This window comes from Cryptomeria japonica, chromosome 6 (assembly GCF_030272615.1).
Source record: "Cryptomeria japonica chromosome 6, Sugi_1.0, whole genome shotgun sequence".
Lineage (NCBI taxonomy): Eukaryota > Viridiplantae > Streptophyta > Pinopsida > Cupressales > Cupressaceae > Cryptomeria > Cryptomeria japonica.
Genome location: NC_081410.1, coordinates 460,403,948 through 460,476,036, shown reverse-complemented (window position 1 = coordinate 460,476,036; position 72,089 = coordinate 460,403,948).

Genomic DNA, 72,089 nt, shown 5'->3' with positions numbered 1-72,089 from the left:
CTTCTAAACACTGTCACACCTTCACATTTTACACATATCACTTTAGAAACTAACTAAGGAGTAACTTGGAATTTTATACTACCAATTGTCACTTTGCCTTTCTTCTAAGAATTGCAAAAAATTGTAGTGAGACTACAATTATACCCCTTCTATCTTTAAATAATGGAGTTAAGCCAAGTTCAGAGAAAAAATCCCACAAATTCTCATTTTGCATTAGATAATCACACTTCTTGGGCTCCGAGCATTTTAGAGGGACCTCCATCTTGCCTTTTCTTTCACAAATAGAATAAGTCCCCAAAAATGACTAATATTGTGTAGAGAAATTTTCTAATTGAAAGCACACCTCAGAATGTGGCTTATGCAATATGTTTGAAAGGGTATTAAATCATTATAAGTTAGTGTTGGCACACAAGTGGATTATATTTTAATTAAATTATCCTTTCCCCTAGGCATACCTCTATAAAATTTGGGATTGATAGCCTTCCCAAACTATAAGCAACATGGCAGAGAGTCTTGTGCCAAAAAGATCTTCATTCAAGGCATATGACCTTAACATAACAATCTTTTTATTATAAACCATAACCATAATAAAAGTGGAATTAAAAGGGCATTGCATCACAACTAATTCTTTTTCTTTCATTAGTCATGAGTTCTTTCACCTTAGCTAAACAATGATTAAATTGAATAATCTACTCATTAAAGTTTAGCACCCTATTAGAGACTTCATCTACAATATTATTTGACTCACTTTGTACATTGTTAGAAAATACGATTTCAATATTTCTAATGAAATAAATTTTTGACCTAAATAAAAAGGACAAATTCATTAGAGTGAAATCAACATTGAAATCATGGTAATAGTGGCTGGCTTGAGGACTGCATCATCCACTGTTACCATACAATGATTGTCAACTTTCTTTCCTTTTTTCTTTCTAGAGGAGCTAGGTTTTTTTAGGGGTATGTACCTTATTTTCTATAAACTCAATTTTTACAGAGCTAGGGGTTGCATTAGGGTTAACAGTTTGAGTAAGGAGCCCAAAGAAAGGGAAAACTAGCATGAAGTTACAAGGTTAAATCAAATTGAAATAAGCATAAACATCAAGTAAATACCAATAAAAACCTTTATTCCTTCAAGAAGTAGTCTCTTGTTCCTTCGATTGAGCCTTCGGTAAAGGCAAGGATGTGCCCCTCGTCAACTTGATTGAATTGGCTCTTGAGATAGATGTGGATTTCTCTCCACTACACAAAAAGGCTGAGTGGATTGGATGATAAATATGGATGAGTCAATATTTTGGTATTATGAGGGTCATATGGAGGATTTTCATCCTCAAATGGACAACAAGACAACATTCAAAAGGTGGATATGGGATGAAATAGACAACACAAGAATATGATGGAAGTGGATGATTTGTGAGGAGAAGAGACTCCAATTTATAGATTGGAGGAGGCCAAAATGAAGGTCCAAGATTGATTTCAAAATGGAGGGCTAGCATGGAAAGAAAGAGTGGGAGAGGATTAAGAGGACAAGGTGTGGGATTTAAGAGATATGCGATAAAGACATTTGTTGTCTCCACGCCTCTCAAGGTACATGGGGAAGAGCTCCCTAAGTAAATTGGGAAAAGGGAAAGGAATATAAAAAAATCTGGGGGAAGGGGGAAGGAATTTAAAATTCCAAAATAAGAGATGTGTTGGAAAACTAAATGAGAAAGGAACTAAAAACTCTTTGGGAAGAGGATGCATGGGGAGATTCAAAGAATTTTAATTTCCTTGAAAGGATCAAAGTGGGTAGCATATAATGTTGGAGGATGAGATGGGAAAGCTACTTATGGAAAAGAGATGATCCATTCCTAATGAAGGTGATTAGGAATGTGCAAGTGATTAAGGGGATTGATTAGGTGGTTTAATGAGGGATTAGAGTGCAAGTGGGAGAGTTAGGAGGATGTGACACGAGGAGAGATAATGAGCGGAGGAATATAAAATTGGAGGATAATGATAAGCATTATTAGGCTAGGGCTAATTAGGATAGATGATAGGATTAGGAAGGGTGATTTGTAGGAATCATGGAATTGGTTAATAAATTGACATTAATTAACAAATCAAGATTTAGAATAAATTTTGGGGATTGAAGTGACTTTAGAAGAATGGGGGAATATGTCTTGAATCCCACAAATGCCTTTATCACATATGTCTTGGATCCCACACAAATCTCTTATAAGGAATCTTATCATTATTTTGTTGAATAAGGATAAAAATAGTAGACAACTCAATTGAAAATATACCAATAATAGAGTTGGTTGTGCATAAATGTAATTTTGATGTTGACAATTGTTTGAGGTATAGATATCATCAATAATATCTATTACTAAAATTAGTATTTATGTGAATATTAAATAAGGCTTGGTTTATCACCTAATACAATTAAATATATAATAATATATTGCAGCCAACTTAAGAAAAGTTAATGGGAGATATGGTTTTGGCAAGTGAAGGAGAGGATGGGGATGATGCAGAGGGTGACAATGAGGTAGATGATGATGGATCACCTCTATTATTGATGAGTATTCATAGGGTATGAATAGGATATATATAAGTTATTAGCATAGTATTATTTTTATTAGTTTCATCCTATGTAAATGTCAAAAATAAAAAGTAAAAAGTAAAAAATAATATGTTAGTTCCTAGTTGTTAGGAGGTTAGCATAAGTTAGTATTTTGTTATTTTATTTGTTAATTGGTTTTTTTTTGTTATTCTTGTGAGATTTGGAAGATATTCCAACTCACCCAAACATGGCATATTACATGCATATATAATTGTATTTGCTCCTCATGTAGGAGATATTGGAGAATGCAAGTTTTACAGTCATTTTGTCGTAGAGATTATTTTCTTTTGTGTTTGTAGAGATCTAAGAATTTTGTCTTCAAATTTAATCTATCATATTGGTTAGCTTGTCTATTTCTATGTCAATTATGATGGATAGGCTCAGCCAGTTTCTACCCTTTTTGGCCTATTGTTATGGGCCTTTTGGTGTCTGGCTTGTTGGAAGTCTACTGCTTGTTGGCTATGGTCTTTCGGACCCTGTGACTTTTAGTTGTTCTTCTTTCTTTGGGCATCTCATCTTCTTTTGAGTTTTTTGTGCCTCTTGGTTCATGTGTAGGGGTTGAAGTTGTTGATGTCTAGTGGTGCAGGGTTGGAGATTTCCTCCTTCTAATTTTGGTGCCCCTATTCTCAACCTTGGTTGCAAGGTTTTGTGATGGTATCAGAGTAGTAGTTTCTATTGTCCTTGTGCATGGCCTTATTTTCTGGATGTGTGGGGTTGGATATTTCCTCCCCTCTCTTTCAATCCCCCTATTGTTTATTACTATGGTAATTTATACAAAGATCTCTCTTTGCATCTCTAAACTGCACATCACTTAGTCCTATATGACTATGAGACCTTTATGGGTTTTTGTCCTTATAATTTGTATTTGGAATCATAATTTGAAATAGATCTGCATTAAGCATTCCCATGGTGGAAATGAATGAGAAGTAGACTACACCATAACACACTTCATTAGTCAGATCAATACATTACACATCCATCGCAAATACAAGATTCATACACTACACAAATTTTGTTACAAAGTCTCTAATTATGGATCGACTAGACCCAAAATAATGCTTTTCAACTTAGTAAAACAATAATGGAACTAAGATAAACATGAATTCAAACAATCAACACCATATCCACAAAATGGAGAAATTTTGATCACAACCAACACTATCAATTACTAGTCAACACTAAATATCATTTGGAGCACAACTTATGGAGCACCAATCAGTTCGGGAAACATATTCCAGATCACATACTTATAAAACGATATGTTGACATCAATGACAACCATGACAATTATATCAGCACCATCAACATTACATTGGCAATAATCTCCCCCTTTGTCATCGATGGCAATATCCATCAACAACAAGAAAAAAAACTCACTTACTGAATCTCTCCAACATAATGTAACTCTCTCTGCATCATTTCCTCTGCATCTCTCCCCCTTTGACATCAAGGACAAAGGAAAATGCATTTCCACTTATGAAACTTACTCTTTTCCCCCTAAGGACAAGATCCCAAGCATTAGTTCATGCAAGAATGATCATGCAATTTATTGGGCAATTGCACATCCAAATGCACATCATTTCAAACTAGGAAGGGGTAATACCCATAACTTTTGCTCGAGGTACTCAAAAGTATCTTTACACAATGCCTTTGTGAAGATATCTACAATATTCTCTTTTGTGGGTACATACTCAAGCCTTACTTCATTATCCAATGCCTTTTCCCTCAATAAGTGATATCAAATAAATATATTCTTTGTTCTAGAATGTTGTACCAGATTCTTAGAAATATTTATTGCACTGGTGTTATCACACATAATTGATATGGCTTCATCAAACAACATACCAAAATCCTTCAAAGTGTATTTCATCCAAAGTACAGGTATGTGCAGCATGAAGATGCTGCAATATATTCAACTTTAGTAGTGGATGGAGACACAAAATCCTACTTCTTACTTGACCAAGCAACTATCTAGGAGCCAAGGAAAAATGCTCCATCACTTCTACTTTTTACATCATCAATACTTCCTACCCAATCTATATTTGTATAAGCTATCAAAATAAAATCTGAATCTCTGGGATACTATAATCCAAACTCTTATGTTCCCTTCAAATATTTGAAAATTATTTTTACTGCAACAACTGGGATTCTTTTGGTTCTTGCTAAAATCTAGTTGCTAAACAAATAAAGTACATGATATCCGATCTGGTTGCAGTCAGATATAATGGTCCTCCAATCATTGATCTGTAATTATATGCATCGATCTTAGGAGATTTATCATCTTTTGTTAACTTGCATCCAGTTGTTGTAGGTGTACACACTAGTTTAGAATTCTCCAACCCAAACTTCTTGAATAATTTTGACATATTTAGAGTAATAAATGAAGATTCCTTTTCTATTCTGATTCACTTGTAATTCAAGAAAGAAAATCAACTCATTGATCATGGACATCTCAAATTTCTTTTGAATCTCACCAGCAAACCTTCTGCATATACCATCATTTCCTCCAAATATTTTATCATCAACATACACTACAACAATTCCTCATGGGGCTAGTGGAAATCAACAAAGAGGCTATGAATAGGAGTGAAGAAGGCCTCAAAAGGGTTAATGAGAAAATTTCTATTCAAAGAGACCAACCATCATCAACCAAGATGAGCAAGAAGAGTTTAGAAATAAACATACAGGATGTTGATATGCAGATCTCTACTGGACCTTCAACTAGGACGAGAAGCAAGAACCAGGAGAGGAGTAGCTCAAGATTTATCATGGAGTAACTTGAAGATATTAATAAGAATATGATCCAGAAAAATATGGAGCTCTTGAAAGCTCTTGACTAGATTTGGTTTTGTTAGTTGCTATTTTTCTCTGTTTTTTATTTTTTTGGTTTAGGAGCTGTGGGGTGTATCCCCTATTTTTGTTGCCGGTTGGCAGTTATTTAGACTCTAGATCACTTTTGGTTTTATCTTTTTGATGTTGGATTTAGGTTTCGGGTCCTTATAAAACCCATTTATCTCAATAAAAAACATACACTGCAACAATTAAGATTTTACTTAAATCAACTTTGAAATAGAGATTATTGTCAACAGATCCCTTTTCAAAATGTTGACCAATCAAATATTTCTCTAGCCTTCCATACCAAGCTCTAGGGGATTTTTTTATTCCATACAAAGCCTTCTTCAACCTACAAACAATATCTGGATCATATCTCAACTTAAATCCTTATGGTTGTTCAATATAAACTTCTTTCAATTCTCTATTCAAAAATGTTGATTTTACATCCATCTGATAAACTTTGAAATCCTTAAAGGCTACAAAAGTTAAGAATAACTTAATAGCTTCCATTTGAGAAACTGGAGTATATGTTTCCTCAAAGTCAATTGATGTCTTCAACTTGAATGTAACCCTTGCAAACCAACCTTTCTTTGTTTCTTATAACCTTTCTATCTTCATCCATCTTGTTTTGGAATACCCAATTTATTCCAATTACATTTTTCTATGTTGTTCTGAGTACAAGTTCCCATATCTAATTGTTCTCAATCTAGTCTAGTTCTTCTCTCATTTCGTTCATCCACTTTTGATCATTGTAAGATTCTTCTACTGACTTTAGTTCACACTCAGAAAATAAACATAACAAAACTTGTTCTTGAGCTGCCTTGCGATAATTCTTTTTTTTTTTTTTCCAATAATTTGATCCTTTGAGTTATTCCCTTGTACATACCTCGAGGTCTTTGATGTAGTTGCCATTGAAGTAGCCTAAGTTTCATTTTTCTTTTCTTCATCTTTATTTTCCTCTTCCCTTCTTCTGTCAAAGGAATCATCTGATTCATATCCTATTAATTTACCAAAGTCTTTAGGAATGTCTTCATCAACCTTCACATTTGCACTTTCAACAGTTTTGTTTAGTCTTTTGTTGTAACACCGGTATGCTTTGCTCCTTGTAGAGTATCCTAAGAATATGCCTTCATCTGATCTGTTGTCAAATTTTCAAGGATTATCCTCATCTCTTCGAATATAACATCTGCTTCCAAATAACTTGAAATACTTCACTTTCAAAATCCTTCCATGTCATAGTTCATATGATGTCTTCCCATATCTTTTTCAAAATAATATTTTGTTAAGGGTGTGTATTTTTGTATGTATAGCTTCTCTCCTGTAAACCTCAAGTAGTCCTGCTCCTTTGATCATCATTCTAGCTACCTCTTGTATAGTTTATTCATTGTTTCCACTACACCATTTGGTTGTAGTGTACCAGGGGTGACTAATTGTCTTCTAATTCCATGTTTCTCACAAAATTTGTTAAACTCATTAGAAATAAACTCTCCTTCTCTATTAGATCTCAAAAACTTTATTCTTCTATCAACTTCATTCTCAACTCTTGCCTTGAATATTTTTACATTTTCTAATGCTTCTAATTTCCCTTTTAAAAATGTATCCCATGTCATTCTAGAATGATCATCAATTAAGAGCATAAAATACCTCTCACCTTATATACTCTTTTTTCTAGTAGGACCACCTTTTGTTGTGTGCACCAAGTCCAATAGTATGGTATAAGATTGTTCCTTTCCTCTAAATGTTCCTTATGTTTGCTTTCCCTCTTGACATTATGTACATTGTTATCCAGTTTGGTCAACCTTGGTAATTCTCTTACTGCACTAGTTGAACTAATCTTTACCAAATTGTCAAATTTGACATGAGACATCCTTTTGTACCAGAGCCAGCTAATATTGAATTGAGATAACAAACAGTGTCTTGTAGCTCCTTCTAGAAAATACATGTTTCCACTAGTCCTTTCCCCTGTACCAATAACAGTTTCAAATCTCTTTTGGATCTCACAACCACCATCCTAAAACACAACATTGTAGCCATTTTTGCACATTTTCCCAACACATAGCATATTATGATGCAAACCCTTCACATAGTAAACAAACATTGTCAGTATTATTCTTTCCATGAAAGGTAATCTAGAGCCAATTCTTATAATTTGTGTTGTTTGATCATCTTTTAACCTAATAGAACCTCCATCATATTTATCAAGGTTGACAAACTTACTCTTAAGTCATATGCTTTGAACATCCACTATCAATCAACCATTCATTTCTATCTCTCCTAGTATGTCAATAAGTAGCAATAGTTTTAACAGTCTCAAAAACATCAGTCTTAGGTACATTCTTTTTTACCAAAAATAAACTGTCATCTTCATAGTTTGATTCATCATCTAAAATACTAGCATCATCTTAAAAATAATAGAATTTCTTATTAAACTTTCTTTTCCCTTCTCTAAACTTTTGTCTTGTTCCTATCTCTGGACATCTAGTAGCTATGTGACTAATCTTTCCACATCTAAAACATTTAAGAGGTACCTTTATATTTGACGGTGTCTTTTTTCAACTTCCTCACAAAGTGGGCTTCCATCTCATTTGAGCTTTCATCATCCAAGTATTCCTTAATAGCTTCAAAGGCTATCTCAAATTTAGATTTGTCTTTTCCAATCTTCCTCCTCTCAAATGTGGTTAGAGTGCCATAGAGTTATTCGGTACTAAACTTCTTTAGATCATAAACTACTTTAATAGCAGAAATATTATCACTGTAGCTTTTCGGTAGAGTCATCAAGATCTTGTCCATTATGTCTTCATCATTTATGGTGTTGCCAAGTTCTCTGATTTCATTTACTCCACCATCAACCCTCTGAAAATAACTTGTTATATTTTCTCCTTCTTTCATTCTCAAGTTCACATATATGCACTTAGCAGTCAGCTTCTTTGATAATTTAACTTTGCCATTTCCTTCATAGATTTCTCTTAGATTTTCCCAAAATTTATAAGCAATATTTAATGAAATAGCCTTTGTTAATTCAGTTTTTGATAAAGCACTAAAGATGGCATACCTTACTTTTTCATTCTCTTCATAAGCCTGAATCTCATATGGAGTGGTAAGACCATTTGCTGGCAATACATACTTAGTCTCTACCACTTTCCAAGTGTTGTAACCAAAGGAAATCAGGTAACCTCTCATCGTCATTTTCTAGAAGCCATAGTCAGATCCCTCAAATATAGAAATAGTTAGTTTATGTGACATCATATCTACCTTAAGTGATTAATCTCTTTTCCAAGGAACCAAAGCTCTGATATCGATTGTTGAATGCTCAGACAACTAAGAGGGGGGAGGAATCAGTTGTTAATTAAACTTTTAATTCTTTCACACCTCTAGAATAACCAACTTATTAATTATTTAACCTAAACAAATGTAAACATGAAAGAACACATATACTCATTGAAATCATACACAAAGAACACTAGATATGGTGTGGAAAACCCAAGTAGGGGAAAACCACAAAGAATGCTGGTTCTCCATATGTAACACTTCTTAGGGTGACACCGGTTGAGGTGATTTTTGCAAACGTGGCTCACTGCCAGAATGCTCACTGTAGGAGGGCTCACTGCCCAGAAAGACTCATTGTTGGAAGAGACAGAAAGAAAAGAAAGATCCACCACTGTGATGCAACTACCACAAACATAAATGTTGAAAAAACCTCTGGTACCCAGTAACATACTAAGCACCTTCGCACAACTTATCACATCAATCATCAGTTAGATTTAGATTTTTATTCTCACATATCTCCCATACATCATTCATACTGATCATCATTAACTTATATTGTTCTCTTGATTACATAACCTTCCAAGTTAGCCAAATGTAATTTGAACTAGGTCTACACTAAGCATTATCGTGGTGGAAAGGAATGCAAAGTGGACCACACCACAACACACTTCATTAGTCAGATCAACATATTACACATCCATCACAAATACAAGATTCATATGCTACACAAATTTTGTTACACAATATCCAATTTTGGATACGATCAGACCCAAAATAATGCTTCTCAACTTAGAAAAACAAGAATGAAACCAAGATAAACATGAATTTAAGAAATCAACACTATATCTAGGAAATAGAGTAATCTGGATCATAACCAACTATCAATTACTAGTCAACACTGAACATCATTTGGAGCACAATTTCTAGGGCACCAATCAATTTGGGAAACATGTTTTGAATCACCAACTCAAAAATCCATATGTTGACATCAATGACAACCATTAATGACAACCATAACAGTCATATCAACACCATTGACATCACATTTGCAACACTTTTTACCTTTTCAATTAGCATTTGGTGGATCCTTTTGCTCCTTTAAGACCTTCTACAGATGCATTGTTGGATGTAGGCCTGATGGGTAGTCTATCTTACTCTATAGTGAAGGATCCTTAATGTTTCATCACTCTTCTTCTACAGTGAGACTATGTGTGTCTTGCCCTAGGGGTTTTGTGTGTTGTAAGTTTTATTTCTTGGATTTTTCTTGTGACCGGGTTTGATTATCTCCAGTGCTGGGACGACTTTTGGGTATGGCTAGTATTTTGGTGTTGCCTCTTTTGGAAGTACTTTGAATTTCCCCCACATTTTGAAGCGTTTCGTGTGCTTGATGTTCCTTTGGCCCCTTTATTGTTATTCAACTGCAAGTGCTAGATGGTCTCTCTATTTTGGTGGTCTTTGGCTGGAGGCAATTAGTGTGTGGGTTCCTCTTCTTGGTGGGACTCCTAGTATTTATATCCCTCTTCTTGGTTTGAGGGGTATGCTTTGGTTTTTTAATTTATGGAGGCCCTCATCCTTTTTGTGGGGATCCATTTTCTTTCACCAGATCTCTCTTTAGTGCCTCATTTTGAGGTGGAGGTGGGTCATTTGGGGATTGGTGAAAGTCATTGGGGTTGTGGGGATGGAGTATTTCTCAGTGGAAGATGGATTTCCTATTGGAGTTGAATCCTCACTGTTTGTTGTGGGTAGGATGTGGTTGCATGCTGAGGGTTGGTTACCTTGCGAGCAATTAACTAGAGATGGTTATGCTCCCTTCTTGCATGCGACTATGGTGGTCTTTGAATTCTCTGGAAAATGTCATTTTCTTCTTGGGCCAATATTTCTACTCCTGGTATTCATCGTCCTCTAGTGTACTCCCTTGTGGAATGGGTCAGTTCTTCTTCTCTCATAATTTTTTTTGAATGCTTATTACCACGGGCGATCTCTAGGTTTATGGATGCTTCTAAATCTTTGTGGTCTTTGTTAGAGAAATTCCTTCAAGGGGATCCTTCAATTAAAAGGTTATGGGAAGCCTTTGAAAATCCACTTGTTGTTCTTTGCTCCCTTGGTTCCTTAGTCTCTAGTGAAAGGGGCTTATTCAGGATTATGGTTCGGGGTTCCTTCCTTAACCCCTTTGTTCTAATTAGGTGATTTTTGTTTTTTGTGATGCCTTTTCCTACTAGTTGGGTTCTTTGATAAAAAAAAATTGTTCAAAAAAGGGGCTTCCTTTTTATTTTCTTTTTTCTTGTTGGTCTCACTACTTGTGAGTTCCTCTTTTGTGTGCGCCTTCATGGTGATTTTGTAAAGGTTTGGGTCTCTCTCAGTTTAATCTATTTAGAACTTAAGAAAAAGATTTTAAGTTTATACTTGTGGGTTGATTCAAGTATAAGGACTGGTTATTTGTGTCTATCAAATTTTCCATATTAGGATTTCACAAATCAAACATAGCAAGGCTAATAATATGTGATGTGGAAGTACTCATTTTACCCATCTATGGAAGAGTAAATCACATGGTCAATCATTTTTTTAATTATTCATATTGTTTATGATTAAGGTTTAAACATTTTTTGAAGGGACCCGAAACCCATTTTACATTAAGTTGCCATAGAGATAAAAACTAGTAAACTAATAGAAAACCATCAACAAAAATGTAGGCCAAAATACATAGAACAACAAAAAAGCAGAAAAGCTTATTTTAAGTTCTTGAGAGCTTCCATTGCCTCGCCTTCCAGTTGAGTCATATTGAGTATGATTTTCTATAGGTCTTGGATGTCTTGAGAGGATGTCTATTATTTATATTGTTATTGTTATTATGATTTGACAAAATAAATATGTTGTAGATTATTTAATCCAATGAAACTATTGTTACTTAAGCACTATTTATAGTAGCATTTATTTTATTTTATATTTTAATAGGTATAATAAAAATTAGTTGGAAATATTAGATGATGTTGTAAAAGTAGGCTTTTTGAAGAATTGAAGAAGATAACGATTTTTTCACTTAGAATGGCAAAATAGGTGTAATACAATTTGCAAATAAGGATTCTATTGGTGATGTTTTTTTTGGCAAAATATTTTTTTATAGATAAAGTTGAATGGCAATTAGTATGTTAATGTTGGTGTATATTACATTGTCTAGCCATTTGATATGTATAGTTAATGCAGTTATTACAACTACTATGGTTATTAGATCTGTTTATCACCACCACATCACATTCTTTGTATAAATTCCCCTTACATCATCGAATGTAGTATCTAACATTCACCTATCTTTCTCTCATTTGGTATCAAAACGCCCCTTCTCTCCTAAGTGCCTCTAAATAATTGGCACTTGTGAGTGGGATGTCATGTAGTGAATGATTGGATATGGTTGGAGCATGGAGGAATGGACCCGCTACATGAAATCTTGACATGATTTGAATCAGAATTCTATTGGTATGGATTGCATGGTATCAAATAAGTAAAACATTATACTTCTATTGGCATTTAAACGGTTCTAGAATGTTAATCTTTGTGATGTCTTTCATGTTGTGTATGTTTTTGGCATTTAAACGGTTCTAGAATGTTAATCTTTGTGATGTATTTCATGTTGTGTATGTTTTCTATGGTTGGAAACGCATTCCATTAATAAGTGTAAAATTTATTGTCTCTACGGCCTTAGCACCTTTTTTAGTAAAGAACAATTTTCTTCTATGAGTTGAGAATGAAACAATAGTGCATATGCTTTGTGGGAGACTTTTATGAAAATAATCACTGTTACAAAGTTGATGCAGGAGCATCTGGTGGTGTAAGGGAAATCTTACATCACCCAAAAATATTTCTTTTTAGTTAGTGTTATTTTAATGTTTTTGCATTTATGGATACACATTTTCACAAATGAGAGATTCCAACTCTTAGAATTGACAAGCTTCTTTTTCTAGCCGACTGCCAAAAATAGCAGGTTTTTATTTGAAGGCGGATGGAGCCCAAAATTTACGGGAAGCTTAAGGAAGGAAAAATAAGAAATTTGGAAAAAGAATCAGATTAAATCATTAATGGTTTGAAAGTTATTCAAGTTTCAGTTTCCAGAAAATCTGGAAAAAAATATTCCCAGTCAGATTTGAGGCATTAAACAGCCTCGAACGACCCCAAAAAATGGCGAGAATCAACATAGTGGATTATTAACATATTCTTCACTCAGAGGGATTTTCAACACTTCAAATGGTTCATCAATCCAATTCTTGGATCAAAAGTTATGGCTATCAGAAGTTGGACAAATTTTCGGAAAGTTTCCAGTTTTTGAATCTGGCTAATTTCTCAAATTTTCAATCTCATGTTTTGACATTTGTTCACCAAATCATAATTTTCTAAATTGTAATTTTTGCTCCAAGATGGAGAAAGGCTATTTAGGTTTCATTCAGGAAACTTGTGAGTTAGTTTTGGAGAGTGAGTTTTTGGGAGCTTAGTTCTAGGTTGGGAAATTGCATTGTAAGGGTTTTCTAGAAAACTCTAGATAAGTTGTTGTATTGCAGCCTGTGAGAATTTGTTCCTCTAAATTATGCTTGCATGTTTTGCAGATAATAATAATAAAATCTTTTGTGTCTTTTATTGCAAATTATTGTGTTTTTCTGTCTCTTGGGTTTTGTCCTCATCAAGTGGTATCAGAGCAGGTTGTTCCCGAGTGTGTGGATAGATCACCGAACATGAGACAGTTTGCACCAGGACTTTTGATTGTGAACTTGTGTTCAAGATGCCTCCAAGAGTGGTGCATGGTGGAAGAAATGCTAGCAAATGAAATGCTTTGGCAAACGAGGGTTTGAGAGCCCTCCAGAGATAAATTGATGCGTTACAAGAAGAGCTGAGAAGAGGGTTTAATCCGAGGAGAGGAGAAAGTGGTGATGAAGGAGAGGCTGGAGATACATCCTCAAGTGAATTGAAAGAGGAAATAGATCAGAATTAGGCTCGATTATTGAGGGTCATTTCCCAGATTGGGAAGAGACCCAAAATTGAAGTCTCTAATTACTTTGGGAATTTGAACCCAGAAGAGCTGATTGACTGGATAAGTGAGATGGAGGAATTTTTTGAATATGAGGAGATAAAGGACCCAAATCAAGTCAATTTTGCAAAGACAAATCTAAAGGGTCATGCAAATATCTGGTGGAAAGAGGTTCAGCTAGACAAAAATTGGAGAGGAAAGGGAAAGATCACTAGATGGGACCGCATGGTTCATAAACTGAAGAAATAGTTCATTCCTATGGACTATGAGTTAGATTTGCTGAAGAAACTGCAAGGGTTGAAACAAGGTAGCAAATATGTGAGGGAGTATACAGAAGAATTTTACAAAATAATCATTAGAACAGGCCATGCAGAGGCCAACAAGGAAAACATCGCCCATTATCTGAATGGGTTAAGGTCAAGTATTCAAGAGGAGCTGAGTCTGGTCAGAATGGCCAGTATTGAGTTCTTGAAGCATATCAATTTACTTTGAAGGTTGAAGAAAAATTGAATAAAAGATTTGAAGGAAAGGAAAAAGGGAAAGCCCAAGGCAACAGAGGTGGCAGAAAATCTTTCAGAAGTCGAAATGAAGATCAAAAGAAAAATTCATGATGCGAGTACCAACCGAAAAAAAAAGGGTGATAATTTTTATCACCCCGTGATCAAAATAATGGAGAACAGTGAGGAAGAGGAAGAGGAAGGCCTGGACAAGGGTTTGGGAGAGGAGGTTTTAGAGGAACCTGTTTCCAATGTGGAGAAGAAGGGCATAGAGCCTTATAATATCTGCAACACCAAGGGAGGACAAATAGAAGAAATTATGGCCATGCACGAGATGCACATGCAGACCAAGAAGCTTAGTCTGAACACTCTAATGATGCTGAAAGGGGAGAAGCCCTAGTTATCAGGAGAACCCGGATGAATGAGGTGAAAGAACTAGATCAGAGGAATAGTTTGTCTTGTACCAGATGTAAATGTGAAAACAAGTGTTGTGATGTGATTATTGATAGTGGAAGCACTGATAATCCGGTGTTTGAAGAGATGGTTAGAAAGTTAAAGCTAAAAAGGGAAAGGCATCCTGATCCTTGTCGGATAGCCTGGTTACAGAATGACCACAAAGTTTTGGTCAATGAGCAGTGCCTGGTAAAATTCAAGATTGGTAGTTACCGTGATGAGGTACTCTGTGATATCATGCCCATGGATGCATATCACATGCTGTTAGGGAGGCCATGATAGTTTGATAGGCATGTTGTGCATGATGGCCATGCTAATACTTATACCCTAATGAAGGATGGAGTTTGTCATAAGCTGAAACCCCTAGACGAGGTGGAAGAAAAGGTATGTAGTAATGCTAGAGTGTGTTTTGCTGGTGGAAAATAATTTTTGGAAGCCCCAAAACATGAATGTATGTGTTATTCTTTGAGTCCTAGACTAGATAGAGAAGATTGTAAAGAGGTGACTGTAGAAGTTTCAGGTGATTTATTGAATTAGTTTCAGGACATTGTCTCTGATAAGGTGCCTAAGGGTTTACCATGTGGAAGGTTTAACAGAGTTGCAGATGCCTTAAGTAGGAGGCAGATTGTGTTAACAAAGATTCAGTCTTAAGAGGTTGGGTTCAATGAACTCAAGACATTGTCTCTGAAGGATCCAAATTTTGTAGAGGCTTGGAAAGATTGCAAGAAGTTTGTTACTCTAGACAGGACAAGGTGGTTGGATTTAATAATCTAGGATGACATGTTGTTTAAGGGAAGCTAGTTGTGCATTCCAAGGAGCTCCATGAGGGAGAATTTGATCAAAGAGAAGCATCGTGGAAGGATGGCAGAACATTTTGGTCAAGATAAGATAATTGCCATCATTAGTGAGAATTACTATTGGCCTTAGTTGTCATAAGATGTAAAGAAATTTGTGCAGAGTTATAGAGTGTTCTAGATGGCTGAAGAAGTAAGTCAGAATACAAGGTTGTATCAGCCATTACGTGTACTAGAGAGGCCATGTGAGGTGAAGAAGCACATCAACAAGATAAATCTACAGTATAAGGTGAAGACAAATCAGAAAAGGAGGTATAAGGAGTTCCAGATTGGAGAAGAAGTGATGGTCCATTTGAGAAAAGAAAGGCTTCCAGTAGGGGCATACAATAAGCTGAAGGTGAAGAAGTTCTGTCCCTGCAAGATTTTGAAGAAGCATAATTCAGGGAGTGCATATGAGGTAGAATTGTTGGATGGAATTAATATTTCCCTTGTGTTCAAAATTACAGATTTAACAAAATATCATGAAGGTGGCACAGAGGAGGAACCAGTAATAGAGAAGTACAAAATCCCTGTACCTAATTCAAAGGAGGAGATAGAAGAAATTCTGGATAGCCATGTGGAAAGTAATACCAGAAATAAGCAATATGAGAAGTATCTGGTGAAAACGAAGGGGAGATGTGTTGAATATTCTTCATGGTTTTCCAAGGCATAGGTTGACCATTTGGGTTTTCCTCAACTAGTTGAGACGTGACGCGGTCACTTCTCAAACTACCCCGGGTGTCTGATGAAGAAGCATTCGGTGGTATAAGGGCAATCCTGCATCACCCAAAAATATTTATTTTTTGTTACTGTTATTTTAATGGTTTTGCATTTCTGGATAGCCATTTGGACAAATAAGAGATTCTAGCTCTTAGAATTGACAAGCTGCTTTTTCTAGCTGACTACCGAAAATAGCAGGTTTTTATTTGAAGGCGGATGGAGCCCAAAATTCATGGGAAGATTAAAGAAGGAAAAATAAGAATTTTGGTGAAAGAATCAAATTAAAATCATTAATATTTTGAAAGTTATTCAAGTTTCAGTTTCCTGAAAAATCAGAAAAATTCTTCTAAGTCAGATTTGAGGCATTAAACAACCCCGAATGGCTCCTAAAATGGCAGGAATAGGTAGAGAAAATTCTCAACATATTTTTCACTCAGAGAGATTTCCAACGCTTCAAACGGTTCATCAATTTGATTTCCGGATCAAACATTATGGCTGCTAGAAGTTGGACAATTTTTCGGAAAATTTCCAGTTTTTGAATCTAGCTAATTTTTCAAATTTCCAATCTCATGTTTTGGAATTTTTTCGCCAAATGGTAATTTTCTAAATCTTAATTTTGGCTCCAAGATGGAGAAACGCTATTTAGGACTCATTGAGGAAACTTATGAGTTAGTTTTGGGGAGTGAGTTTTTGGGAGTTTAGATCTGGGTTGGGAAATTGCATTATAAGGTTTTTCCAGAAAACTCTATAAGCTGTTGTATTGCAGCCTATGAGGATTTATTCCTCTAGATTGTACTTGCATGATTTTATGTTTGTAATTGCATGTTTTGTAAATAATAATAATAAAATATTTTGTGTCTTTTATTGCAAATTGTTGTGTTTTTCTATCTCTCAAGTTTTGCCCTTGTCAAAAGTCCACATAAATTCATTACAAGGTAAATACATTAGATGATTTTCTTGTAGAGTGAGCCATTTTTTGGTATTCTATAAACAAAAGAGTCATTTTCATCTTTGCAAGGGTATTCCATTGATACATCTAAATTCTTTGATGGTCATTTGATCTATTTGACAATAATTTGAGCTACAATTTTTACTTATTCTTGGGCATTCAAAAAGAGATGAAAGTGGCATGAATATTGGAGCATTGAAGTTGTGTTTTGTGCAGACTGAGCAAAGGGTGCGACAATTGATAAGATAGGATATTTCATACTCCTCAAATTTAAAGGCGAAAATAATATATTTGTTTCCTGTGGAGGCACTATTTGGTGCTTGTCCATTTTTTTCTCTAGTTTGGAAACCTAAATTCTCATTGGAAAGATTATGCATATCTAGTATATTTAAGAATGCTATTGGAAATTATTCATCTATTTATTGATCAAAATATTTAATACAAGTCATTAATGATGCAACTAGAAATGATTTTCCAAGTATTGTTTTTGATATATCTCCATTGAGATGTGTCAATTAGATAATCTATCATTTTACAACTAGTGCTCAAAAGAGTGAATTTATGATAAGACTTTTAACTGGGTTTTGAGAAGCTAGACTTAAAGATGGAACCAAAAAGTGCATTTACTATAGCTAAGGCTTATATGATTGGAAGTTTGGTTCCATTAATGCCTTATATGTTCATACCCATTGCTAAGAATGCACTAATGGTTACATTTCTCTTTGGCTAAATCAAGGATCATTATAATAGAAATAAGCCCATTATAGGCCTCATTTAAACCATCACAATTGAAGATTTATGTGTAACACTTGACAATGCCTCCAAAGATTCATCAAAGCTATCATATGGATAAATCTATAACAGGTTCATTTTGGAGGCTGGCAACATCAAAGGATAGTGGAACTTCCAATATCTTGAGTTATCTTATCACTTTGTGATGGTGTTCTGCATGAAAAATAATTTTAGCTTTTTTGGTTTATGCTTTCCTTTTTAGCTTTCTTTGTTGATGCTAACAGATTTGAAGAAAACATGTGTTGTGAAGATTATATTTTGGAGACAAGTTTGAGATTTGGTGTTGAGCTTTTGTATGGTATTTTTTCGAGTGTATCAAGAATTATATCCTTTCATGGTCATTAGACAATGATAGAGATCTGTCATATCTCTTAGGGATCATTGTTGAATAATTCAAGACTATGATTTGAGAGTTCGGGACTAAGAGCTTCAAAATATAGCTCAAAGCTACACCTTTCTGAGGGTCAAGAGACAACTTGATGGAGCCTTGCTTGGTTCAGGATTTTCTTCTTCAAGAGAAGATCTTCTACAAAATTTATATTTATATAATGTAATCAGAAATTTTTGTTGTGTAAGCCTTAAGGGGGGTTCCCAAGGGCAATTTTTAGGATCAAAGTAATAAGGGGGTGAATGTTAGTGTATATTACATTGTCTAATTGTTTGATATGTATAATTAATGTCACTATTACAATTGTTGTGGTTATTAGCTCTGGTTATCACAATTGTATCACATCCTTTGTATAAATTCTCCTTACATCATTGAATATAATATCGAACATTCATTTATCTCGCTCTTAGTAAAAGTAGGCTTTTTGAAGAATTGAAGAAGATAGTGACTTTTTAACTTAGAATGGTGAAATAGGTGTATAAATTGCAAATAAGGATTCTATTGGTGATGTTGTTTGTCGCAAAAGAAGTTTTTTATAAATAAAGTTGAATGACAATTAGTACGTTGGATTTCATAATGGAGTGATGTGATCATAAGTCCTAGTATTCTTATAGAAAATTTTAAATATGGATATTTGAGTGAACTTGAGAAAGATATATTAGTATTATTTCTAGAAGTAGACAATCCATAGTTTCCCTAATGGGTTACAATTGCAATTTTGATTTTTATTCCTTGAAGAAAGATCAAAATTTTATTAAGACGTATTTTTGTTAATATTAATACACTATAATTTTTTTACATATATTATTTGATGTTGCTTATTTAAATTTTCGAAAAGGCTATAGGCCTAATTGTCAATTTTAAAGATACCATAAGAAATTTTGATATTTTATTAATGATCAATATCAATGATCTAAAACTATTGATATGGTATTAGCTAAAGAAAAGCATTAATAAATTAAGCTTTTATAAATGTTTACAATTTTTACCAAGCAAAGACAAAATAGCTTTGAATCTCTTACCAATGATTGGATAACAACTACTTTGATAATAATGTGAAGCTCATGGTTATACAAGTTATATTGGACTCTAATGTGCTTGGGAGAAGACTTTATGAATTCTAGAAACCTTTGTAAACCAAAGTGCACTATCCATTTCTAATTTAAGAAAAATGAGTTATGAGTTCATTTTCTTGAGTCACCTAGAATATATGAACTAAATTTATATGAACTCATCAAGCCAACAAATATCTACTTCACTATAATTAGATAATTTCGAAACATATTCTTTGTACTTGAAACTTATTCAATATTTCACCTTGCAACATAGAAAACAGTATAGTACCATTGAATGACCATAAAATAGTTTAGCTTTTATAGTTCTTTCAAGTTGGTAACTTGTTAATAGCAGTTGTATGACCGTAACTCTTTGGGTGGGTGGGAGTTAATGAACCCCAAAGAAGTAGAAGATGACATATACATTGCATGTAAGCAATATGAGAAAATGGAAAGTCTTCTTGACTAAAATGAGCGATATAAAGACTGCACATTTCAGATATTAGACCAATAAAACCTTCTAACATGACGTCATCATAAATAGGAGGAACAGCCATTTTTTTCTAAGGTGGGTTATTATAGAATTTATAATGGCGATGGTGTGAAATAGCTAGCTGGATGTCCTTAGCACTCCATCCATGTTGTCTTTGATAATCGTCCCATTTCTTGTTATAATATCCTCTAGGTCTGTTACAGAAAACGAACCATTTAGCACTTCATTTCAAACACTTAGTCTGGCATAACAAAGTAACTGTAAAACACTGTAATACTTGATGATCATTGATTTGGCATTCTAATGTCGATTAGATGTATGTTACATATGTTCATAAGAACATCCAAAACACTTAAATGTTACCATCACGTTGAAATATCGGTCAAAATCTGAGGTAATTGATAACATGTATGTACCATATAACATGCATGCTAGAACGAATTATAGATTTCTGTCCTGATGATAGATCACATTGTTTCATCCAAAACGCCCATCACTCACAAGTTTATCAGAAGGAAGATTTCTGTCTGTTGGCAATGTACTGATGAAGCTTGAAAACCACTAAAATATTACAATCACAATCTCGGCAGTTGGATAGGTTTTGTTATTCAAATGATTTGTGCTTCATTTCCTTCCATCAATGAATTCAGAAGCGATCGATCAAAGTGATTTGGGAGTACTGGTGTATATTGGGTGAAATCTTTAACCACGAATAGTTCTGTAGGTAATCTTAAATTTAGTAAATAGCTATGACGTGTATCTTACCTTGTAGTAAGATTGAAAGCACACAGAAAAATTCATGTATGGGAAACCCTAATCACGAATCTCTGTGCAGGATGTACACGAGTTTATCAATTGTTGAGTTTCCTGAAATTTGAAAATTTCAGATATGAGCAAGAAATCTTACAATGCTATTTAGTGGGGTAGCTGTCTATCTGCATTTTATTTATATCCATTCACACTTCCCACTTACTATTTTTTATTGTTTCTGATCATATATTGATCCATCATCAGAATCAAGATACGATGCAGTGTTTCAACTGAAAATGTGCGGTTGAAGGTCCCTTGCTTGTGGTGGAAAATCTTGCTTTTTCTTTGTGAGAAATTGTTGCGGTTAATTGTGATATGACTGAATTGGTGGTTCTTTCTGATGTTGGGTGTTTTAATCGTCTTCATCTACCTCCTCTGCAATGACGGTTCATGTGCAATAGATGTAGACACCCTACTCCGAAGGTGAATAGGGAGGGAAGAGGTCTCCTCCACTTTAGGGTGTTCTAACAATTTACACAGATGGCTCTTCTCGTGGAAACCCTGGTTATGCTAGAATTGGTGTGTGGGTCGGGATAGTTCTGGAGATGTTGAGTTTATCTTTTCTGTTTATATGAGTCCTCATACTAATAATTTAATGGAGGCCCCGGCCATTTTACTAGCTCTGGAGCGTGCAAGTAAATTGGGGTGGTGCATGATCATATGTGAGTCTGATTCTCAGGTTGTGGTCAGCTTGTTGAATAGGCAGCATTTAGATGGGGTTAGTTGGCATTTGGCTTTGATTGTTGATCAGATTCTCAATCTCTGTGCTTCACTGGAGTCTGTTACTTTTACCCATATTCCTAGAGAATGCAATGGTGTTGTTGATTGTTTGGCCAAGTGGGCCTTTGATCATATTCATGATTGGAACGTTGTGGATTGGGGTCAGTTACCATTGGATTTGTCTCAACAATTACTTCACTTAGTTGAGCTTGATAAGGCTATGTAATGCCCTTTCTTTGTACTAGATAAAATTCTAAAAAATAGTGAAGTATGGTTGATAAAACTTAAAACCAGAAAAAAGATGAGACATGATTCTATTAAAAATTAATATTTACCAGGCTCAAAGTCATCCTTCTACTCGAATCTAAATCATTGTATTGCTAAATACAAACTCCGTGCCTCAAATGAGTCCAAACTCCTAAATCAACCAAAATAGTCAATTGCCCTGCTAAAAACTCTCAACCATTCTAAGACATCCAAAATGGGAGTGATAGGTATATTAATTTGGGCTGATTGGAAAATTTGCAGTGGTTAACAACTACTTTTATAACTATGTGAAGCTCATGGTTATACAAGTTATCTTGGACTCTAATGTTCTTGGGATAAAACTTGGAAAGCTTTGAAAACCAAAGTGGAAGTGCATGATCCATTTCCAACTTAATGAATAATGAAAAATGAGTTGAGTTCATTTCCTTGACTAATCTAGACTATATGAAGTGCCAAATTTATATGTGTTGATCATCAAGACAGCCAAACAATATTTAACATATTATAATTAGATAATATATTATTTGTACTTGAAACTTACTAAGCATTTCACCTTGCAACATAGAAAACACTATAGAACCATTGAATGACTGCAAATTAGTTTAATGTTTATATTTCTTTCAAGTTCGTAACTTGATAATAGTTGTTGTAAGACAATAACTCTTTGGTTGCGTGGGTGTTAACGAACACCAAAGAAGTACCAGAAGACTATTACATTGCATGTGAGCAATATGAGAAAATGGGAAGTCTTCTTGACTAAAATGAGCAATACAAAGATTATGAACATTTCAAATATTAGAACAATAAAACCTTGTAACATGACATGATCGTAAATAGGAAGCATAGGAGGAATAGGAGGAACAGCCATTTTTTTCTAAGGTGGGTTACTATAGAATTTATAGTGATTATGATGTGAAATAGCTAGCTGGAAGTCCTTAGCAATCCTTCCATGTTGTCTTTGATAATCGTCCCATTTCTTGCTATAATATCCTCTAGGTCTGTTACAGAAAACAAACCATTTAGCACTTCATTTCAAACACTTAGCCTACAATAACAGACTACCTGTAAAAGACTAATAGTTCATGATCATTGATTTGACATTGTAAAGTAGATTAGAACATATGTTCACAAGAACATCCAAAACACTAAAATATTACCATCACGTTGAAATATCGATCGAAATCTCAGGTACTTGATAACAGGTATGTATTATATAACATGTATACTAGAACGAATTATAGATTTCTGTCCTGATGATAGATCACATGATGTAATCCAAATCGCCAATGGAAGAGTTCCTTTCACTCTCAGGTTTATCAGAGGGAAGATTGTTGGCAATGTACTGTTGAAGCTTGAAAACCACTTAAATTAACAAATCAGTTTTCTCGGCTGTTGGCTAGGTTTTGTGCTTCTATGTCGAAGATGTATAGTTGACTCAAATTATTTGGGCTCCATCAATGAATTCAGAGGCGATCGATCAAAGTGATTTGGGTGCACAATTGAGCATTGGGTGAAATCTGCAACCATTAATAGTTTTATTGGTAATCTTAAATTTAGGTAGGGAAAGCACACAGAAAAATTTGGTCAGTCTTAAATCATACATTAAGTAATATATTAAGTTTAAAGAATGTTAGTCAATTTTGAGTGTTCAACACTTTTAAGCTTAAAAATGTATTCTTAGTGTGACCACACACTTTCTAAGAGTTTAACACTTTTAAAATTAGAAATATAAACTTAATGTGTGATATTTAAGCTGTTCCGAAAAATTCAGATATAGATCACGAGCTTATCAATGATTGAATTTCTCGAAATTTGAAACATACAGAAGATTTCATATATAAGCCAGAAATCTTACAAAGTCATTTAATGGGGTATTTATATCCATATACATTTTCCAGCTGTTTCAGCTGTCCATTTATTACAGCTATCCATTTATTTATTCTTTTGTTAGGACAGTTTTTTCAGTTTAATATTTTTTATTTTTTATTGTTTATCAGGTATTGATTTATCATTACAATGAAGAAATGACGAAGTCTCTCAACGGAAAATAAAAGGATTACAACTTTTATAAGAACATAGAAAGATAAAATTATAAGGAATAGTAAAGTATAGTTGATAAAACTTAAAGCCAGAAGAAAATATAAGAGACATGATTCTATTAAAAATAAAAATTTCAAAGCTCAAAGTCATTCTTCTACTCCAATATAAATCACTGTATTGCTAAATACAAACTCCAAAATCAACCAAAATAGTTCCGAAATGTTGCCTTCAATTGCCTTGCTAAATCTCTGAACCTTTCCAAGATATCCAAACTAGGAGTGACAGGTATTGTATTGACATGGGCTGATTTGGAATTTTGAAGTGGTCAAACAAAATTACCATTTTTAGTAAAAGTTTTAAAATTACTGATCAACATATCGTTGGAGAGAGTAAATGATGCTCTAGATCATTCTTCCTTCAATCTAAAATTTTTAACCTCTCGATTCTAATATGAAAATATGAAAAGGATTTCAGAATTCAAATATTATTATTTTGTATCTCAAAATGCTATTGCATCAAACATCTAGATAAGATTTTTGAACTAGCTTGCAGAATCACTCTTTTGATCCAAGAATGAGATCATATTTTGTAATTCCATTAGATTAAGTACTATCGTAATTTTTCACCTTTTTTTCCCCTTCTTCCATCTACTCAGAGGATCATAAATTTTCCTAATCAATTTATCTTCCTTCTCTTTTCCCTACTTTATGAATGCTTAGTGGTTCCTCTTCAATGAAACAATCATGGCTCTTTGTATCGCTTGAACCACTTTCTATTGTATCTGCATATAATGATTAGAAATGAAAATAATAGTAAAGAAATAAAAAATTTACATTAGGTGCTTCATCGTAAACATTGTCTTATAGGAATGCCTTGGGGTCTTTGTTTGCTAGCTCTACATGATGTCATTCACAAGACAAGTCCCTTCTTGTCCTCCTGTGTTAAAAAAAGGTATTTGTTTCTCTTCCTTCCCTCAACGATTCTTATTTTATTCACTTTCTTATGGTTTTCTTTATCGTAGATTTCTTTTTCATCATTTTCTAATGATTGAATATTTCTCTAATATCCATCATAATTCTTCTAATTCATATTCTAAGTTTTCAAATCTTTTGTTAGTCTTTTATTATTTTGTGTTTTTATATTTTCCTTATTCTTTCTCCTAACTTAGTCATACTCTCTTTCACATTGTGATGCCATTCCATATTTGTATCCATAGTCAAAAATCAAATGCATAGCAACAAATTTAAACTATTAGAACTTTTCTCACAATTTATAAACTATAACTTGAGTTGTTTCATGTGTGACAATGGTCTTCTATGCACTAAGTCTATCTAGAAAAAGGATACTTTCTTTATATAAGATATAAGGTCATAGACTATGTGAACATGGTCATCCACTATTTAACCAACTCTACATGAGAAATATTTTTGATGCAAGAAAGAAATATTATAATGTCATTTAGTAGTAATAGTTGTCTAACTACACATTATTTGTATCTATATATTCTTTCTAGTTTCTTCAATTATCCATATACTCTTTGCTTAGATTTGACTATGTAAGTATTTTTTAATTAAATTCTTATATCATATAGTCGATCATTCATCATTCAACATTAAGATGGAATTATGATGTAGTGTCATTGTTGAAAATGAAAGTCCATTGTAGATGAACATAAAACATATAGATAAAATTATAAGCAATGAATAATGAAATACAATTAATAAAACTTAATTCAAGAAGGAGAATGTATGATACATGATTTCATTATTAAATAATCTATTTAGTATGACACCATCAACATATCCAATACAACTCTAAGATGACACCTTCTCACTCGCCTGCTTTCCCTCCCATTTCAAATGATAGTTTCTCACTAACTTATTCTAATTCTCCTATTTGTGATCCAGTTGGCTATTTGTCATCTTTTGATGGGGATTCACCTATGGATCCTCTACATGGTTGTGACTCTCCTAATGGGATGTTTGCTATTTACTCTCCATGTGTGTATTTTGGTGGGATGTCTACAACCTTTTCTCTAGATCTACTAATACATTGTTCCTGGTGTCCTTGATGGATTCACTCTTTCATTTTGAAGATTCTTATTCTCAACCCATGGTTGATATTTTGATGGTTGAGGACATCCCTCAATAGTCTCTTCAAGCCTTCATTGGATTTAGTCTTTTGTTTGACAAGGTTGGGCATGCTATAGACAATCTTCCTCTCCTCTTGGATATTTGACTAATGAGTGATGAATCATCTTAGCAAATTTTCCTTTTACTATTGTGGTGGGGAAGGGTTATACCATGGGTAAGGGTTTAAAGAGACAACTAGACCTCTTTCTAAGCTAATGCTACTCCTATGGTGTGTATAGAGTAGGAAGTGATTGACATTGATATACTTTAGATTAATAGTTTTATGAACACATTTTACTATTCGTGGCCATCTCCTCCTAATTTGAATCAATGATTTTATGAACATTTGACTCCTCTTTCCAAAGGCAAGATAGATATTTACCCTTCTAGTAGAGGGGTTTTTGCGGTTTTCTTTAAATTTTCTTATGATAGTCAAGTTTTAGTAGATGGTGGAGAATAGATGTAGGATATGCATCCTCTATTTATTTGACCTTACAACCCATTAAATAATTCCATTGATATTGTGCATGTTTGGGTAAGATTACCTTATCTCCCTTTGTCATTTTGGTATACTTCTACCAATGAGGCTATTGGTAATGCTCTTCATTGATTCTTGAGAGTGGTCTTTGATTTTAAGAAATTTACCCAAACTTATTTTACTTGCAACTTGGTGGCAGTTAATATGTTAAAAATATTTACTTGAGTTTTTGTTAGAGGTTAGAGATCGGTCTTGGTCAAAGCTAGCAAAATATGAAGGTGCTCATTTTTATTGTAGGAATTATTTTTTTTCTAGACAAATGGTATTAGATTGCTCCCATGTCTCTCATTAGTTGTTTTCTTCAACTTGGAGGAAAAATTATCTTTGTGACCATCTTACAATGAATCTTTAAGATTAAATGAAACTCCACCTATTTCTTCTTCACAAATTTACGATGCTTCTTTGAGAGCCTCTATTGATTCTATGCAACAACATCACCATGATGTACTTCAATAGGAAAGTTAAGGTTTTTCAAGTTTCTTTCTTATTTAACTTTTATAGTGCTATCCTATTTTTTTTATGACACTTCCTCTATCTTATTGCTTCATCAAAGTTCTAATTTTGTTATCTAATATTTCCCAACACTTCTCTGGGTCAGTGCAAGAAGATGAGTCCACTTTTTGGCCAAGAAGTGGAAGTGTTTTTCCTAATTTTCAGGTTTTGTCTCATTTGAGCTTAAATTTTGAAACACTTGGAGATTGAATCTTGGAAAAAGTCAGGAATATAAAACATATCCCTTTGAGTCTACTTTCTAAATATGTAATTTATTTTAATACCCATATAATAAAAAATAACTTTTTGAATGGATTTCTAAAAACTATGTTTTAAAAATGCCTATTTCAGGACCATACCATGCATGTGTACGACCCACACTTTTTGACACAGTTAAAATTATTTTCTCAAACCGTTTTGGGAAATGGTTTGTAACACACTGAAGATTGATGAGCATATTTTTTTGTATTTTTTTCAAAATATATTTTTTTAAATTAATTTTTTAATGACCGTAATTATCTTTTTAAAAATTTGACGTGTACGTCCCACATAATTTGACGTAAACTTAACATTTTTTTTTATTTTTTTTAAATAGAAAATAATTTTTTGTAGATTGATGACATATAATTTTTTTTCAAAATTCATTTAAAAAAAAAGTTATTAAATTAACAAAATTAGTTAATATTTCAAGTTTATAGACCCGATTTAGTATAAATTAAATGAGAAATAGTTAAAATAATCAATTTTTAATTAAATTTACATATTTAGAATCTAGACAGTATAATCTAAAATGGGTTTTAATTTCGTATAAAAATTCTCTAATTAGAGGCACGTAAACTATTTTAGAAGTTCATATTTGTGCTTTCATTCATGGAGATTTGAATTTGCAGGTCCATGTCTTAGGTGTGGCCATCCCAGGCCTATCCCGGACCTAATTCCGAGGCAAGTGGCAGGTTGTGGAATCAACTTCTGCAAAACGGGGCCCCCACCCGTTTATGAAATGAGGCCCCGTTATTTATAAAACAGGGGCCCGTTCCTAAAATTACCATTACTATCCAAAAATGACAAAATGCGCCCAAAAAAAAAGGGTAAAATCGGCTTTAAAAACGAGGGCCCGTTCTTTAAAAATAGGACCCTGTTTCATTTTCAAACGGGGGCCCATTTAGTTTCGCCTCGGGTCCCCGTTACTTTTTGCCTCGGGGGCTCGAAGCAATATGGGTCCCCATTTTTTGAAAACGGGCCCCCATTTCTAAGAGCGCATTTTTCAACGCGTAGACTTCCGCCAATTTGTGACCCATTACCTTGCACTTACCCCTCTATAGTAGGTTAATATTGATTTGCTAAGTTTGTGTAATTCTTAATCCTAACCACATGAGATTCCAGTGTTACAACTTGATATGATTCTAGAGATTCTTTCTAGCAGGGCAATACCTAAGCATTGGATTAACATTTTGGGGAGTTTTTTTTCCCTATTAGGTTCTATCCCTTTCCCCACTTCACGAGAGTTGTATTTGTACCCACCTAAGCTATTTTTGGGGATTGTTACCATAGAATATAATACACAGATCATTCTCATAGATAAGCTTGCTTATGTGGATGTTATCTTGTAAGGATGAAGTTTCTTAATTGTGCAATCTTGCATGTAGTTGCATTCATATATTTTAGATAATAGTTACTATTATAGATGGTTTATCTTCTACTATATATATGTACTTTCTTCCTAAGATGATTAACATAATCTCAGTATTTTCATTCTAAGTGTCTATTTGCAATCTATTCATTTCTTGCAACTTGGTACTCACATTCACTCATACATTCCTTGCTAGTATGACAATCTTTTCTTTCTCTTATTCCATTTACTTGGTAGACAAAAAAATTTAGTCAATTTTATTTTCTTTGTCTTTTCCATACTTCTTAAAGGCTTAGTGCTCCTTTTTCAATTAAAATCATCATGTCTCTTTGAATCGAACTCAAAGCACCTTCTATAGAACCCACACATAAACTATTAGAAATAAACATCATTTTAAGGGGATAAAAATTCCCATAGGTGCTTCTTAATCTAAATTATGTCTTTTAGGAATGCTTTGCAATTCTACTTTTGTAGGGTCTTTGTTTGTAAGCTATGCATAATGTTGTTCACATGAAAGCTTTCATTTCTCTTTATCCTCCTATTTTAACCATCAAATTTATTTCTTTCTACTTCACTACATATTCACTTCAATTCTTTATTTGAGAAGGTGGTGATCATCTATTCTCTTTAAATAATTTTGTAGACATTCCTATAGCTACTTCTAGCTCGTTGTGTTCCCTAAGACCATAAAATCTTCATCACATATAAAGCTTGCAAAGATATGTGTCTCTATTATAGATAAACTCTACTATGAATCACTTTCACCACTATAACATTTGGGAATCCTCCATTAATAGGATGTGTTCATCTTCATTGTAGTCCTTGAATTTTTCTAATGTTGTGTCAAGTAATATCCAATACTTTCCCCTTCTTTCAGGTAACACAACACAACATATCCATTAATTTTTTAATGTATGACTTTCCATTCTAAAATAAATCTCCCTCTCAAGATGAGTATGTTTCTTCACTATTATCTTTCACCTTCTCACAACTCTTCAACACCTTTTTGTAATTTTTTTTCCTTTCTTTTGATTGCATTTATCTCACATTCATTTAACATCCACCATAGCATGTTTAAGTCACACTATAAATTTATAACTCATTTTGCTAGTCTGTCACTTTCTTTTTTTTTCTATTTTCATAAATATTTTTGACAATATTTTTTTCTTCTCTTTCAACTTATATTGATCCAATTCAACGTTTTTACATGGTAAAAAATTAATGCATAGCTCCAATCCTGAAAAAATAAAATTTTGCTCACAATTTGTCTATTGGAACTTGATTTATTTCATACATTCCAATAATCTTTGATGCACTAATCCTACTAAGGCATAACATTCTCTCTCGATATAAGGTAGAAGTTCATTGTCCATGTCAACATAGTAATTCACTATTGAACCAACCCTATATGCCAAACTATCATTCATTTTTTTGCGAGGTAGATATCCCAATAAAACCATTACTCCTTTAACATAGAAATAGATTAGAACATTTGCATATAACGTTAAAGTAAAAAGATGGAAGAGATTATATCTTCACTCATTATTTGATAGAATATGGAGGTAATCTCTCTCTCTCTCTCTCTCTCTCTCTCTCTCTCTCTCTCTCTCTCTCTCTCTCTCTCTCTCTCTCTCTCTCTCTCTCTCTCTCCCTGCACATGGTTCTAGTCGATGGATAGCATTTCCTTATTAGTATGAATTCTCTATATATTTTATGTCTACATATATAACATCAAGAAAGAGAGAGCACGTGTAGGAGCTAGGGTCTCGGGAGGTAGTGCAAATGAAGGGGAGGATGGGGATCTAGATAGGGATGATTATTTTCCCCTTTCAATATGGCTCATGCTCACCTTTCTTGGGGGCTATTGTGTTGTGGCTAGAGGTAGATTTTGAAGAGGGCTTTTGCTAGGTGAGGATGTGATGCAGCCATAACCGGTAAAACCCTAAAAGAGAATCAACCTTCTTATGTAGCAAGAGTAACACAATGAAAGAAACAAGAAAACATAACAAGATTATAGAAATAGATCATATTATTGCCTTAAAACTTCTAACAACCAACCGGTTATTATCATATAATCATTATAGAACATTTGGTAGTTAAGTGGTCACATGCAAGCTTCAAGCCAAATACAATCCAATCGAGACTCTAAGAATCAACCAGATCATAAAATGCGAATCTCAATCCTCATTCTCAATTCTACTTCCTCTGTGCCTACAAATGATTACATAGTGTCATATTTATACCCACCGGAACATATTCGAGTTAGCCTCATAAGATTACATTTACCAATGCAGGAAAATGAAAGGTGTAACTGGGTCAGAGCTAAGAATTAAAGAAATCCTTTCAAAAAATAATAACCAAGTGTGGTTGAGTAGGAAGGTCAGCCACATGCCAAATAACATTGGTCAAGACCCAAAATAGATCCACATGCCAAGAATTGCTCCAGAAATGAAGGAAGCTTAATTGGTAAGCACAAGAACTATCCTGGAACCCAGAAACAGACAACCAAGAGTGATAAATAACGGGAAAAGAATCCAAATGAACTGAAAAATATGGAATTAAGAACATGAACCAACCTGAAAACTGAAAATAGGATCTACAAAGAAAAGCAAGCAACCGGTAAAAACACAAAAAACTGCACACTGAACTAAACAAGAACTAAACTAAAAGGAAATATTTTTGGTTGATGCAAGATTACTAAGATACTAGGGATGCTCCTACATCAAATACTCTATGTAGGAAAAGATGTTCCATGAGAGGCAACTCATGAACATCTGAAAGGATTGGGGATAAAGACCCCATTCTCATTTATGATCCAAACATCTTCCTTATCTGCCAACCTCTTCTTTAGCTCCTCTGGTGCCTCAACCGACTTCCCTAACCTCTGACTCTCTTTGTCTTTCTTCCTTTTCTTCAGATTTGCACATTGTCTTTGTTTACTGCTTTCTTTCTTTCACAACTCTGATTTGTTTCTTCCACAAGACTTCATCCGGTTTGCCACCATAAGCTCTCTGTCATCCAGCTTTATTTGTCTGCCAGGCTTATTTATCAGATCTTTCTACAAACTCATGTCACCTTTCGGTATTACCTCTGCAACCAGTTTCTCAGTACTGCAACTTTTCTCAGGACTCAGATTCTTCACCTCCTTCTCTTTCTTCTTCAAAGAAGTCAATGTGAATTTATGCCCATCTTTCTCAATAGTGACTAGGTTTCTTCTATAGTCATAAATAGCTCCTCTATCAAACTACTAAGGTCTTCCCAACAAGACATGACAAGCACTCATAGATACAACATCACACAAAACTTCATCCCTAAAAGGCCCAATATTGAAATTCACCAAACACTGTTCCTTTATTTCTATCGTTTGATCATCTTGTAACCAACTTACCTTATAAGGACAAGGATGCTCAATTTTCTTCAATTTAGGCTTTACTACCATCTCTTCAGATACCAAATTGTCAGTACTTCCACTATCTAGAATAACCTTGCAACACTTACCACCTGATTTGCACACAGTCCAAAAAAGACTCTTTCTCTGAGTAGGTCTGGTATCCTCACTGCTCTATTCCATCATGACTCTTCTGATGACTCTTTTGAACATAAGGGATTCTCCTTACTCCATTATACAGTCAGGTCCAGTAACTTCACTTTGCAGTTCCTCATTTGCCACACAACTTCTTGACATTCCCTTCTTACATTCATAAAATATATGTTCAATTTCTCCACGCTTGAAACATTTGCCAAGAAATTCTCTACCGGTACTACTAGCATGCCTTTCCTCTGTATTTTCAATTTTGATTCCCTACCCCACTTAGGTTTTGATTCCTCCCCAACATTATGCTTCTTTGTACTCATATGTCCCTTGAATCTATCATTCCCTCTATTCAGTTGTCTTCTTCTCATCTTCTCCTCAGCCTTCAAAGCATACTGGTAAGATTCTTCAACTGTGGAAACCCTCAACATACTCATCTCATCCTGAATGTTAAATTCAAATCCATTTATGTACATCGCCATATTTTCTCTATCCATCTCTCTATGTCTAGATCTAATCATCACCTTGTAGAATTCCTTAGTGTACTCTTTCACAATCATGTTTCTCTATTTCAGGTTCTGCAACTTATTGAACAATTTCAACTCATAGTCTCCCGGTATGAACTTGGCCTTCAATTTTGCGACCATATGTCTCCACTGGGTGATCTTCATTTCACCATTCTCCACTCTGTCTTTCTACAATTCTTTCCACCATAAGGCAACATGCCCTTTCAAATTAGTCTATGCCAACCAGACTCTCTGCGGGTCCTTGACATCCTCAAAGTAAAAGTAATCCTCCAACTCTCTGATCCAATCAATCAGATCCTCTGAGTTCAGCGTCTCGAAAAAGTTTGAAACCTCCACTTTATGAACTTTACTCACTTGTGCCACTACTCTCAGGAATCTTTCCCCTCTTCCATCTTCCGGTCCTTCAGCCTCTTCTTCAATTTCTTCACCGGCTTCTTCATGTATTCATCCTCAGATTCAGCTTTTCTTTGCAAACCATCCAAAGAATTTCGGATTTTGTTCCTCACTTCATTCTTGAAGTCCTCCATCATCTGCTCAACCCTTTGGGGGTTTGTCCTTCTAGGTGGCATCTCTTCTTCCACTCTGATGAACTACCTCAACTCAGCGATCTGACTACCGATTTCAATTGCCTCTCCTCGACAATCTATGGAACACATGCGCAACCCGCCTCCAATCGGCGATCTGTCCACCCAAAGGAATTCCTCAATGTTTGCAAACAACTCTTCCACTAGCCAGTTCATAACTAGCTCTGATACCACTTGATGCAGCCATAACTTGTAAAACCCTCAAAAAGAATCAACCACCTTATGCAACATAAGTAACACAATGAAAGAAACAAGAAAACATAACAAGATTACATAAATAGATCTTATTATTGTCTTAGAACTTCTAGAAACCAACCGGTTATCATCATACAATCATCATAGAACATCTGGTAGTTAACCGGTTACATGTAGGCTTCAAGCCAGATACAATCCAGCCAGGCCTCTAAGAATCAACCGAATGACAAAATGTGAATCTCAATCCTCATTCTCAATTCTACTTTCTATGCCCCTACAAATGATTAGATAATGCCATATTTATACCCACCGAAACATATCAGTGTCTACCTCATAAGATTACATTTACCAATGCAGGAAAATGAAATATGTAACTTGGTCGGCCCTAAGAATTAAAAAAATCCTTCCAGAAAATAACAACCAAGAAGTGCGGTTCAACATGAAGGTTGGCCACATGCCAAAGAACATCATACAAGACCCAAAATAGATCCACATGCCAAGAATCGCTTTGGAAATGAAGGAAAGTTAACTAGTAAGCACAAGAACTGTCCTTGAATGCAAAAATAGTCAACCGGGAGCGATAACTGACCGGAAAAGAATCCAAATGGACTGAAAATTTGGAATTAAGCACAAGAACCAACCTGGAAACCGAAAATAGGATCTACAAAGAAAAGAAAGCAACTACCAGTACCAACCGGTAAAAATGCAAAAAAATGCACATTGAACTAAACAAGAACTAAACTGAAAGGAAATATTTTTGGTTGATGCAAGATTGCACAAAGACCAGGGATGCTCCTACATTAGGATGGGAGCACTAATGAAGAATATGGTGATGGTGATCTTGGTGATGTACCCTTATTTATTCCTTTTCTGGGTATAATTTTTGGGGGTTCTTCTATCAAGAGCTTCCCTTTTCTCCTGGTTTTGTTGTTTTGGCTAGGCCTTTTATTATGTTTGTGTCTATGTGTGGTGTTCCCTTCTTGCATGGCTATTGGGTGGTAGGGTGTTGCCTTAGGTTCATTTATTTGGAGTGGTTGGTCAATCTTTGGCCTCGTTATGGGCTTTGTGGTTGTGCTAAGGAGGTTGACTCATTCAAAGGTGTTGTTGATGCGGTTTGTTTTTGTCCCCTGCTTTCCGTCTCTATCTAGGGTTTTTTGTGTAGGGCTTTGTGGGTTTTTGGCACTATCGTGGGTTCCATATTTGTTGTTTCCACGGAATGTAGTTGTGGGTCTTGTGGTTTTTTCATCCTTGTAAGGTTTTCTTTGCTCCACTCCTGTGCTCTCCTTGTCTTTTCTTTTGGGTAGTTTGTTTTGGTGCTAGGGCTTTTAGTGGCTCTGTTCTTCTTAGTGCTTAGGTAGTTGGAAATTTTCAAGGGACCAGGATGGCTTTGGTTTTTTTTTGGTTAGGTTTTTGTCTCTTGGGGTTGTGCTCATCCTCGTTGTCGTCTGATGCTTTATGTTTTTTCTTCTCAAGTGGGCTTATGTTGTTGTTGGTTGGGTTCTTCCCTGTGAGGCTCCTATCGAGGTGGAGTCTTCTCTTGTGGCCATGGTGTGGGTTTGGCTCATTTTTCTCCCCTCTTCCTTTTTCACAATTCCTATTGAGGTGGTGATTTTCTTGGTGGGAGAGGTTGGTTGTAGCTCTATGTAGTCTACTTATGTCTCTAGCTTCTTGGTTGTGGAGTTGACTTGATTTTGGCTCTTCCATTTGTTGGTCTATTTCTCTCATGCTCCTATTGAGGTGGGTCCCTTCTCTATTGAGGTGGAGAGGAGTTTTGCTAGAGAGGAGATGACTTTCTAGTGGAGAGTCTTTGTAGATTTCATATTTTCTCCCATTATGTGGTTTGTTGATTTTTTCTTTCCTCATATTCACAATATTTTTTTTCTTTCTCTCCTTACCTTTTCTCCCTATTCATAGCTCCTTATGCTACATGCTACCTCTCTTTCTATTATTACATGATATACTATAAAATATGTTATTTTTTCTTTTTCTCAAATCTTTGTAAGATTCAATAATGGTGGCAAAGCGTTTTACTCCTTTACTATGTTGATTATCTCAAGGCATGGAGATAGTTGCAAAATATATTCTCTCTTTTTTATGAAGTCCTTTTTGTGTGTATGTATTTAGGTTCTTTGACTTTCCTATGCCTAGAGTACATCTATAGAGGATAATTGAGCATTTTACAGGATGACTGAAGACATCCTATTTACTTTAGCTTCTTATTTGATTTACTGCACTTTCATTACTAATGAATGAATGGGAATAGAAATCAATTGGTAGAAATATCTAATAGGATCTTATTGCTCTAATATGAAACTAATATAGTTCCTCAACTAAAAATTAAAAAGATTATAGCTACCCATAATATGATTACATATTCTTTTAAAATTACAATAGAAATAACAATTATAAATAATAAATAATTAAAATACAATTGATAAAATTTAAAACTAGAAGGACAATTAAGTAGACATGATTCCATTAATAGAGAAAGTATTTAACAAATTAAAAGTCTTTTATCTACTCCAATGTAGATCCATGCATTCCTAAATACAACCTCAAAACTTCAAATGAGTCCAAACTCATAATTGACCAAAATACTATTGAACTATTGCCTTCAACTACCTTCCTAAATCTTTGAGCCATTCCAAAATCTATACAACCAAAAGTGACAATTATTTTGTTATGCTATATTGATTTGAATTTGTTTAACAAAGTCATTATTTTTAGAAAAGAAAACTCGTAAAATTACTTCAAGCAATAAGCCAAATTGTCAAATAGAATAAATGAACTTTTGTAAAATATGCTCATCATTCTCCCTTTTTTTTTACTCCATGATCCACCACTAGAATGAGAATAGTCAAAACAAGAGTAATAATGAAAAAATAGTATATACCAATTTTGCATCACAGTCTCTACAACCGATCATTAAGATGAAGATCACCAAAGAGGAAAATTACTTAAGAATTATTATAGAAATGGGACGCCTTCATAATCCACCCAAGTGCTAAGCTTTTCTAAGAGAGCTGAAGGCAAGTTCAATTCCACAATAAATGAGCACAAGTGGTATGAGAGAGCATATTAGTGGGCTTATCCCGCCATAGTAAAATGACCTAAGGAGTTACTGATGTCTATTTAATAGAAATTACAACAAAAAATGGAATGGAAGATTCAGGAGGTAAATCAAAACTATTAGTTGATTGAAAGACTTTACGAAAAGATGAAATCATGTAACTCAAGGCTTGAAAAGAGGACATACTATCCACAAAACAAAGTGTGAGTATTAAGGATTTCATTCAAATCAAAGGCAAAATTAAATGGAACAAGGAATTCCTTTCCACGGAGATAAATTTCCATCTTCCCTTCTATAATAGAACACCATTGCTTAGAAATCTAAAGATTTAAATCTCTAAACTAATGCCAAAACATGTTAAACCTACATATTAAACCCTTTTGAATATAAAACTCATCAAGAAGAGAGGAAAGAGGTGGCAAAATTCTAAATTTACCATTATTAGTAGAAAGACTACCAAAAGCACCAGCACCAGCACCAGGCTTTTGAAGGGCACTGTGAACAATATTTGCAATAGTCGAATTCCCCAACTCTGTAGAACTAGACGAGGACAAGAGGTAGCTTCATAGAAAAGAAGCTCAATATCTACAGGTGTGGACAGAGGAACATCAGATGTTGACAGATCCACGATTAGGTCACTAGCCAATAATATAAGAATTTTTTGCAGTTGTATTTAACAGTCATGTGGAGAAGTGCTTTCAAAAGGATTATAGATGTTAATGAGGACACACAGATGCACAACAGAGGCTAAACCAGTGTAGATATCAAACAACAGAGAGTTTATGCTGCATACCTTACTTTTGCAGTGGAACAGCCAAGCACACAGATCTTAAGTATAGTTCAGCTTCAAACAAACGATAATAATGACAAAGATCATGTTGTACGCACTTATACAATACCAGAATAGGCCTAATTACTATAAAAATAACTCCAAACATGAAGAAGTTGAGGGTTTTTTTCGGGAAACAAAAAGGCTTGTCTTTCTTGTTGAGATGACATTCATCTTTAATTATGATGGAATGGATGTAAACGGTAGTGTAGTTGAACTCTGGCAAAGATTGGTGGACGATGGGACAACTAGAAAGAATTATTAACATTCATTCCACAAAGATATTTGTTAACAGTCTTTTCGTGCTTTTCTGCTACAGCAACGAATTGGATAAGATTGCCTGTTTTGCCCACAAATGTCAATTCAGTTATTTTTTATTCATTTGGTCCACAATTTTCTTCCAAGAATAGATTGCCTATATCTTCTCATGCATTCTTGAAAAATCGTTAGACATAATTATTTTAATGTCAATAAAATATAGACCATCCTTAGTTTTATTAATTGGTGAGAAACAAAGAGAATACAATAAGGGCTAATGCCATTCCACTTGGAGTAGCGAATGGGGGGTGTAGGAATAGAGACACTACATCCACAGTTGACAGTAGAAAAGATAAAGCTTTGAAATCGATTAACAATAAAGCCTTTGTCATATCTTCAAAGATCCTAGCGGCAATCGTGGAATAGTTGAAAGATCGGGCACTGTTCATCAAATGGTGTGGAGAGCTATGTTATGAGAAACGAGAAAGGAGAAATGGAACTACGATAACTAACGTGATGAGAAATGGAATATTGAAAGGTTGTCTATAAAAAAAAGGGTTTTTTATATATATATATATATATATATTTGTACATAAATTATAATTTATGAAATATAATAAAATTGATTTAAAAATAAAAAATTATAAAATTCATATCTTTATGTTGTTAGCAGTTTCTTGATTTGATTGTGTGAGAAATTTTTCACACAATCAAATCCACAAATTGCTAACAACATAAAGATATGGATTGTGGAAATCTGATGGCTTTCATATCTTTATTTTAACTTTCATTATAATATATAATAATAAAAAATATTATGTTAAAAATAAAAAATTAAAAAAAAATTTGAAACATTTAAAAAAACAAAAATTAAATTTCATTATTTAATTTTAAATTAATTTATATAAAGGTCTCACATGCATGAGAAGAAGTATACTAAATCCACTAGGAAAAAAATTAAGTTTGTGCGATAGTTAACTGCCCATAAAAAAAATAAAAAATTAATGTAAACTCTAGTTCGAACTTTATTGCCATTTATGAACTTGAACTGCTTGAAGTTAGGAAAAACCTAAAAAAATCCAATTTTTTGTTCAAATTTTAACAACGACGGTTTGAAACGGAAATTGTAGCTAGGAAACGACCGTCGACGATGGGAAACCCATTTCGGCCATTGAAACATGAAACGGAGGTCTCCCGTCGTATTTCTAGTAAATATGGTGTGGAAAGGGCTGCTCAAACAACAAAATCATGGACTCTTGGCTAAACATCTGTGAGGGTAGGCTAAGTGATGTAGGAGCATCCTTGGTTCTTGGCAGTCTTGCACCAACCAAAAACATTTCTTTTCAGTTTGTTTCCTGTTTTGCAATTCAACATTTATTTTTGCATTTTCATGCATTTGCTCACTGGATCTTGCATGGAGCTAATTTTTCTTGTGGACATTATCTTCCTTACCTTAACTCTGTGGGACATTTGGATCTTTTCCTGGCAAGTTATCGATTTTAGAATCCGAGACAGTTTTTTGACTTAGAACACCGGAACCGCTAGACCTATTCTATTATTGGCGAATCTTGCGGATCCTTTCCATAGCTTGCGAGGCTTCATTTCATTGTTTCCAACATTCCTTGGCATCCTTTGGATTTTTCGGAGAACTCTCTTTGGTGGAGGTCGACCTAGTGGTTTTACAAGTTTCATTTTATTCATCGGTATTTGATTATTCTTTGGGTCGTCGTGGATCTCTCTTTGATCATATAAATAAATGTAATTAAGCTTGTAGAATTCATTTTTTAGAACATAGAAGATCTATCTGGAGATTAAGAGGTCTAGAGTTGACTGACATTGTAATTGAGCTTGTATGTATTCAGGCCAGTGAGCCAAAACTTGTAATTGGTTTTCATGATATAATTCGATCAGTTTTGCATTGCCTCCATCATCTTGTCTCATTTTCGTTGTGTTTTACTCATGTTTCACAGTCGAGATTGATCTCCTTGAGGTCCCTCCTAGACGTGACTGCACCAAGTGGTATCAAAGCCAAGTTTCGTTCTATAGATTGCGTTGTCCTAAAGATTTTGTTGTAGGGCGGCAAATTGAGGATTTGACCTATAGCTGTAGAGGACTGGCATGAAGATGGCGCAAAGAGGATATAGGAATGGTGAAGAGCATGGAAATGCAAACCCTGTGGTGATGGAAATATTGAGAGGAATTGCAACCCAGTTAGAAGCTGTTGAAACAGCTTAGAGAAGAGGTCGACATATTGAATATATGAGAGAAGATGATGAAGAAGAAGCACCAGAAGAACAAGTAGCAAATCCACCAACGAATGATACAAATGAAGAAAGGTTTATAAGAGCATTGTCAAGAGAGAATACCAGACCGTATTTCAGTCCACCAGATTATGATGGCAGGTTGGATTCAGATGAATTGTTAGAGTGGATCACGGAGATGGAAACATATTTTTATTTTGAAGGCACCGCAAAAGTTAAGAAGGTAAGGTATGCTTGTACTAAGTTGAAAGGTCATGCATCGCTTTGGTGGGAACATTAGCAGTTTGATAGATAGAGAAGAGGTAAAGAAACGATCAAATCATGGGAACAAATGGTTACCAAGTTGAAATTGAAGTTTATGCCAGCTGATTATCAAGTGAATCTGTTCTGGAAACTACAAAACTTGAAGAATTAGGAATCCAATGTGAAGGAGTATACCGTTCATGTTCTACAAATTGAATATAAGATCTAGACATATAGATGATGACGTTGAACAAGTTGCAAGATATTTGAATGGGTTGCAGATGTCCATACAAGATGAACTCAATTTGATCAAGTTGCAGAGTGTTGAAGAATCTTACCAATATGCCCTGAAAGCAAAAGAGAATTTGAACAAAAGACATGAGCAGAGACAAAGAGGTAGAGGCAGAAGGTTTTCTAGAGGAAGATTTCAAGGAGGAAGAGGATATTCTGGCGGAAGAGGAACCTGTGTAGATCATAAAAAGGACAAGGAAGTAAGCAAGGATGGTAGTTCGAACTGAAAGGATGACAAAAATTTCTACTGGAGAAGAGAACCTGATGGTTACCAGAATGAGCATAATGAAAAAAATGACAAAAGACAAGATAAGAGAGTGTTTAGAGGAACTTTCTTTAAATGCAGAGGATAAGGACTTCGTGTTTTTGAATGTAAGAGGGCAAAGAACACTGGAAGAACATCATTGGTGGAAGAAGACCATACTGGATCAAATAACAAATTGGAAGATGGAGAACTGTTGATGATGGGGAGATCTTTGTGTCTTACCAGAGAGGATGAAGAACCCTTGTAGAGGAGAAATTTGTTCAAGACTAGATGTAAGGTATCTGGTATGTGTTGTGAAGTCATTATTGATAGTGGTAGTTTAGACAATCTTGTTTCAGAGGAGATGGTGAATAAGTTGAAGTTAGAAAGATTGAAACACCCTAAGCCCTACTAGATAGCATGGATTCAGGATGATCATAAGCTATTAGTAAGTGAGCAATGTTTGGTGAAGTTTGAAATTAGGAATTATCATGATGAATTTTTGTGTGATATTATGCCTATGGATATTTGTCACATCTTGTTGGGAAGACCTTGGCAATTTGATAGATAGGCAATACATGATGGGAGTGGTGCAGGAGCACAGTTGGGTCCATGAGACCTATTCAATATTTTTGTTCTTGGTTTCATGTTTTGTTGTTCATGTTGGATGTAATAAGGTCTCAAGGAACATCTTCAAACTTTTGAAGTCCTTTTGTCTCATTTTGTAAGGCCTTGGTGCCAATTTGTTGAATGTACTCAAATAGGGATATCTTGGTCAAACTAGGTCAATGTCTCCCAAAGTGTGGTATGGGAGCATAGATATTTTATTTGGTTTTTATTTATTCTATTTGAGATGTCTTCAAAGTTCCTAGGGGTCATTGGTGTCAAATATGCAAAATATGCAATTTTTGTACAACATTGCCAAGACACTTAACACACAAAAGGTGGTTGTACGGCTAACCAATTCAAATGGTGGTTATATCCATTGAGTTTGGAGTATATATAAACCCTTTATATTTTTGGTAGGTTTTGGTTGATGGTATTGTATGAAGAACTCAAAGTTCTAAGGCAATTCATAAAAATTTTCTCTACAATTTCCAAAAAACGCTGCACTTTGACTCATAACTCTCTAATTTGGATGAATTAGAACTCAAGGATAGACTTGTTGGAAAGGTCTATAAGTTACCTTTCATTTCACACCAATTTGGATTAATTTCATTAGGTTTTATGCATTCTACAAGTTATTTTATCCAAACTGGTCTAAAACCCTAGGTTTGGAGGGTTTTAACAGGAATTATGCATATCCACTCATTCCACTAAGTGCTTGACTCAATACTTGGTGGAATGATGGGTTTGAGGGTGCTCCAAATGTGTTTTGAACCATTTTTTCAAAGGAGGATTTCAAGTGGGGTTTGAGCAATTGAGGGGCTAATATCTCCATGTATTAGGTCGATTTGATAAGGTTGAGTGATTTGTTGATGGTTTTGGTACCAAAAAAAACAAAGTAGAAACAAAACCTGTGAAATACATTTAATTTTTTCATCCCCTTACCTTCCAAATTGGTTTTGCAGGGTAGTGGAGAGTCTAAGAGGTGGCTATAGTGTAGTTGGAGGCCTAATTGGGCTTTTGTAGGACTGTAACAGTCTGATTTTGAGAACCTTGGTTCAACGTAACCCACCTTTGCTTCCACATATGTTTTAAAAATTATAAAAGGGTATCTCAAAATGGTTTCATTTCATTTCTTGTGTCAGATAATCAAAAGATATGATTAAATTTATCTCGGAACAGGGTTACTAGAGTCTAGGCCCATAGTATGCATTTGGTGTTGGAAGATCTAGCAAGGCTTGATCCCAAGAGTGAGGTTGGTTTTTTTAAAGTAAAAATAGGTCATAGGGAATGTTGTAACTCCTTCCCCAAGTCATTCTTGTGTATCTTTCTATGATGTCTCATTGAGCCATGGTGAAGCGTTTTCTAGGATAGAGTCTTGAATGATCAAATATTGTTCAAATTGTGGTGGGGTATGAAATATGATTCCTGATAGTTGTGAGACCTCTTATAGCCTCTGAATAATAGTGGTATTACAGCCACATTTGTTTTGGTAAGGGAAAGCACCAGTGTGTGAAGAAGGGGAAGTAATTTTTGAGTAGGCAATATGCCTCTAAAGGTTGGATCAATAGTAGCTAGGGAGTTGAAAGCCCTAAGAGAAGAGATGGAAGAATTGAAGGCCAAAGAGAGAAGGAGAGATTGGGGTGAAGAAAGTGATAGTGACCCTGAAGAGGAAGAAGGAGGAAAAGGTGAAGGTGAGACCAATCTTCCAAGACCTCGGGAAGAGGAGATCCCTCCTGAAGAAATATGGTTCATCAATGCCTTGAAGTCAATCAAAGGGGATGTTGTTGATGTGAAGATGGAGCTTCTAGTGTATGGGGGGAAAATGTATTTTGATGAGTTGATAGAATGGATTGATGCCTTAAACAACTATTTTGAGTACAAGGAGGTGCCTGAAGATAAGAAGGTAAAATTTGCCAAGAGCAAGTTGAAGGGTGAACTACCTTGACATGGTGAAACTACACCCAAGGAGAAAGGATAAAACAAAACAAATCCATGATCAATTCATGGGATAGGATGGAGAATGAACTAAAGGTAAATTCCTACCTACTGATTATGAGGTTCAAGTGTTCAGGAGGATGCAAAACTTGAAACTGAAAGACATGGATGTGGCTGCCTAAACTGAGGAGTTCCATAAACTCAACATGAGATCAGGATATGTGGAGAATGAAAGAGAAAAGGTGGATAGATACCTAAATAGCCTGAGATCTAATATCCAATATGAGGTCTTCCTTCTTGTTCCTAAGACCATGGATGAGTGTTTTCAAGTGGCATTGAGGGTGAAAGAAAATTTGAAGAGGAAGAGTGACCATCAAGGTAGAGGAAGATGTAGAAGTTTCAGAGGAAGAGGAAACTTTGGGGGAAGAAATCAATCCCAAAGATAGAAACAGAGTCAAATCCAAATGAACAAAATGGAGACTCAAATAGTAGAGGAAGTTTTATAGGAAGAAGGCCCAATAGAAGAGTAAGGAATGGTGGACCAAGAAGAGGTTCAATTCCTTTCACCGGTAGATGTTCTAATTGTAACCAAGTAGGGCATACGACCTTCAAATGTCCCAATAAACAAGCCTCTAGTTCTCATGGAGGAGATAGGAGGAATCAACTAGTGCAATATGAAGATAGCCAAAGTGTCAATGCACCACCCAAACCCACAGATCCAGAATATGGGGAGAGCCTAATGATAAGGAGAACACATTTGAAGGTTCCAAGCACCAAGGAGCTACCACAGAGGAAGTCACTTCTTAGGACTTCTTGTAAATCCGAAGAGAAGGTATATAAAATTATAGTTGACTCGGGATCCACGGATAATTTGGTTTCAATAGAAATAGTTGAGACTTTAGGATTGAAGAAAATTCCTCATCTTACCCCTTACAAGGTGTCTTGGTTGAGTAGGGGCCAACAAGTGCTTGTAAATGAACAATCTTGGGTAGAATTTCAGATTGGGGGGTATAGGGATAGTCCTATGTGATGTGATTCCCATGGATGCTTGCCATTTGCTTCTAGGATGTCCATGGCAGTATGACCTTAATGTTCAACATGATGGTCAAAAAAATACTTACACCATAACCAAAAATGGTGAGTCTTTCACTTTGAACCCTTTGCCGAATGAGAGTGGGGATAGACAAGTTGGCTCTAGTGTCATAGTGGTAGATGAGAAGGATTTTTTGAGAACCTTGAAGGAAAAGGGTGGACAAGGGTTTGCCTTGATCGTGAAGCCAAAACGTGAATCAAATTTGCTAACAAGTAAGGGGATAGACACTCCTAAAGAAGTATTGCAATTGCTGGAGAAATACAAAGGTATAGTAGTTGATGAAATGCCTAACAACCTTCCTCCAATCAGAGATATCAGCCATCATATAAACCTTATTCTAGGTGCCACACTCCCTAATAAGGCTGCCTATAAGATGACACCTTCCCAAAATGAAGAAATTACCAGGCAAGTGCAAAATTGTTAGATGAGGGTTTGGTGAGGAAGATTTTAAGCTCATGTGCAGTACCCACCCCAAAAAGGATGGTAAATGGAGACTTTGTATATATTCAAGAGCCATTAATAGGATGACTATCAGATATAGATTTCCAATGCCACGAATTGAAGACCTAATGGATTGTTTGGGGGGGGGGGGGCATGCTACTTTTCAAATATTGATCTTAAGAGCAATTACCATCAAATAAAGATTGGAGAGGGGGATGAATTGAAGACTTCTTTTAAGAATAATGAAGGCTTATATGAATGGATGGTGATTTCCTTTGGGCTGTCAAATTCTCCTAGCACCTTTATGTGCCTAATGAATGAGGTGTTGAAACCCTTTATTGGTAAATTTGTTGTTGTTTACCTTGATGACATTCTTGTGTTTAGTAGGTCAAAGGAAGAACATTTTCAACATTTGGACATGGTTCTCAGGAGGTTACATGAGGAGAAACCCATGATAAATTTGGAGAAACGTGATTTCATGAAGGAAGAACTAGTGTACCTTGGTTTTGTCATCTCCAAGGGAAATCTGAAAATGGATCCCTCCAAGGAGGCCATTCTTAATTGGTCAACCCCAAGGTTATTTGGTGATGTTAGAAGTTTCCATGGGCTTGCTACTTTCTATAGAAAGATTATAAAGAATTTTAGTCTGATTTGTGCACCTATGATAGATAATATTAAGGGTGGAAGTAAATGTAAGCTTTCTTGGACTAATGAGGCTAATAGAAGTTTTGAGTATTTGAAGAAAAGGGTAACACAACAACCAATACTTGTTCTCCCTAATTTTGACAAGATTTTCACTATTGAATGTGATGCTAGCAATTAGGCCATAGGGGTGGTGTTAAGCCAAGAGGGTAGACCGGTGGCATTCTTCTCACAGAAACTCAATGATTCAAAAATGAACTATTCTTCATATGAATTGGAATTTTAATCTATGGTGTAGGCTCTTAAAAAAAGGAGGCATTATTTGCAGCCCAAAGAATTTGTTGTTTTTACTGATAACCATGCTCTCAATTTCTTGAATGGACAGGATAAGCTTAACCACGGGCATATGAAGTGGGTTGAATCCTTGCAAGCCTACACCTTTGCTATAAAGAACAAGAAAGGTCAAGCTAATAAGTTGGTGGATTCTCTTAGTGGGAGAGTCCTCATGGTGCAAGAAATCTAACTACAAAGCGTGGGGGTAGATGCACTCAAGGGCATGTATCATGATGATGCAGATTTTAAAGAGATTTATGAGGTTTGTGAACAATCCTTAAATTTACCTTCCATAGTGATTATTTTGATTTTTTACTTCAGAATGGTTTACTCTTAAAATGGGAGTCAGTTATGCATACCTAGATGCTCAATGAGGGACAATATTATAAAATAAAAGCATTATGGAATTTTAGGGGGTCATTTTGGATTTGACAAAACTTTGGATTTGGTTAGGAGGTTCTATTATTGGCCAAAAATGCAGGTTGACGTCTAGAGGTATATTGAAAAATATTTCGTATGTTAAAAAACCAAGGGTACTTCCTCAAATGTAGGGCTCTATCGACCCTTACCACTTCCCAATAGGCCTTGGGAGAGTGTGAGTAGGGATTTTGTACTAGGGTTGCCTAGAACTCCAAGGGGTTTTGATAGTGTTTTTGTGGTTGTTGACCAGTTTAGTAAGATGGCACACTTTCTTCCATGCAAATGTCCTAACGATGCATCTCAGATTGTAAGTTTGTTCTTCAAAGAAGTGGTGAGAATTCATGGTTTACTATTAAATATTGTCTCTGACAGGGATTCTAAGTTTATAGTTCACTTTTGGAGGACCTTATGGAAGAAATTTGGCACAAAATTGTCTTATATCTCAGCCTATCATCCACAAACGCATGGTCAAAAAGAATTTGCTAGTAGATCATTGGGAAATCTCTTAAGATGTCTTACCAAAGAACATAGGTAGGCTTGGGATCTAGTCCTACCTCAAGCGGAGTATGCCTATAATGATTTGATGAATAGGAGCATTGGAAGAAGCCCATTTGAATTTGTTTATGGGATTCACCCTAGAGTTGTGTATGAATTGAGATATCTACAAGGTATTGATAGGAGGAGTGCTCAAGGAGAAGATTTTTCCATAGTTATCAAGGACATTCATCAACAAGTAAGAGAAACCTTTCAAAACAATATGGAAAAGTATAATGAAAGGGGAGATTTCAAGATAAGAGACCTACAACTCAAGGTTGGTGATTTGGTGTTGGCACATCTTAAGAAGGAAAGGATTCCCAAAGGAAAATACACCGAGATGATGATGAAAAAGATAGGACCATGTCGAGTGGTTCACAAGTTTGGTCCCAATGCATATGAGATTGAGTTACCCCCAAGGTAGCCATATCTCCAATTTTTTATGTATTTGATTTATTTACATATGAGAACTATGTGCTTGCAGGTTCTGATTTAGATACAACAATAATTGAGGATGATTATTGGGTGAAGGAGTTTCCCCCTAGCCAACCAATGAAACTTGAGTGTATCCTTGACACTAAGGAAGTGAAGAAAACTAGGAGAAAGACATACAATAAATATTTGATCAAGTGGCGAGATCTCCCTAAAGAAGATGCTACCTGGATGACTGAGAATGATATTGAACAACATGGTGTCTCAATGGAAGACCTCCTCTCAAGTGGGACTTGAGAATCTTTTTCCTCAGGAGCATGGTGCAAGGGCACAGTTGGTTTTATGGGACCTATTCAGTGTGTTTGTTCTTTGTTTTATGTTTTTTTGTTCATTTTGGATGTAATAAGGTCTCAAGGACCATCTTAAAACTTTTGGAGTCCTTTTGTCTTATTTTGTAAAGCCTTGGTGCCAATTTGTTGAATGTACTCAAATAGGGATATCTTGGTCAAACTAGGTCAATGCCTCCCAAAGTGTGGTATAGGAGAATATCTGATGTATTTGGTGTTTATGTAACCTATTTGATATGTCTTCAAGGTTCTTAGGGGTCATTTGTGTCAAATATGCAAAATGTGCAATTTTTGTAAAAGTTGCTTGACAACTTTTCAATGTTATCAAGACACAACACACAAAAGGTAGTTGTATAGATACCACATTCAAATGGTTCTTAAAGCCATTTATTTTGGAGTATTTATAGATCCTTTAGATGTTTGGGAGGGGTTGGTTGATGGTATTGTACGAAAAACTCAAAGTTTGAAGGCAATCATGAACATTTTCTCTGTAATTTCCAAAAAAATGTTGCACTTCGACTCATAATTACCTATTTTGGATGAATTAAAACTCAAAGATAGAATTTTTGGAAATCTCTCTGAGTTACCTTTCATTTGGAACCAATTTGGATTGATCTCATTAGGTTTTGTCTATTCTAAGAGTGATTTTGTCCATACTAGTCAAAAACCCTAGGTTTGGAGGGTTTTAACAAGAATTATGCATATCCACTCATTCCACTAACTTATTGACTCAAAAATTGATTCAATGATGGGTTCGCGGGTGCTCCAGATGGGTTTTGAACCATTTTTGTAGAGGAGGAGTTAAAGTGGGGTTTTGAGCAATTGAGGGCCTAATATATCCATGTATTAGGCTAGTTTGACAAGGTTGAGTGATTTGTTGATGGTTTTGGTACCAAAACAACCAAGGTGGCCACAAAACCTATGAAATACATTTAATTTTTTCATGTAGTTACCTTCCAAATTGGTTGTGCAGGGTAGTGGAGAGTCTAAGAGGTGTCTATAGTGTAGTTGGAGGCCTAATTGGGCTTTTGTAGGACTGTAACAGTCTGATTTTGAGCACCTTGGTCCAAAGTACCCCACCTTGGTTTCCACAAATGTTTTATGACTTCCAAAAGGGTATCTCAAAATGGTTTCATTTTATTTCTTTTGTTAGTGAATCAAAAGATATGATGAAATTTGTCTTGGAACAAGGCTACTAGAGTCTAGGCCCATAGGATGCATTTGGTGTTGGAAGATCTAGCAAGGCTTGATCCCAAGAGTGAAGTTAGTTTTTTATAGTTTCAAATAGGTTAGATGGAATGTTGTAACTCCTTCCCCAAGTCCTTGTTTTGTATCTTTCTATGATGTCTCATTTATCCATGGTGAAGCATTGTCTAGGCTAGAGTCTTGAATGAGCAAATATTGCTCAAATTGTGGTGGGGTATGAAATATGATTCCTGATGGTTGTGAGACCTCTTAGACCCTCTACATCAAGGAGAAATAACATAGACACTATTTTTGCAAATGGGATGAAGAAAACCTTGTTACCCTTGGAGGAGCCCCTAAAAAGTGAAGTTCGTACGAATGCAAGAATTTGTTTGGTTGATGGTAGGAAATTCATGGATGGAATGAGATATTAGAATCTATGTTTTTCCTTAGTTGCTAAGAAGACTAAGAGCTTGGACCATGGAGAACAACTAGAGGAGATAAAAGAGTTACTGGTAAAATATGAAGACATCATTTTAGATAATGTGCCTGATGGATTACATCATATGAGAAGTATCAGTCATTGCATGGAATTGATTCTCAGAGGTAGTTAGAACCTATGAAGAATGAAGAATGGAGGATGTGTACTCATTCCAAAGAAATAAAAAAGATCACAGTGAAGTGTCGATTTCCTTTACATAGGATGGATGGCATAATAGACTATTTGAGTGGAGCCAAATATTACACAAAGATAGACTTGAAGAGTGGATATCATCAGATCAAAATCAGAGAAGGAGATGAGGGGAAGACAACATTAAAGACAAATGAAGGATTGTATGAATGGTTGGCGATGCCTTTTGCATTGACTAATGCACCAAGTACTTTCATGAGATTGATGAAGGAGGTATTGAAGAAGTTCTTAGGTAAGTTTGTTATTGTGTATTTGGACGACATTCTGATTTTCAGTAGGACAAAAGAGGAGCATTTGTTGCATTTAAGATAAGTTTTATAGAGTTTGAGAGAAGAGAAGTTGTTGATAAATCTTAAGAAGTGTAGCTTCATGAAGGAAGAGTTAGTCTATTTGGGATTTGTGATATCTACGGATGGATTGAAAATAGACCCTGAGAAGGTAAAATAAATTGTTGAATGGCCTACACCAGAAAGCATTGGAGAGGTTAGATCATTTCATGGATTGGCTAGCTTCTATTGGAAGTTTATCAAAACTTCCAATTCCATTTGTGGCCCTATGACTGATACAATGAGAGGAGATAGGAAGGATTTCAAATGGATGACCGGATAAAATAAGTTTTGAATTGCTGAAGTAGAAGGTCATTGAGCAGCCTGCGTTAGCTTTACTATATTTTTGCAAAGTATTTCAAGTGGACTATGATGCAAGTGGATATGCAATTGGAGAAGTGTTAAGTCAGGAAGGAAGAGCAGTAGCTTATTTCAGTGAAAAATTGAATGATGCAAGAAGGAGATATTCAGTGTATGATCAAGAATTTTATGCCATAGTTCAAGCCTTGAAGAAGTGGAGACATTAAATGTTGCCTAAGGATTTTGTGTTGTATAACGATCATCAAGATTTGCAATATTTGAACAGTCGGAGTAAGTTGAATAAAAGGCATATGAGATGGGTAGAGTTCTTGCAGAGTTACACCTTTGTGTTGAAGCATAGAAGTGGGAAGTCAAAAAAAGTTGTTGATGCATTGAGTAGAAGGAGAAATTTGTTGATAGATATGAGAGTGACAGTGTTAGGATTTGAGGAGTTGAAGACCTTGTATCATAATGACTCGGATTTTTTAGAACCTTGGAAAGCATATAGAGAACTGGTTATGGTGGATAGAAGTAAGTGGTTGGACTATTTCATTCAGGATGACATGTTATTTAGAGGAGTTCATTTGTGTATACCTAAGAGTTCTATGAGGGAGAATTTGATAAAGGAGAAGCATAGTGGAGGATTAGTCGGACACTTTGGTGTTGTCAAAACAATGGCATTGGTTAGTGAACATTACTTTTGGCCACAAATTTATAAGGATGTTAGGAAATTTGTATAGAGCTATAGAATTTGTCAGATTGCAAAAGGTAGTAGTCAGAATGTGGGATTGTATAGGCATTTGACAGTTTTAGAGAGACCTTGGGAGGACATAAGCTTGGATTTTATATTTGGATTGCCTAAGACACTTAGAGGGAATGATTCTATAATTGTGGTGGTGGATAGATTCTTAAAGATGGCTCATTTCATACCTTGTAAGAAGACATCAAATGCAGTGCATGTAGCTGACTTATTCTTCGAGGTAGTAAGATTACATGGATTAGCTAAGAGCATAGTTTTAGATACAGACACTAAGTTTGTTGGTTATTTTTGGAGGACACTTAGGAAGAAGATGAAGACAGATTTGAAATTTAGTTAAACTTTTCACCCACAAACTAATGGATAGACAAAGGTAGTGAATAGGAGTTTGGGAAACTTGTTGAGATGTTTAGTTGGAGAGAAGACTTGAAGTTGGGATTTAATTCTTGCATGGGAGTACCGTAAGAACACCTTTTGAGATTATTACTGAAGTACACCCTAGAGGTATATCACAATTAAGAGACATCAGTAATGAAGACAAGAGGAGTGCAGAAGTAGAAGAGTTTGTAGAGTATATGAAGGTCTTACATGTTCAGGTTAAATAACAATTGGAGGATATGAACAACAAGTATAAGGAGAAAGTAGATGAGAAGAGAAGACAAAATAAATTTGACATTTGCAATGAAGTGATGGTATATCTGAGAAAAAAAATATTAACCAAGTGGAACCTATAACAAGTTGCAAATGAGAAATTTTGGACCTTGTAAGATCTAGAGGAAATTCATTTTCGGAAATGCATATGGCGTGGTGTTACCGAATAGTTTGGGTATTTAACCTATATTTAATATTGCAGATCTACATCAATATCATAAATCATAATTTAGTAAAGACAATATTGAAGACTCAAAGAAGAAGGTGCCCCAGAAGGAACCAAATCAGATTGAAGACATTTTTTACAATAGGATTGGGTGCAACACCTGGAGCAACCAATACAAAGAGTATCTTGTGAAATGAAAGGACAAACTAGTTGAAGATTCATCTTGTATTTCTTAGGTAGAGGTAGACCACCTTGGTTTCCCTCTAACCCCAACAAAGTGAGGGACTCACTTTTTCAACAACCCCGGATGTCTGTTGCAGGAGCATCCCTAGTTCTTGGCAATCTTGCATCAACCAAAAACATTTATTTTTAGTTTGTTTCCTATTTTGCAGTTTCAACATTTCTTTCTGCATTTTCTTGCATTTTCTCACCGGATCTTGCGGTGCTAGATTTTTCTTGTGGAAATGATTATCTCCTTACCTTAAGTTTGCATGATGTTTGGATATTTTCTTAGAAAGACATTGATTCCGAAATCCGAAATAGTTTTCTGAATTAGAACACTGGAACTACTGGACCTATTTTGCTATTAACGAATCTTGCCAATCTTTTCCATTGCTTACAAAGCTTCAGTTCATTTTTTCCAACATTCCTTGGCATGTGGCCAACCTTCCTTTTGGTCTGCACTTCATCCTTTGGATTTTTCCAAGGATTCTCTTTGGTAGAGGTCGACCTAGTGGTTTTACACGTTTCATATTGTTCATCGGCATTTGATTCTTTTTGGGCTGACATAGATCGCTCTTGATCATATAAATCAATGTAATTAAGCTTGTAGAATTCAGTTTTAAAAACATAGAAGATCTATCTAGAGATTAAGAGGTCCAGAGTTGACTGACATTGTAATTGAGCTTGTATGTATTCACACTAGTGAGCTGAATTTTGTAGCCCACATGTTGTCGGGAGATTCTAATTGGTTTTCATGATATAATTCGATCAGTTTTGCATTGCCTCCATCATTTTGTCTCATTTCAGTTTTGTTTTACTCTTGTTGCATGGTCCAAATTGTTCTCCTTGAGGTCCCTCCTAGTCGTGACCACACCACTAAGAAGTATCAAACCCCTTCTGAATAATTTCTTTCTGGTTGAATGAATTTAAATACATCTTTAAAGAAAGAAATCTTGAATGGGAACCAATAAGTTTTTTGAGGGCTTTAGCTTCCCCTGCATAGACTAGATCCCAAATTTTGATCCAATGTCTTACAAAATTAGGAAAATCCCTAAGTGGGTCAGTTTTGTCAAATTCTCTTTAGAATATTGGAACATAGATGTCCTAATTAGAATAGGTGATGCTCTTGGTTCCTTTGTGGGGATATAGGAATACTTTCTTAATGATAAGGTTGGATCGACAACAAAATTATTCATTCAATTTGATTTGGATGTCAAAATCTTGGAGGAATTAGATACTATTACTGAGAATGAGAGATGGTTTAAGAAAATTGATGTGGAGAGGGGTTAGTTCAAAGGATGACTCATTCCAAGGAAAATCTCTGAGGGATGTTCTTTAGGGGCCTAAAAGGTTGGAGGTAGAGAGGCAATGGTTTGTAACACCCAACGAGTAGAAGATCCCTAATCCTTTCTTGACTATTCCGAAAGTGACAAAAGTTGGTTTCATAGATTATAATAAAGGGAAAGGTGAGCGAATTGTGATAGAGGATGTTAAGATGGAGGCTAATAAGAATTATAATTTTTTTTCCCTAGATCATTAAGGTTTGACTTCTTCAAGAAAACCCCCGCAAGCACAAGGAGACAAAACCTTTGCTCTGAAAACCCCACCAGGCATCATAAGAACTCAACTAGTCATGCCTATTAATGTGAAATTGATTACAAATGAGATGGAAAGAAAATATGATTCTCAACTCCCTTCTTAGAATATTAATCATAAGTTAATTAGGACATGTGATCAATGGGACCCCTTTAATTTAAAATTGGAGTTGCCTTTATTGTTGAAATGTCTTATTAAAGATACTAGGATAGTGGAGGATATTATGGAGGAAGGAGAGATAGAAGGAGAGGAGCGGGATATATTGTTTGTAAATCTCTGAAAGAAGGATGTAGAGGAAGGAGAACAATGTTCCTAGGTTAAGCTAGGTATTAAATAGATACCTTCAAAGAAATCTATCCTGGATTGTGGAAAGAACAAAGATAAAGGCAAGAAATTGTTGCAAGAACTATGGTGCAAGACTGAAGGAGAGGGTCGGGTTAGAATTATAGTGCTACTAAAATCAAGGGTAGCCCCCTACCCTAAGGTCCATGAAGCTCCTATCATGGAATGTTAAAGGCTTGAATACCCCTAACAAATAGTGCTTGGTAAAGTGCATGGTGGAGTTTGAAAAAATAGATCTAACTACTACAAGAAACAAAATTGACCACTTAAAAAATGGAGGTGTTTTATAAAAAATCAAGGAATTTAAAGGTGAAGTTGGTTTAGTTTGAAGAGGCATTGAGTACTTTACCTTTTTATTGGAACCCTTCCTTAGTAGATAGGGATAATTTTTCAGACAATAAATATTGACTGGGGTACAGAGTAAATAGTTTCTCTTCCTATTTGTAATTCATAATTAAGAATGTTTATGGGCCCATTTCTTGTATTAAGAAGAGGGAACTTTCAACAGATTTGGATAAGTTTATCTCTTCTTACCCCATTTCTAATTGTCTTTTGTACTGAATTTAATGACATCAATCATATTTAGGACAAGAGGGGGGTGTTCAGAGGTTCAATTAATCCCACAAAGATTTTAGTGATTGGGTTGCTAGGGAAAATCTTTTGGATATCAGTTTAGGGAATAGAGCTTACATTTAGAACAATATGAGGATGGGATTTATAACATCACAGAGAAGTTGTACAAGTTTCTTTTTTTTTAGTTATTTATCCTCCTTTACATTTGGGATGGAACCATTAATTATTTCTTGCTCTGGTTTGAATCACTACCCTATTCGATTGGAAATTATGGGTGATACAAGTTGTCTATGCGCACTTTCAAATTTGAAAATATGTGGATGGAAGATCCAAATTTATTTTATCTAATAGTGGAATGGTGGGATAAGGACAATTTAACAAGTTTAAAGTTGTTCTTCTTTGTCTCAAAGATAGAATTGATTAGGCTAAAGTTGCAGCAATGGAATAAGGAACATTTCAAAAAAAAGATTGACTCCTCAAAGGAGCTGGAGGAAAAGATATTATTGAGATTATCTCAAAATCTTCATCTTTGTGACATCATGCTTCCAACTTAGGGATATCTCAATAAATATTCCTTCTTCATTTCTAGAATCAACAAGCGATTCTATTAAAACTTTAGACAGGAAAATTTGGTCATCTCCTTATTCCATATTTTCTTGTAAATTGGTTTTTCCATCTTTATCTTCATTAATGTTAAAGTGAAATATGCAATTATCAAAAATTGGATTGTTGTCTTTAACCAAGGAACTTTTACCTTCAATTTGTTGGATCCTAAAATTTTATTCTTCCGCCTTGATCAAATCAAAGATGTCATGTAACTCTACTTTCATTTGATCTTCTTGATTCATTAATTTTGCAACCTTATGCAACTTTTTTTTTTTAATTCAATTTTGATTACAAATATCTTGCTAATTTGAGCATCAACATGGGAGAAATATAACATACTTACGATAAAATACATTAGAAATCACCCATGGAAGACCATGGGCCACTTAACTTAGAATTCCATTATCGATGTCCCTATAGGGAATTGAACTTGGGTCTTCACAATGAAAGGCCAATATTTTAACCAATTAAACTCAACCCCTTGAACAAATTATCTTTTTCCTTTATTCTTCTCATGCAGTATTCATCAAATGGTACTTGAAATCTATCTACTAATAGGAACTTCTTAAAAAAATGATAACCTTTCTTTCTCAAGGCATATCTTTTCCTTTAAACTCTTCCTATTAAAATAAAATCAGTTCCTTCTTATAAATTATAGATTTACTCAAATGTTCGTCAAATGAATGAGAGATTTTGGACACTAAAAGGTTATTGTCCCAACCCTTGAACAAATATTTGAAGAAACCTCCCATGATTAAAACTTAGAACCCTGCAAGATTGAGTAAACCATATAGATAGAAATATCAAGATTCTGAAACCAAGTTGTAATGTCCTTTGAAAAAGAAACTATCATATAGAAGTTACTTCTTGAATTAAAACTTTGCAAATTAATATAAACAATGCAAAGTGGCTACAATAAATCACTTTGAAAGACACCGAACTACAACAAAACTTTCATGAAACTCATATTAAACAATTACAACATATTTTTATTAGAAAAATTCATCATTTTTCTATCTTATACTACTACATATAAATAAATTACATCTTTTGCAATTTATTAGAGAACAAGAAGAAAATTGAAGTCGCAACACATTCTAAACTCAACCCAACTTACAAAGTAGCTTGCAAACTCCATCTCAGGGTTATTTATAATAAAATAATAATAAAGACAATGAAATAGAAACAAACCCATGTCAAAAAATATTTCATAAACTTCTACAAAAAATAGAATGATCAAACCACAAAATATCACACTTCTAACTAGTAAGACCCTCCTACAAACAAATTGTAACTAAATTATTTAAAGAAATCACAAACTTTTTAAAGGACATGTAATCTTTATATGAGATTATTCTCTAGTAATCCTTTGACTCTAGTCCTCATATATGACTTAGTAATTCTTTAACTCATATCATTAGATAACCTAGAATCTTTGAACATCTCATCCAACAATCTTCCTCTCCATTGGTTTCACAACCACTAAAGAATAACCAAAACTTAGTTAAAATCTGCAAAGAAAAATAAATTTCCAAAATCCCAATTTCTCAATATATATAAAATCTAAATTCAAACTAAAATGGGCACCCAAAATTTAATACCAACATTGGAAGGAATCTTGCATGTGAAAAAAATAATCATTTTATATCAATCGTCATAGGAATCATTACAAAGCCACTAGATGCCAAAGATACCCAAAGATGCCAAGGAAAATTTCTAAACCATACACCCACCATATGAGGATATTAATTTATAATTTATTTGTTTTAGAAAAAAGAGTCATGTCAAAATAAATAAAATATTAAATCAATAATATTTTTCATTAAATGATCTTTAGACCGCGACTTACTATTTTTAGTAAATTCCATTTTTGAAAAGGGGACATGACAATAAAATTCAAATGCCCATCTAAAATCCATAAAATAGTTGTAGATAAAAATTGATCAAGATGGATATGATATGACAACCCTACTTTACCTTTAAAATATATCAACGAATAAATAAATTAGAAAGAAGATTCAAATTACTAGAAGAAAAATAATTACCCATCAAAGATAATGAGTTCTAAGAAGCAATTGACTCCATAGGAGTAAGTTGATGAGGATCACAAAGACAAAACACTCCTCATGAAGAAGCTTGAGCTCCAACACACTAACATTGACTACCTTTCCACGGGGTAGAGGAGATAGCTTTCATCTCATCCATAGAAATTTTACTTTCCTGAAGGAAAAAGATAAGAGGCTTATGAACTCAATGCAATTTTGAAAATATTTCTAATGAGTAGTGTTTATGCCTTGCAATCCATAAAAAATGTTATCATCAATGACACATAGTGAAATGTGAGTCCAATGGTTGTACAACACCCAATTCCACCAAAGTGTCACCCATCAACTTCACATTCGATTGATTACATTTCCTGCCTATTGGCATTATTGTCATTGATGTCAAAAGGATGTCAAGGGAAGAGACCGTACAGGATAACTCTGATGAAAAGCAAACGATGTTTCCCTTATCCTGCAATGTGTTGATTAAGGGTTAAATGACCCTACAGGATAACATTTTTTACGGTTCAATTGGGCTATCCTCTTATCTTGTGACATTCCTAAGAGAGTTTTTTGACCTCGTGGTATAATAATTGTGAGGTGCACACGGTGTTTCCTATCCCGCATTATGTTGGACGAGTGTTGAATACCCTATGGGATAACACTTATGTGAAGAAAACAATGTTATACTTTATCTTGTATTGTCAAAATGTGACCACCGATGGTCGTGCGGGATAACAATTAACAAGGGCAAATAAGATGCCTCGTTATCCCACATCATGCAAACTTGAAGAGACGGATGGTTATACGATGGTCCCGTGGGACAAGGAAAAAAAATGAAGACAAAAGAGAGAGATCTTATCCGATAAGAGGCTACACAAGGTTCACGCAGGATAAAAAAAGTAAAGGCACCTCCTTATCTCTTGTGGTGAAACTTGGAGAGAAGTGGTCTCGCAGGATAAGAAATCAAAACAAGATTGCTTGAAGACACTTATCCCACATGAGACAAGGATGATGCTAGTGGGCCTGCAGGATAAGAAAACAAAAGGAATTGAAGGTTCTGCTTATCCCGCGTGACCAAGCAGGGATGAGAAGAGACTCACGAGATAAGGAAAATCAAAGACAAAGGAGGAAAACCTAATCCCACGTGGGCTAAGAAACTACGCTAATGTTGGGAGGGCTAACATAGAAGGAGAAGATTGTCAAGAAAATATAAAGACATCCCACATAGGTTAAGAAGCTACACATATGTGACATGGGCTAACAAAGAAAAGGGGAGGCTTCTTGTGAACAAAAAAAAGCTTATCCTGCATGGGTAGAATAGGCAAAATAGAACAGAGCATACCACCATGCATCTTGATAGTCCACATAAGCTTTGACCAAGTCTGACTTGATGATGTGGCATGTATGGAGCAAATCAGAGGACACTCATCGGAAAGATGAAAGGGTATTTTGCTGACAGAATTGAAGTTTGTGATCAACTTTGCGGCCATGTCTACAAGCCGATAGTCTTATAAGTTCACGTGGTGGTTGATTATGGTTGACCAGGTGACTTGGAGGTCGATTATGAAGACTTTAGATGACACCCGCGCATGCTGATAGGCACAAGAGTGTTATATAGAAGCTGATTGACCTTGACTATCTGATCTAGACGAGGAATATGAAGACATGAGGCTCCCTAATGAATAGAGAACAAATTAGATATGCAAATGTCGGTGATGGTGGATCTCAGTATGGTAGTTGTCGATCTTGTCTGGGCAAGTCGATGGAGGATTGAAAACACATTAATGGCGATCAAGTTGCAGGTAGGCTATGTGGCTTGAGGAAGGATTGCAGATAGTTTTGGGCAGAGGAAGATTACTAAACTTGGTAATCCAAGTACAAATAATGATATGAAGACAGACATAATGCATTTATTTTAGGTATTTGATTTGAGATCTTATTCAGGACAGAGAATAAAATCTGTTGAGTTATAGACCTTGAATACAACCGACTTGAATAAAATATTCAAGTCTACAGTAGAAGAAAAATATGATATGTATAGAGTCGATCTAATCCAACAGAAGTTGTAAATGTGATTCAAAATTGGTTGATGGAAAATAATGATATGTCAACAAGTTGACTGATGGTGTGAGTGTAGAGAGAAGATACACTATGTTGAAGAGAGGTGTGTTGCAGCAGTGAAGTGTAGAGAGTGTTGATGTTGAGAGAGAGACAAAGAGTGTTGCTGCCAAGATAAAATAGAGGAAGAACAGAGAGTTCTAGAGAGTAATGCTCTAGTAGAGAGAAGAAGATAACCAAAGGAAGGAGGAGAGACACAGGAAAACTTTCACCAGGCAGAGAAATTCATTCTCATGATATGGGAAATTTGTAAGTGTTACAAAACTCATTTGTAACAAGGTTTTATCATTGCATTGTAAAATTGTACAATCACTGTAAATATCCGAGTGGGTGCTAAGAGAAGGGGTAGGTGCTCCTTTAAGTAGGTGCTCCTTGGGTTGGTGATGCAAAGTTTCAGGGGTTGGTGCTCCTTAAGTTGGTGCCCTAAACATTGTAAATTGTTATTTACTGTGAGGCTATATTGGAGCAGTAGACTCTAGTAGCTATTCTCCCATATTGGGTTTTCCTCATACATCTAGTGTTATGTGATATGCTTTTTTGTGTGTGTATTTATGTTTGCATTACATCCTTAAAATCTGCACACTGAACTTAAAGTTTTAAAATACACCGATTCACCCCCATCTTAGTGTCCATTTGTGTTCTTCAATTGGTATCAAATCCTAGGTTCCCTTGTACTAAATGTTATCTCTATCTTGGGTAGATCCTGCTTAGTGAACACTATGGCTAGAAATGAGTCCTCCTTTAAAGCCTCTATGTTTGATGGCACCAACTATGCCTTCTGAAGCAGAAGAATGGAAACTTACTTATCCTCTTTAGGATTTGATGTCTAGATGTCAGTAAAAAATGGTTACACCATTCCTCAAGTTCTTCTTACCAAACTTGATGCTAAAAGGGAATATGAGAATAATACTAAAGCTAAGAATGCAATCTTAAGTGGTTTGTCAAAAATAGAATTTTTCAAAGTCATGCATTGCACATCAGCAAAAGAAACTTGGGACAAGTTGCAGAGTGTATATGAAGGAAATACCAAAGTGAAAGAAGCCAAACTAGAAAATCTAAGAGCTCGGTTTGAAAATCTAAAAATGAAAGAAGAATAGAAGATAGCTAATTATCTACAAAGAGTGGATGAGACTATGAGTGCTATAAGAGACTTGAAGAAGATGTCAAAGATAAAGTTACTATCAAGAAGGTTTTGAGATCATTAACCTCAAAGTATGATACAAAAGTCTTAGCTATTGAGGAAGCTAAAGAATTGAAGAATTTCTCTATGGATGAATTGTTTGACTCTCTGTCTACCTATGAGATGAGAACAATAAGTGTTGAACCTTCAAAGAGAGAGGTTCCCTTCAATACCATACAGAAAGGAAAAGAACAAGCTACAAATGAACATTAAAATGACTTTGATGTTGTTGAAGCTAATTTTGTTAGAAATCTCAAGAAAGGATCTGGCAAGTATAGAGGAAAGCTACCTTTCAAATGCTTTGATTGTGGTAAAATAGGACATTTTGTTGCTAAGTGTCCCTATAAGAAGGAGGAAGATAATTATGTGGAAGATGCCAAGGATAAGGGTAAAAGGTTTCACAAATCAAGAAGAAGAAATTTTCAAAAGAAGATGGTTCTTTACTCAATTGATAGTGATGTCTCTAATGATGAAAGTGAGTTGGTTGAGGAATATAGTGAAGATGAAAAACAAACTAGTGTCTTCATGGCTCAAGAGATCCTTAATGCGAAACATTGTGGTGGTCAATCTGAAAATATAGATGACAGTGAGGAAGAAGATTTAGATGTTGTTGTTGACCTTGAAGGAGAATTGGTTTGTGCTCTTGAAGAACTTGACAACGTAAGAAAAGAGTTCAATAAATACAAGAAGTCTGTCTTAAGGGAGCATGAATTACTAAACAATAATATTGAAGAATCAAATAGCAACCTTGTTGCCTTAACCACTCAGTTGGATGAAACTAGAAGAATGTATGAAGTGACTAAATCATATTTAGAAAACATAGAGAAATAATATCAAAATATGGAGGAAGAAATTGTGAATCTTAGAAAGGAACTTTAAAAGTGCAAAGATGAACTCAAGGTGAGAATCAAGTATGAGGGTGGCACTGATGCTTTGGATAAAATGTTGAGAAAGAAAAATCACTCCAAAGACACAAAGGGTGTTGGATTTGAAGCTGGAAAATGTTCTAGTAATAAAAATTCATCAGACAAGGAAATACTCTTCACCTCTTCAAGTGAAAGTGAAGTCAAACAAACCTTCACAGTCAACAAGCCTAATGAGAAGAAGACTGTAAAGCGGAAAAATCAAACCCTAGTTGTTCTCCCCTCCCCAACTCCAAGGAGAGAGAAGGGAGAGTCACTAGGGTTGATGGTTTTCACTTAGGAGGGACTTTACATTCAAAAGAGGGATTGAAACCCACAAGATCCAATCCCACGCAATGCAAGATTGGATTCTAAATGAGTTTCAAGGGTTAAGACATCAAGGATACCCTCTTTTGTAAAGAATGTAGATAGAAAGATTGAACTAGGAATGCATGTAAAGTAGGAAAGATTCACTTATAAACAGAGATAGGGATATGGGATGAAGCTACGGACCTAGAATTAGCAGTAAAATGTCAAGACGGTGTTGTTCTACAAATCTGAGTGAAAGTTGATGGGACGATGGCACCTGGCATGCACACGGTCCTCCGAAAAATCCGCGAAACGAAGGGGGATCTGTTCGTCTCTGCACAAGGATTCCAGATCTTCAATTACAGCCGCGTACCTGCAACCTACACACAGAAAAGAGAGGATGATTGGGGGGTTAGGGATGAGGGGTTTGCCTTTAGGTCAAACCCCGATTTTGGAATTAACCAAGAAATGAGAATGTTGTAAATGTAAATGTTTGTAATGTAAACAAGTACTGATACCTTGTTGTAAGAATGTTTGTATTCTTACATGCGAAGGTGTAAATGTTGTTGTATGTTGTATGTTGTATGTGATCTCCTCTTTAATGGTTGAATCCTTGTCTTGAATGTAACACTTAGCCTTGAATGGAGACTTAGAATGCTCAATTGCTTGAAGGTATGCTTGAATGCTTGAATATCGTTTCCACCTCTTTTTCCTCTACCCAAATGGGAGAGGAAATGTAGTTTATATACTTGCCAATTAGGGTTGAAAGACTGATTTTCTCGACCTTATGCCGACTAGGAAACATTATTTTCCAATTTGCAAACTTAAAGACCCGAAGCCCCAAAAGAGACCGGGCCCAAAATAGGGCCAGGGACTAGGGCGTTTGGCGCCATGGTCCTGGGGGACCAAGGCACTGGGCGCCCTAGTCCTGAAGGACCAGGGCACTGGGCGCCATGGTCCCACCTCCCGGAACAGCAGGGTGCAAGGAGGGATTAGGCCAGGGTGCTGAAAAATGCAGTTTTTGAAGTCATGAACAAGTTTCGGGGTCTCCATTCAGGTTCCGTGTTGCATCGCCATCGTGAAGACCCAAATGCAGTCGAAATTGCAAGTGTCACAATTTTAGGATGCTACATTTAGCCCCCACTTTAGCAGGAGTATAAGCGTATGCTCATACTTCCGGTAAAGTACAAGGAAACAACATTGAAAAACTTTCACCACGTCAAGGAGGCAAGATACACCAAGCCCCAGTGGACTAAGGATCTTACGACTTTGATTGACAAAGTGAAAGGGAAGATCATGAGGGAGAACCATGACTGTCAGTAGTAAGGTTCCCTCACTATGAGTCATGCAAGAAAGATATCAAAAATTTTCAAGGCAAAGCTAAATTTGTCAAGAAAATTTTCAAGTATCTTGAAAAGATATGAACGGGATGTATGCCCCCCTACGTTAAAGCGATCGCACACGCCTCATCGGGGGTGATTGCTTTAAGGTAGTGATACATATAAGAAATGAGAAAGGAGCACGTTATCACAAGGATTTAGCCCCCAAGTGTGAGATAAGCCCAAGGATAATAGACACAAAACATAAAGCACGAGGTGACTTCGCTTTCCTCGGGGTCAGTATGCTGTATGATAATTCATGTATATCATATGTATGTATGCATAATTGTTCTTCATTCCCCAATCAAGGAAGGTCACCTAGATGAAGGGAACACATGTGTCTTTTGAGTCAACATGAGAGAGACCAAGAGATCTCAATGCTTTGCATCGTCCTCAAGTAGACAACACTAAGGACAACAAATAGAAGAATGAGAATAACACATAGAAGAAGTAACAAAAGATCAAGAGAGGAGGAGAGAATTTGCTATGCTAATGAACTAGTCCAGCATGTCATCTACCCCCCGATCTTGCTTATCAGTATTTCGGGAAGGTAGGAAACACGCTAGAGGAGGAACATCCAATACAGTAGATGGAGCTATCACAAGATCCAAACAAGGGCTATGTTCATGTTCCGAGCCACGTTGTTCTTGTCTAGGAGCTAGGATAAGTGCTTTAGAAAATTTGTTAGATAAATTGTTATCAACATCAACATATTCATATTCACTATCAGAATGAACAGGAGTAACATTTTCATCATGAATAACATTTTCATCTATATCATCATCAAGATTTATAAAAATAGGATCTTTAACTCGCACAGGATCAAGACCATCATGCATCTTATGTTTAGGAGATTTTGGCTCAATTTTCGGCTGAGGAGAAAATGGAATAATACTAGCTGAAGGTGTTTTTGGGGATTGTAAAGTTTGAGAAGCAGCTACCTGAGCTCTAAGATGACGCTTTCATCGGCATTCATGTGCAGAACGATTTCGTCTAGCCTTAGTAGGAAGTTGAGAAGATTGAGGAGGAGGAATGTTCTCATCCTTTTCACTTGGGTGTTTAGGTTGTGGTCTCTTAGGTTGAACAATAGGAGAAGAGGAAGGTCTCTTCTCTCCATAAGAGGAAGGAGGAGGAACTGCTCCATATAAGGGAGGAATATTTGGTTTAGGAAGGAGACCAGGCCCCTCATGACGAGGAGGTATAGGTCTACTTTTAGGAAGTTTATTAGATATAGGCATAGTCACATTCATAGGAATGGGTTGGGAATCTTCTTGAGGAAAGACATTAGTTTTATCTTTCAAAGGAAGAACTTCCTTCTCAAGAACGATAGGAATGTCAAGTTTGGGTGTTCTAGGTTCACTTAGAGATAGGATCATATCTTTTTTCCACTTTTGATAAGATTTGAAAAGATGATCACTCCGCGGTGGAAGAGATTGGAATTGTTTAGGCCAAAAGTAATCAATAGGAACGCTAGAAGTTCTTTCAGCTTGTTTAAAGAGACTATGATTAACAGTAACAACTTCACCATTATGGGGAAATTTCAAACACTTGTGAATAGGAGAAGCAATAGCTTTCATGGAAGACAGCCAAGGATAGCCTAGCTTCACATGAAATTGTTCGGATGATGGAATAATAGAAAAGTCCACATCAAGGGATTTGTTATGGACCTCAATAGGTAATGTAATAGAGCCAATTGCAGGAGAAGAAAATGCATCAAATAGTTTCACAACCACATTTGTTTCATCATAGATCACTTGATTCAATTGCAAAGTAAAAAGAAATTCTTCAGTAATGATATTAACCATACAAGAAGGATCAATAAGCACTCCACGGCAAGGTGTATTCTTGACTTTTGCAACTATATATAAAGGACCATTAGGTGCCCTAATAGTTTCACTAGAATCAAAGGTGATGGAAGGTTCTTTAGGGATTTTCTGCTACTCTACAAAGTTAATCACATTCAGAGTCATAGACACAAGATCATCAGGTGAGACAGAGGAGTCAATAGTATCAATTGCATTAGAGGTATGAGAAGGTAATGGATCAATGAAAATCTTAAGATTTTGGTTAGGAGGAGCTACAGATGTGTTGCCTTTATCATTCACACCAGAAACAGAGATAGTATTATTATCAATCAAATCTTGAATTTTACCCTTCAAAGCAAAACATTTTTCAGTATCATGCCCAGGATGACGATGAAATTGACAAAAAGATTTGTTATCAAAATAGGGTGAATTAATCTTTGCAGGATCTATTTGCCTTATAGGAGGAAGAGTAAGCACATTTTGTTCCAATAACTTGTTCATAATACTATGCAATGATTCATTCAAAGGAGTAAACTTTCTTTCTTTCTTGAAAAACTTATAAATGGGAGGCACACCTGATGCTGCATTCACATGGTTGTTGATGATGTTTTCATTGAATTTAATGGACTCTCTATTCGGTTTAAACTTCCCAAATGGTTGTTGACTACTATCACCCTTATCACCCGGAGCCATAGGATTTGCTTGTTCCATTTGACTCACAGTCAGTTGATAATTGTGAAGAGTTGCACACAACTGTTGGAAAGAAGTAAACTCAGAAAACAGGAGTTTTTCTCTAATATCTTTTTGTAAATTAGAAATAAAGATTCTTTGAATATCATTGTCAGGCACTGGAAAGGAAATTTGAGCATACAAATGCTTATATCTACCGATGAAATCAGTCACTTTTTCTTTAACACCTTGTTTACAATGCATTAAATCGATCAATCATAACTTTAGGACTTATATTGTTTTGAAATTGTTGAATAAAAGCATTTGCAAGTTGTTCGAAAGAAGAAATAGAATAAGAAGGCAACGAGCAATACCATTGTAGGGCTTTATCTCTTAGTGTCCTAGTAAACAGTTTTGCAAGCAACCTTTGGTCATAAGCAAAATCGGTACATATTGTTTGAAATGTCTTAACATGTGTTAGAGGATCACCCTTACCATTATAAAGCTCCAAATGCGGAATTTCAACATGTTTAGGGGGAATAGCTCGAACAATGTCAAGAGAAAGTGGGCTCGCAACATCAAATGTAGGCACACTAAACTTAGATTGATTCATAGAGGCAATTTGTTGTTGTAAAGAAGAGACAGTTTGTGCAAGATTGTTAATGGTCACTTCAGTCGAAGAGTTCATATTAGACATGTTAGATTGTGATGGAGGTACTATGTTATTGAAAGAAGGTAGAGAGTAAGGTGGTGAGACACTATGATAGTTAGTCATAGGAGATTATTGGAAAGGAGGAACACTACAAGGAGGAATGGAATGGTTAAATGAATTGCCTCCTTGCGTCATGTTCATTTGTGGAGATATAATAGGGACACTCATTGAAGGAATGAATGAAGAAGTTGGATTGAATGAAGGAAGAGGATTGATTGAAGAAGAAGGATTTCCCCCATGACTGGTGATCATAGGAGGAATGTCTTGTATTGAAGTAGTCATTATGTTTGATGTAAAAGTAGGTATACTAGCAATAGGAGTTGTCAAAGGAATAGAATGATTAACTTGAGTAGGAGGTTGTGTATAACCTAAAGTTTCGGCACAACTCTTCATAGGCATCACATTCGAATCCACAATGTGTGCAATACCACGCAAAATATCAATTCCATTCTTATCACTTTGAACCATACGTTTTAGACCCTCAATTAATGAAAGAGCTTCACTATCGGGGTATTCTTGAGACATCCATTTTCGAAAATCATCAAATTGGTTATCCAATTTCAAAAGTTGTTCTACAGAAACCTCATGGAGAGCTTCTTCATCATTAAGAGGATTAGAGGAATCACCCATGTCCTCGTTAAAAAGGCCATTCAAATTAGGTTCCATCTCCTTAGTAATTAAACCTTGGAAGGACTTACTTCTAAGGCTTCGTCTAACGGGAATAGTGTAAGTAGGGCTTATTGTTGTAAAACTCATGCACTAAAGAGAGAGAGAAGATTTTGAATTTTAGAGGTAGCAAATTTCAATAAAATCAACCAATCTCCTAGATTTAAGCTGTTAAATGCAATAAGGACAATCTCCCGAAATTTCAGAAAAAATGTCCGGGACCGTGGCGAACGGAGTGCACATGGTCCTCGCAACTTTTTTTGAAATTTGTAGGGATGAAAGTTATGATGATTTTAAAGCTAATTTGAAAAAATTGAGTGATTTTATGATCTGTAGATAGGCCAAATTAAAGTTGCAATCTCAAAATTGAACCCTGCCAAGATTGTTGAAAAATGTAAAATTTGAATTTTGAAAAAGAGGGGAAACTGAAATTTTGAATTTTATGATTTTAGAGGGAATGCTGAAAGCAATGCAAGTTTTGAAATTTAAAAGTTGACCCGATTTCATGCAAAATTTGAATTTGAAAGTGGAAATCAAAGTTGTTGCAATTAAACACTTAATTTCAAAAGTCACAAATTGTAAAAATTTGAATAAAACACTGAAATTTCGAATGAATGCCAACACACTTTTCAGATTTAGGACTGTAAGAAACACAATTTTGACACAAATTTCAATTTCAACAATTTTTTGAATGATTAGAAGCCTCAATCCAAGCAATCACTAGACCAACTTTGACTTTAATTTTGAAAGTGTTAAAATTGATAAAATCAGCCAAAATTCTGGATTTTAGCAGAAAAATACAGTAAGATCTAGCTCCCAAAATTTCGGAAAAAATGTCGGGGACGAGGGCACTCGGGGTGCACACGGTCCTCGCAACTTTTTTCCAAATTTTCAGGGATGAAAGATATTATGATTTTGTTCCGGAATCCAAAGTTACAACCGATTTGGAGGTGTTTTGATTAGTGAAATTATCAGTCAAAGGTTGAATCAAGAAGGTCTTAAAAATTAGGGTTTTGACATTTAACCACTTAATTTTCAGAATTAAAGCACAAATATGAATTGACAATTTGCAATAGAAGGGTAGATCTGAAACAAGCATTAACAATTAAACATTTCACAAGTTTAATTACTTAAAAGAAAATTTTAGGGTTTTTATGCAATCAACCTCTAAAATTTGCAAAAGATCAAACATGGAAATGTAATTAAGGAAACAAAATTTTCAGATCTAACCATGAATAATCAGAATGAGGATGTTCACATCGGGTTCACCAAAATGTAAAGTGGAAAAATCGAACCCTAGTTGTTCTCCCCTCCCCAACTCCAAGGAGAGAGAAGGGAGAGTCACTAGAGTTGATGGTTTTCACTTAGGAGGGACTTTACATTCAAAAGAGGGGTTGAAACCCACAAGATCCAATCCCACGCAATGCAAGATTGGATTCTAAATGAGTTTCAAGGGTTAAGACATCAAGGATACCCTCTTTTGTAAAGAATGTAGATAGAAAGATTGAACTTGGAATGCATGTAAAGTAGGAAAGATTCGCTTATAAACAGAGATAGGGATATGGGATGAAGCTGCGGACCTGGAATTAGCAGTAAAATGTCAAGATGGTGCTATTCTGCAAATCTGAGCGAAAGTTGACGGGACGATGGCGCCGGGCATGCACACGGTCCTCCGAAAAATCTGCGAAACGAAGGGGGATCTGTTCGTCTCTGCACAAGGATTCCAGATCTTCAATTACAGCCGCGTACCAACAACCTACACACAGAAAAGAGAGGATGATTGGGGGGTTAGGGATGAGGGGTTTGCCTTTAGGTCAAACCCCGGTTTTGGAATTAACCAAGAAATGAGAATGCTGTAAATGTAAATGTTTGTAATGTAAACAAGTACTGATACCTTGTTGTAAGAATGTTTGTATTCTTACATGCGAAGGTGTAAATGTTGTTGTATGTTCTATGTTGTATGTGATCTCCTCTTCAATGGTTGAATTCTTGTCTTGAATGCAACACTTAGCCTTGAATGGAGACTTAGAATGCTCAATTGCTTGAAGGTATGCTTGAATGCTTGAATGCTTGAATGCTTGAATATCGTTTCCGCCTTTTTTTCCTCTACCCAAATGGGAGAGGAAATGTAGTTTATATACTTGCCAATTAGGGTTGAAAGACTGATTTTCTCGACCTTAAGCCGACTAGGAAACATTATTTTCCAATTTGCAAACTTAAAGACCCGAAGCCCCAAAAGAGACCGGGCCCAAAATAGGGCCAGGGACCAGGGCGCTGGGCGCCATGGTCCCACCTCCCGGAACAGCAGGGTGCAAGGAGGGATCAGGCCAGGGTGCTGAAAAATGCAGTTTTTGAAGTCATGAACAAGTTTCGGGGTCTCCATTTAGGTTCTATGTTGCATCGCCATCGTGAAGACCCAAATGCAGTCGAAATTGCAAGTGTCGCAATTTTAGGACGCTACAAAGACATATGTTTCTGCTACAAAGAATCGGTCAAGGAACCAACATGTTGATCCTAAAAGAAAAGCCAATGTTGATAATGGAGTCTTTACAAAGGTCAAGGATACACGAAGGGTGAACTCAAGAAGATTGAGTTATGCTAATCCAAAGAGACCAATGAGAAATAAATTCACTAATGATTGGTGCGTACCTCAGTTCCATGGCTTTTATAAAATATAATACTTATGATCATAAAATTGTTGATTGTAATAGAAGTTATGAATGTAGAAGAAATGTATCTTAGTCCTACAATAGATTTTCAAATTCATCATTCAATATAAATGTAAAATACTGTCATTGTCAAAATTGGGGCCACATTGCAAAACACTGTAAGCTTAGGACAACCAAGCAAAATAAGACAATGTCAAAATTTGAATCTAATGCAAAATCATAAATGAATGGGATAGTAGAAAACAAAAAAGAAACCAAACAAGTTTGCACAGAAAAGGATAAAGATAAGACCGAGTCAAGTTTGATTGTTCAAAATGCCCTACATGTTGAAAGGAAAAACTTGTGGGTAGTAGATAGTGGTTTTTTCAACCACATGACTAGTGATAAGAAGAAATTCATCAAATTAGAAGATTCGAATGGTGGTTTAATGAGGTTTGGAGACAATTCATCCATCAAAATAAAAGGAAAAGGTACTCTTGATATTGATAGTAAACTAAAAGCACATGATGTATACTATGTGGAAGGTTTGAAGAACAATTTTCTAAGTGTGAGTCAAATGTGTGACAAGGGATATAAGTTTACATTTGATTCAAAAGGATATCAAATCAAAAAAGAAAGGAATGGGCATCTTGTTGCTGAAGGAAAAAGGACAGATGACAATGTATATAATCTTAAGGAATTCTTTGAGTCTCAATGTATGATGGGACAATCTGGTGAGAGTTGGTTATGGCATAGAAGACTAGGTCACATCAATTTTGATAACCTTGTTAAAGTAAGCAAGAGAGGGTATGTTAGGCACATACCTCAGATTATCAAACCAGCAAGCACCTTTTGTGATGAGTGTCAAAGAGGAAAGCTAACTAAAGTGAGTTTCAAGGCTAAAGAATACTCAACTATAAGGCCACTAGATCTTGTGCATACTAACTTGTGTGGGCCCACAAGAGCAAAAGCCCTAAATGGAGAAAGATACTTAATTATCCTCATAGATGATTTTTCAAGGATGACATGGGTCACCTTCTTGCAATACAAGTCTCAAGCCTATGGAAGATTCAAAATATTTAGGAATATGGTTGAGAAGGAAAGTGGATACAAACTAAAATGTTTAAGATCAAATCATGGAGGTGAATTTACATGAAATGAATTTGAAGACTACTGTGAGAGACATGGAATTAGAAGACAATATTCTGCCCCTAGGACACCACAACAAAATGGTGTTTTGGAAAGGAAGAACATAACAGTCAAAGAGATGGCAAGGACAATGTTAAATGAAGCCAATATGCCTGATGTATACTAGAAAGAAGCAATCCATACTATTGTATACACATTAAATATAATTCAACTAAGAGTGAACAACAAAATGACACCTTATGAGTTATGGTATGAGAGGAAACCATCCCTCAAGTATTTCAAGGTGTTTGGTAGCAAGTACTTCATCAAAAGAGATGAAGAAGGATTAGGAAGTTTTGATTCAAGAAGTGATGAAGGTATCTTTTTAGGGTATTCTACTCATAGCAAGGCCTACAAGTGTTTCCACAAAAGACTAAAGAAGGTAATTGAGAGTGTAGATGTGAAAGTAGATGAAGATATGCATAAAGGAAGGAAAAACTCAATTACTCAAACAAAAGAGCCATATGTTGAAGATGAAGATCAATATAAGAGTGAACATGAAGAAGAAGAACCTAACAAATCCCCAAACATATATATGCAAAAAAATAACCCTGAGGATCAAATTATTGGTAACAAAAATGATGGTGTACAAACTAGGAGAGCAAGGAACACTGAGCAAGTAAATTTCTGCCTTATGACTGAGATGGAACCCATAATATATGATGAAGCCAACAAAAGTGAGAAGTGGATGAAGGCTATGCAAGAGGAGTTGCAGTAGATTGAAAAGAACAAAACACGAGAATTGGTTCCTAGACCAGCTAATAAAAATGTAATTGGGACAAAATGGGTCTATAGGAACAAGGCATGGTTAGTATGTAAGGGATATGCTCAGGTTGAGGGCATAGATTTTGAAGAAACCTTTTCACTAGTTGCAAGACTTGAAGAAATCAGAATATTCTTGGTATTCTCAGCATATAAAGGATACAAAGTATATCAAATGGATGTCAAATCTGCATTTTTTAATGGAAATCTTGAAGAAGAGGTCTACATAGAGCAATCTGAATATTTTCAGCTACATGAAGATGACAACTTTATTTGCAGATTGAAGAAAGCATTATATGGTCTAAAGAAGGCACCTAGAGCATGGTATTCTAGGTTGGACAAGTACCTCCATTAGCAAGGTTTCAGAAAAGGAAATGTTGATAGCAATTTATATATCAAGGTAGAGGGAGACTACATGATAATAACAATGGTATATGTAGATGACATCATCTTTGGAGGTAACAAAGATGTTCTATGCAAAGAATTTGCTGGTCAGATGTAGTCATAGTTTGAAATGTCCATGCTTGGAGAGTTATCATATTTTCTTGGTTTGAAAATATCACAACAAAATAAGGGCATATTCATTTCTTAAACCAAGTATGCCAAGGACATGTTAAAGAAGTTTCAAATGGAGGATAGCAAACTGGTTAGTACCCCCATGGTGACAGGATGCAGCTTGAGAAAAGGTGATGAGTCGCCTAGTGTGGAACAAACCTTGTACAAATCTATGATTGGAAGCCTACTATATCTTATAGCTTCAAGGCCTGATATAGTTCAAGCCGTATGCATGGTTGGAAGATTTAAAGAAGCCCTTAAGCAATCTCATGTTAATGCAGTGAGAAGAATATTCAAATATCTTCAAGGCACACTTACTTATGGCTTATGGTATCCAAAGAAAGGATATTTCAACTTACAAGCCTTTACTAATGTTGATTGGGCAAGTTGTGTGG